This window comes from Strix uralensis, chromosome 14, assembly GCF_047716275.1.
Source record: "Strix uralensis isolate ZFMK-TIS-50842 chromosome 14, bStrUra1, whole genome shotgun sequence".
NCBI classification, from domain to species: Eukaryota; Metazoa; Chordata; class Aves; order Strigiformes; family Strigidae; genus Strix; species Strix uralensis.
In genome coordinates, this window is record NC_133985.1 from 10,115,212 (window position 1) to 10,187,300 (window position 72,089).

Here is a 72,089-nt window from a genome sequence, read left to right on the forward strand (position 1 = left end):
TCCAACTGCACATTATTGGCTCATAAAGACTTGGGCTCCGATAAGCTTGATGCTTAAAGTACCTGATCAGTAAGCATGTTCTAATTAAAGGAAATTCCAGTAGTTGTTCAACACTCATTAGGGGCAAACTCATTTCCTGCAATAGGAAAATGTAGTCTAAAAGATCTAGTCAGAAATATCTGTTATCTTATTCTTTGTCATAATACTAAATAGCTTACCACTTCAAGACCTTAAATACTACCAACAATTGTAACTCATGACCAATGAGAGGTATATAATAACCACTGTCTTTACAGAGATGGATGCTAGCATTGCTAGATCTCAAATGAGACACATAACACAAATGAGAATCAAGTTTTTTCTGAGATATTTCACTCAATGAAACTGAAAGCACCCTTGTCTCCCTCCCCACTCCTTAGCTTTGAAAAGTACTGCTTCCCTTGCTGGATGCTTGTGGAAGGAATGATACTTACAGGGGTGACTATCAACTGTTAAACCTGTGGTAATTTCCCAGTATAATCAAAGTGAAAGCCATGATCTTCCCCTCCTTTCTCTTCCATTTCTTGAGTGCAAGTAAAATTTACCATATGGAGGAAAACAATATTTAAAAAAGAGGGGGGAAGTGCTCATGCCAAATATCTAGTTTGGTGATGTGTCACAACATCTTACAGAGTAACAAAATACTCTAAAAGCTAATTTTTTGTCAGATCCAAGGGCAGTGTTAGTTTGGGATAAGGTGCTTAGAATGGGCAGGAGGGCAGCAGCTACTGGGTTATTCCTTTCTATGTTTTACTGTCTCCTTTGACTAGATCAGAGATGACTAAATGGGAGTTTTTTTAGCATTTAGGCCATATACAGTTGTTACAAGTCACAGCTCTGGGGCACTGGTGTCCCAGGACTATTGCTCTCTAATCCTGCCATAGGTTGCCTGCAGCCACTAAATCTTTCCACAAGCTCTTTGTGGTTTTTAATCCCACAGTCCCTTGTGGCATGAAACAATCTGTCATCTCACTGTTGTCTTGGGTCTATTCCCTATATGTAGCCCTAACAAGCTTTGGCAAGAGTGAAACAAAAGCAGTAGTTGAGGGTTTAGCAAAATAGAGGGAATCTGCAGGGAAATTCTAGCTCAAATGTTTTGGTAATATCACACAGAAATGTATTTCTGTGATCTATTATTTTAACAAGGTCTGTTGAGAGTAAAAAATCAGTACATTTCAGCCTACATGGTCCAAGACCCAAACTTGTTTAGGCACCCACATTTCAGTGGTTAACTACAGTTAAGGAAGAGATATCTGACCATCTTGTGCCCAGTGATCACATTTGGCCACCTTAATTTTGCTAGGTCAACTGATGACTCTGTCTAGGTAAACACATCTTGAAAAACAGGTTTGTAGAAAACCCCAAGACTGTCAAACTAGATATGTCCATATGGACAGTTACTTTGAGGAGGAAGGAGGAAGAAAAGATGGCAAATGAGCGTAGCAAAGCAGAATTAAGAGCTCTGTGTCTATCACAAGTTGAAATATCCATTTACAATCAGACTTCCAGGTTAGGTACATAATTGCCATTCATACATTTGAATAGCAAATGGGCAATTCGAACAAAGTTTTGGGGGTTACTGAGATGTGCATCATTCATGGGGTGCTTACTCTGGCTAATTTAAAATTGTGGTTATAGCTCAGGTCACAAATATAGAGATTGATTCCCCTCAGCTGTGCTGAAGCTCACAGCTTCCTCTCAGCCAAATGCATTCACAGCAAATCAGAGGGGTATTCCCCTTGGGTAGCTGAAATGGGGTTGGAAGGTACATTGGTGACAGTGGTTGTCATGCCTGTGTCCCAGTGGCACTGAGCAGTCATACTCAAGCATGTTATTTTCAGGAACTGAAAATATTTAAATGTACAAGGCAAGAATAAATACCATATCAGAAAAATTACTTTTAGAGGATCTTGTACTATATTATCAAAATTCTAGTAAATACAATGAGGCAAAAAAGGGAAGTTTTCAGATTATATTATCTGGTTCACAACTGAAGTCTCTGAAAATAATAAATAGACTTAAACTAAATTTAATAAATCAAAACTCACCATCTTAGCAGATGGTGCAGCCATTGAGTAGTGGGATGTTGTACCTGAGCTTCTAATATACTTCACTGCTTTGAGAAAAAAGGAAAGTCGTTTTGAAGGAGGTGCCAGACCCAAAACTTTCCATTGATTTCCACAAAGTTGAGGAGGAATTGTGACACTGTTCACACTTCTCAGGGAATTATGTAATATGGCATCCTCTACATGAATCCTGTTGTGTTGGTAGGTGAGCAAACAACAAAGTTTAAGTGCAAGTTAACACTGAAGCTATGGCAGAAAGAAGAATCACTTGAAGCTGGGGAGAAAATTCATATATAAGTGTGTATAAATATATCTGCATTTTAAAAAAATATATATTAACAGCATTCTAATAATTTTATTAGAGGTTTAGGACTGTTTCATTAAGGTTGAGAGATCCCCCTCATTACCCCATAATTTAAGCTCTAAATATACATGTGTAAGACAGTTATTTCTCCCCAAGGACATTCTGCCCTTGGCAGAGTCCCAGAGCTGATGCAGATTTGTCTAGGGGTCAGCAGGTTTTGCACTCTTTCTGTAATGTTAGCCATAGAAATATTTTTAATGTGTTTTATACAGATATATACTCTACTGTTTTTCCCAAGCAAATAGTAATTAAGAGCAATGGAAAAAAAGTATTTCTTATTCTTTCTGACTTGCCATAAGACCTTATTTCACATTTACTGAACAGCAGCCTCATGGTGTTCTCCTTGGAAGACTCAAGTGCCATAAGGCAACTGGTTGTATTTAGTAGTCTTCTGCATCAGTAGTTTTGCCGTTTGGGCTCCAAAATTGATTTTCCTCATCTTGGCATATCTTCACAGCTATGCCCCTTGACCTCTTGCACCACACTGACCAGCAGTGGCATGAGTGTCAGAAGAAATGTAAGTTAGCCTGGTGATTTCTGGGATGTCAGAAGTGACAGCTTCTTGAGTAGAGAGAGTTGAGACAGTTCTTTTGAAATATATTACAGCTGGGAACCAGTCACCACAGAGGCTATTCAAACTTAGGAAACTTTCTTCTTTATGAAGAAATCCCCTGCAAGACAGGGAATGTGTCTGCCCTGTAAGTACATAACCCAAAGATGATCTGAATGTATTTTAGACTTCTGCTAAGAATTTCATAAACTGTGTGAGAACCATTTATCTCAAATATCTTAGATTTTTTTATTAGAAACATCTTGGGATAAAAAGAAGTCTCCACAAAATGTTCTTGATTTATTTAAAATTCCCTTTTAAAACTACCTTAGCCGCAATATTCTTGTACACTGTCATCTAGTACAGGCTAGACTTTTGGCTACCACATTCCATTGCTGAGACTTCTAATACACATAAACATAACCATTGCTGTGGTGAGATTTCTGTCTTGCTTTTTTCTAATTATCTGCATCTTACCTCTTTGTACAACAGTCACTGCTGAGAAGTCTCAATCACTCACCACAGATTCTTGTTGCTGTTATAGCTAATAGCAGTAATACCTAGCTGTTATATGACATTTTTTCTCAGCAGAATCTAAAAGCCACACAAGAAGTCTGGGAGAGCAGAGTGGGTGGATCCTTGCCTGATTTCTTCAAACCCAGTGAAATGCAAGATAATTATTCTTCTTAACCTTCGTTTGTTTGAAGAGGGACGTATGAATTCAGAGCATTTGTAAGCAGATCAGCATCATTATCACCATTTCACCAGTGAAGCAAAGGAATTACAGGATAAGGGATTTATCCACATTCACCCCAAAAAAGACTCAGTAGTCTAGGTTCTTGGAGAGTTAAACCGTAGTTAAAACATTGGACTCTATCACCTGAGTTATGGTGGTGTGGCCATGATGAATATTTTACTTTTGGGCAGAAGTGGACAGAAAGTTATGTTTAGATGAGCAGTTTCCTAAATCCCAGGCATCTTGAGTTAGCAGTTACTGTTACCAACAGGTTGTAGTCTGATCTGCCTTTTATTTCACCTGTGGAATTCTGTTGAGTTTCTTGGACAGAGGGGTGATCTCAGCGTACATCCAATGTTAATGGCTGCTTGGCCTTTCTGAAGCACAGTAGTTTAACTGTGGAAATTATCATAGTAATACAGTGCACATTTAATAAGAATTTTTCAGTCAGAGAATGATGATTTCTGTGAGGGCTGTTGGTCTCCCTTTGGAGCAAAGAGAGGACAAGGACAACCTTCTGCAGCCCTTTTCAGTCTTATTGTTTGCCGGTGCCACAATGTCCCTTCTGAGGGGACCACAGAGACAGCCTCACACTAAGGCTTAGGATCTTCCACGGAAACTTTTGGCAGGTGCAATCCTGCTCTGTGTCAGGTCACTCCTGCGAGGACACCTGTCTGGGCCATGGCAGGGACTGGTCGGGGAAGCTGGGCAGTGCAGTGGGCAGGTGAACGTTGCCTGGGCTGTTTGGTCGTGCAGGTACTGGCTCCTGCCAAAGCCCTGGCCTGACCAGGAGTCATGAAGTGGCAGCTGTGGCATCACCTCCTGCCCCATCATACGGATGCACGTGTTCACTGCTTGCCAGCCTCCCCTAGCTTGTGTTAAGCTGCTTCATCCCTGACTTTAAAGCCTTCTTGCCTTCAATTCCTTCTGGTGTTGTATAGCCAAAGTTTCTGTGTCCTTATTTTTCTCCATGTACGCTGATGAGCGTATCCATTCTAACCATGCAAAGTGCTGGCACTCTTTGCGTAAAGCCTCAAGCATCAGAGCTGAAATCTCAGGCAAGTTCCTTTCTGTTACTATACTGTGGGATTGGGGACATGATGTATTTATTACAATTTAGTTTCTGCTGTGTTGGTTTCTGTTCAAGATCCTTCACTGTGCTGACCTTGAAGCAAGCTTTCTTTACTTTAGCAATGCACACCATCCAGCCACAGTGATGATTTGAAGAGAAATGGATGATTATTTGCCGTTTGCACTGACTATACCTTCTGATATCATCAGTCTTTTTATCTTTTAAACATGCATTCCCAGCTATTAAATACTAGATATAATAAAACAAAATAATAGCTAATAATCTGTATAGCTTGCTTGCAATACAGAGGTATAATAGCTTGTCTGACATTTTTTAGAGCCAATATTTACCTTTATCACTGGTAAGTGCCTCCTGAGACTCATTATTCATGTAATTCCCATTAAAAGGCAGCAGTAAAACAGCCTGTTGTCTTACAACTCTTGTTGTTAAGTACACTATGTATAGTAATAAATATGTCAGCTTGTGCTACACTAGAGAATTATTATTATTTCTTATCTCTAGACATTTATAAATAAATGAATCATGTTTATTTATAGACTTCTTTTCATTTACTTCTTGCAGTAGCCAGATAAAACTGCTTTTCTTTAGGTATATGGTCATATTTCTTGAAGTTTGCTTATTCCCTTTGAACCTAAGGATATTAAGGTATTTTATATTAACAAAATTAATATTCTTGCTTTTTATATCCTTTACTTTGTTATTAACCAATGATAATATTTAGGAAAAAAAGTTGTACTGAAAGATAAATTATGTCAGTTCTAGAATAATGTGATAGAAATACTTTACAGAATTGAGTTACATGAGTTCTGTTATTTTTACTGCCATTACTATTCCCAAGGCCTGATACAGGAAGGCAATAATTAACTTGTGTCTCTAATTTGTCTGATCAGTGGCTCCATGCAGATCTGTGACAACTCTCAATATAAATGTCAAGCTCGTTTATATAATTAGGAAAATCTTTTGCAGCAGTGTGAATATAACCAGGATTATTTTTTCTCTTTCAAAGACTAGAAACCCATGTTTGTGTGGTTTACCACTTAAGCATTTAGGGCACTGTTCATGTGTCTGCAAGAGTAAGATTTTTAGCCTCATGCTCAGGCAAAATCCAGACTGAGAAAATTTTGTTAGCAGAACTTGCTGCAAAATATAATGATCTTTTTCTTGCTTTCTGTTGTAATTATTTTTTAGCATCACCAGTATGCTTTAAAAGTCATTCTATGCTTGGTCAACAATACTGGGTGAGGTTTTCAAAAGCATCAAGCACTCATTTAATTCTGATCATATCCACTTGAAAGGGTGGTGGGTTTTTTTGTTTCCTTAACTCATTTGTTAGGAGAAGGCCAATGCTGTCTGGGGGTGGGGGGTGGATGATGGATCCTTAATCATCAGGACTAAAGCTATGCTAAACATCCAAAACTTAACTTTCTGGTTTACCAGTTTTCTATATTATCCATAATGATCTTTTCTGTCTCAGTGTTCTTAAAATTAATTTTCTCAATTTTTATACTTTTTGAGAGTTGCAAGCAAAAAATTTTTCCATTCAAAAACTGTTAAATGGAAGTGGACATTTTCAGCCCAACCACATTTGTTGGAAGAGAAGGCCGAGGTTAGAGTCACTTACAAAATGAGCACAACCATTGAGATTCAGTTACTCAGTGACCAGAACACAACTCCTATGCATTCTTAGAAAGCTGCTAGTGAAATGATGGCTGGGATCCTCTGGAAGTATCACATGGAACTGCAAAATGATTTGCTTTCTCTGGGAATCTGGCTATCTTTTGGGGGAGGAGATTAGATATGGATGTAAGAGAAGTGCACTCAAGTGTGAAAATTGTGTCTTTGCAGCTAGCTAAACATTCTATCAGTACATATATTACTCGCATAATACACACTCTGTCCTTTTAACCTGTGGAAATGGGATGTGTTGCTCTAATTACTTCATGTATGTTTTCTTTATCTTCCCACAGACAAGATAGTTAGGACAGAGGTTAGTCACAAATAAGCTGGTAAAGGCCCTGTTGACCCAATGCCCCATTTTGCTTGGTCTAAATTAGCCCAGTTCCTTACAAATCAGGCACTGGTGAGGCAAGCTAGGGAGGAGATGATAGAAATGTGCAGAAATCAGCAGGTTGATTGACAGTAGATATTGTCTTGTGAGTAAGCTGTATGTAGCAGTTTAAAGTTTGATTTAGCTGTCTCACATAAATGAAGAAACAAAATCCTATCAAGTCCATAAAGTTTTACATTAATCTGCATATCATTTTGTTATGTCCATGAGGCTTAGCTGAGCATTGTGTGTAGTTACAATTATATTTCACATTGCCACATTAAGCTAATGTTTGATCTAAGACTCCCACACTATTATTTCCTGAGGTATGCACCATTACCTTTGTGAACTGTGTCCCTCACCTCTTCATGCCTTCCATAGCCCCTCAGGCAGGTAAAAGACAAAAGCTGAAGTTGAATTTCATGGGTTTTTGTAGAAAAACAAAATCAAAGCAAAAACCCTGTCTAAAATGCCTCCTAAAGCTATTGAAATGAACAATTTCATCCAAAAAGGGGATGGCCTCTTAATTTAGTTGATTATGTTTAATTGAAAAATGTTATTTTTCTTAAATTTATGTCCCCACAACAGGTCTTAACACTTGGCAGAGATTTTTACTGTGGCCTCTACTGGCTTTTTCTCTTATTCAGAAGGTGCATTCATTTAAAAGATTCTTGGCTGAAATCCATTTTTCTGTTTTTGTAAGGTATTTCATTAAAAAGTAATTTACTTTAAGAGAAAGATCTTTCTATTGTAGCTTCAGTAGGTTTTGGGTTTGGTTTTAGATGACCATGAAAGATTTTCTTCTGTTTGATTTTTTTTTTTCTGAAATTTTTCATATCTGTGTGGTAAATTTTTTTATATTAATAAATATCACTACAGTGGAGAGCAGTCCTAGAAGCTTACAAGCCACTTGTTCTGCTGCTACAGGCAGTAATGGAATAGGACCTCTAAGTATGTGGGTTTTTTTTAAGGAATTTGTGTTAATTGCATAGTAGCACTTTAGTCACCTATTATTGAGCAGATGATGCATACATGTAAAACTACCATGTAGCAAAGATTGTGCATTCTGGGCAGCCAGTAGCAAACCACTCCTAAACAAATTTATCAGCTTAGGCCTTGTTCAGATACTTAGGCTTGTACAACTTGAGATTAATTAAATACTTCATATATAAGGACCCTTGGAAAGAAATTAATCATATCTGCATTCAAATATCCTTGATTGGAGAAAGAGTTCAGCCAATACATCTTTCCTCTCTTGAGAGCACATTCAGAGAAGCAGTGCACTTTGCTGGTCAATCTGTCTGTGTGCAGGTTTTTGAGGGAAAATGTCTCTAGTCTTTGGGTCAAATGCATGTAACAGCTGTGCTGCAAGTGTAAAATCTACTCAGAGCATCTTCAAATGCCCTAAAGCAGTTTAATCGAATAAGTTTATCAGCAGCTGTGAAGTCATCCTGCCTATTTGGATGCGCCTATAGCCAGAGTGAATGAATCTATAGAAACTTGTCATTTCAAGGCTTTTACCTCTCTTGTTGTATTTGACGTAGTTTGTAATCAGATGCAACATGACAGCAACAGCTTGACAAGCTGATAATACATTTCACTTGCAAAATTCATGTGATAAGACTGCAAACACATTTTTATTTAAGCTATGTCATGTTTATGCATGGCAGGAGGATTTTTTTTTTCTGTGGATCTACTATAGAAAGTCTGAGATCTTGGGTTTTTGTCTTTTAAAGTATGACTGATATTTTTACCGCCTCTAAGGAAAAAGTTTGACTTTCCCCAGTCACGCTAATTTATTTGGACAGTCATTCAGATACAAAGAACAAGCTAAAAGAGGTTCTCTTACTATTTGCTCCCTGAAGCATGTGTGCCCCATTTTCTAGCCATTAGGGTATTTCATAAGCTTTTATTATTTACCATCTTGGTGAAAAATAGAAGGAGATAGAGACAAAAGGAAATCAGTTTTTTCAGGTCTCTCATAGTCCAAGAGAAAGAATGTCATTAAGAAAGTTGGTGGTGGTGTAAAAAAAGTTCTTGGGCATTAAGAAAGCCCCGCAGTAGCTTCTAGGGATGATCCAAGAAAAACTGGAGAAGTTTCTTGAACTGATGTAATATCAGAGCAAACAGCAATGCCATGTCATGGTGTCATACTGGACTGTCTGGTGCCTGTGAATCTGTCATCTGACGAGGCTGTTCTTCCACTCTGGAGCTGAATAGTGCTATATATTTTTCTCTGAGTCAAATCCTCTTGCATCTAGACATTTTCACTCATTTTACTCGAGTAAAATTCTGCCTAAAAATGTCTGAGCAGTGACAAAGGAGATGGATGTGAGAATCCCCATGTATGCTCTACATCTGGCATGTGAACATAGGAGGTGGGTGTTCAAACAGTGTCACTTGTCACTTTCTTTACCATACTTCTCCAGAAAATCCTGTGTGGGTTTCCGTAAGGATTCATCTCTGTGGTGTTAGTAGTAGGAGGCAAGGAACAGGGATTCAACTGCATTATTCTCATTCAAAATAGAGGAAAGCATAATAAGTTAATAGAATCTGAGCCTGTATTAACACAATCTTTCCTTCCATTTTGAAGAATGCTGTAGGATTCATACTTAAGAACACTATGAATATTGTTATATACATATATACACTTATATCAGCCTTTCCTGCTTTGGATCTTCTAAAACTGTATGTCTCCAATTGGCTGTTTACCCCTACATAAGAGTATGAGCCTTGCTTTCCAGGAACTTTTCCAAGAAAATTTGAGGGCTGAATGGACTGAAATGGCTTTTCCTCTCTCTGTATTTTTCTATGTGGGAAAGAATGAAGAGCTGAGAATTGAAATTTTCAAGCTATACATATGCTTGTTTGAATGCTATCCCCACAACCCATTAAGTGAAATAATATTATTTTATACAGTCTGAGGTTCTCTTCTAACAGTCTTTCTTAGATTGATGCCTTTATTTAAACAGTGAAATCTATAACATAAATACCCACATTTTTACTCTCACTCTCTGGTTTATCTGCCATTTTTTCTGGGAGACAACGCACTTTGTTCTGTTCCTACCCTATATCATATTCATTGTTGTGGTAATAAACGTTAACAATTGTTCATCTGATTCAATTAATTGCTTTACTGGATATACATTGTACTGCCTGAACTATCTTTTTTGAATGTCAAACCAGATTTTGGAAACATTCCTGTTGTTATATTTGTCCCTGGAAAACACTGGACAGAAAATTACATCTACTAAAACTGCATTCATTACCAAATCCGAAGAAACTACGTTTTTGAATGAATAGCAGTTTATCAAGCAATGTGTCATAAAAGGCAGTAACTAAAGAAAACCAAAGTAAAACATTCACTTTCATTATTGAACATTTTTAGCTTTATTATTATAATAGAATTACAGTCTGACATAAAATAAAGAGCTTTTGCTAAACTCTGTAAAGCAATACATGCTTCTGCCATAAACAACCTCTATTAGATTTAGGTTTTATTGCCACATCACTGCACTGAGGTGCAATAAACATTCAATGTCATCTTTTTAAAATTATCCCAGGAGTAAACAGAAACTGTCCTCTATAAGAGTGTATCATTATTTTCAAGGAAGACTTACTATTATTACATGGTTTAGCAAAGCATTGTAAAAAAGCTACATAGAGAATACCTTGTCTTTGATCAACTGTGCAATCAAGTTTATACAGTAGAATACTATTGGCATAGACTAACTAAGAGGTGATATAATGCAATCATTGCATAGCAAAAAGCAGACTAGTTAAGTAATATTCACATCTAATGTGCAAAATGCAGACCAAAAGGTAGCTATGAATTGCTAGAAAGGTAAAATGCCCTAAATGAACACACTAGTTTAACGCCAAAAATAACAAGATAAACAAGTACACAGAAGTTAAAGAGCCATAGTTTATTTTTTTCTATACATATATCTACACATGATACCAGAAGATGAAACATCCCCTTTTAATAAGCTCCAATCAGATAACTTATCAAGTTTAGACAGGACCAAGTGTTAGACAATGAAGCATTATTAAAAAAAAAAAAAAATCTTCTCTAAATAAAACATTAACTATTTCCTTTTGTAGATAATGTCAACTTTTTGATTTATTCAGAAAGAGTTTAGAAAACATTGCCTATGAAATTTGACTCTCAGTAGCTGTTTCTCTGGAGGCTCATGGAGCGCTGTTTTAAAATTCATTCAATAGCATATATTACGTTTTCTTAATTGATGCTTGCAAATATCCACCATTCTTCCCACCTCTTTGACAAATCTTTATCTGGAATTTTAGTTCTAAGAATCAGCAGTAATGATACTGACTAGAATTTATTTTAAAGGGAGCACAATATCTGCAAAATGGACATCTTGTATTTAAAGCCCTTACATATTGTTCCTACAAATATATTGCTACAGTAAAAATGAAATGTAATAAGTTTACTCAATAAAATCTATTTTCCTGTACATTCTTTTATGTATGACTTTTTTGTATTTAATGCTACATATATTACATCACTTATTGTAACAGTTATGTATCAGCAAATATAGCAGTAATATACAGATGAACTTCTGTCTTAACAAATATTTCACCATTTTTACCTACCAAATATAATTCCATACTTTAGTATTTATGCATGACCTGAGCAGACCAGTCATTAATCTAATAGTATACATTGGATGACATTGTCAAATTGCAAGCTACTGTACACTTAACCACTTTACAAATGGAATTAATTCCAAGCACTTTCTGCGTATTTATTTTTTTAGGCTTTCCAGTACCACTTTTTTTTTATTCAGGCTCTAAATATGTTTTATTGGGAATTTAACAACATATTAAGAGCTAAGAGGTGAATCCTACACAATGTTTTAAGAACACAACTTTAAAAAAGTAAAAAAATGTACAATCTCATGCTGCATATTTACATATATTATTTAAATACTATATTTTGTCTTTCTGCTACCCATAAATCTCAGTCTAAAGCTTCTTTTTAATGTATCATTTTATAAAAGAATACATTCAACATATCTAGAGCTTGCAAAAATTGGTTTTTTTAACTCTCTAAAACTTAGTGATGAGTAAAAGCTATCTGTAAAAGCATCCAGGAATAGTTTGGATTACACAGGTGATAAGGGAACTTGGGATCTGCACTTGATTGTGCAACTGGTTTAAATCTAGTCTAGTGACAACTTAATGCTTAGAACAAGACTGCAGTAAGACAGCAGATTAAAGCATTTGTTACCATTAGATCTTATGTGCTATACAGTGACAAACTGTACCTAGAGTGAGTAGATTTCCTTTTTCTTTAAAGACCATTTAATATTGTAAATCAGGTGGTCTGGAATATAGAGGAGAAAAGGGATTAGGAAAATAACGTATCTTATGGGATTCAGCAAATGTAAAGCTTTACATCCTTGAAAAGATTATAAACAGTGGTTGAATAAATGGTATGGTATAGTATGTGCATCAGGAACATCATAAAGAATATCTTCCCACTCCCCACAATCCTTTGAATAAAAATATCTTTTTCACATACATATACAATACCTTCTGGGGACATTCAGTACTAAGCTATCTACAAATGGTTTCCTTTTTGTTCATTACTCTACAACTCTTTCTTTCCCATTTTCAGAATCACTTTTCTGAAGTATATAATTCATATTGTTCTTTCCCTCATACACAGGTTTTTTAAATATACAGATATATTTTACCTTTTGTTAAATAAAGAAACCTTTATTTTCTTTAAGACAGAGACAATGAAGAAAATGGGAATTACTGTATGTGAAAACGGGAAGCAATTCCCAGAGCAAAAGACAAAACAGGACTATACGAATAAATGAGGTTATTGATGTGGAGTTGGAGCTTTTAACTGGGGCTCCCGGTTTAAATAGGTAGCCCAATAGACTAAGTTAAAGATTCCAAAAAGCAATGGGAAGGCTATTCTTGATAGTCGATCAATTTTACTGACGCTGTTAAAAGTTTTCTTGGGTTCTGCAGGTTTTGTTTCTGGCTTAACTTCTTTGGGCTCAATCGTTGCACTTTTAGCAATGGTTGCCAGCCCAGGGTCCCTTGCAATATTAGGGGTGTAGCTTGTAGCTGCAGCTGTGTACGTGTTATTTTTCTTAATGAGAGGATCCTTCACTTTCTTTGGCTGAAGAAAGAAGAAAATGTTTTATTCTCACTATCTTCTCAACAGATAAGATTATGAAAAAGCACCATAAAATTTTGCAATTAATTGAATTTATACCACAAATTGTAATAAGATGTAAGAAAGAAGTTAGTGTCTGGATACATGACTCATGTAAAATATTTAGGTGAAGACAAAGACATAATCATCCACCTGTGTTACTTGTATTAGTTAAACCAAATTAGATGATGGACAAACTATAATGAGGATTTATACCGATACCTAGGCTTACTGATCAACAAAATTACCTTTAATGGCAATCAACAGTGACAAACCACTCATAACTCAATATTCCCTTAATCAACTGTGCTTCTTGACCAGGACAAAAAACTTTAAAAGACACTGAATTTCTTAAGGTAGCTTTCCAGTATTAAGACAAATAATGTTATATGATGCATTCTAACACAGTTCATACATAAAAATGCACAATAAAAATATCATCTGACCATGCACTAAGAGAGTGGATTATTTAATAAAATGCAACAGTATTCTGTTCACTAACAGTTTACAGCAAAAGCATATTCGTTATGGAATAGAAATTTAATGTCCCTGTTTGAGTGTTACAGTTGGATCATAACGGCTGAAATGTCATTCCATGTACAAGGACTTAAATAGCTGTACGATTTTTGCATCCACCTACCTATATTGTTAAAGCAAGAATGTATTGGAAATCTTTTAGTGGAGAAGAACTTATTGATTGGAAAGATTATCTAGATTTTTCCCCTGAGTTCTTATATTTTCTAGTATTCTACTTCTGGGATCTACTTGTAGTAAAAAAATTAAATTTTGACAGCTGGGGATACAAGTTGGAATTCAACTTTCCCTGTTGCAGACAGTCCAAACCCTTGGTCCAGCCACTGCACAAGGATAAACATAGAGATATGCAGTGGGTCGTTACGGTGGTATAAAGAAAAGCATCACTTTGCTCCAAGTTCCTCTGATTATGAGAAAAAAACAGGTAACAAAAAAATCCCAAGATCTTAGAAAATCCTTAGGCAGCATTTGCCACAAAAAGAATAGACAAATTCATTTTATCCTCTTAGAAGGAAAAAAAAGATATGGCTAAAGAGAAAATATCAGTAGAATGTGATCTATTATGTCATTTCACAAGATAGCAAATATAATTCTCTGTTTTCAAGAAGCAGCTGTCCCATGGAGGCAATGTGTTTTAAAGTAGTCACAGTACTTTTTATGTCAGATCAACTATAGATTAATAGCTATATAGATAACCCAGTGGGAGGACTTTGGTAAAAAGTTCTTGTTCCAGAGGTGAACGTTTCAGGGAGCAGATGGGCTCCTGCAGGACACTTGGGAATGTGAAGAGAAGCTGCAAAAGCATGAGGGCAAGTGGGGAGAGGCTTGTCGAAGCACGGCTTGGAGGCCCATGCAGTGAAGAAATGAAGACTGAAATGTTAAATTTTTGCTACTTAGTAAAAAAGGGATTCACATAATGACTCTGATGAAGATGCTCTTTATTTCATGACAATAATATTCAGCTTAGCTTGAGGCTAAGAAAAAGCTTCGAATTATCTTGGAATATTTCAGCTGAATAGGAGGAACAAACAGGTTGAAAAAAATACTCAGAAAATAAAAAAGGCAATGTCAGAAAGATTTTTTTTAGTTGTCTGTTCTCTTCCTCCTGAGCAGGAAAGCTGCTAACGTGCTTCCTGAATACGAAGCCAGTTCTGTTTCCTTCTCCTCCAGATACTCTAGTGAGCAGTAATAAATCCAGCAGGCAAAGAACCGCTTCACAGAAGTCTCAGAGAAGACCCCTTCTAGAGATTTAAATGTCAGGAGGAATCTGATCCACAGAAAGCCATGACACCAGTCAGGGTCTTAATATTTCATGTCAAATTCAACTTTATGAAAAAGTAATATGACAGCTAATTAGAGCTCTAATTTTTATTAAGCTGCGATGTGCTGTTCACCATTAGTTTGCCTGCCTTGCCTTCCCTTACGTCTGCAAGTAATGCACTCTACCAGGTACTGGTATGTCTGTGCTGACTGATATCAAACAACACAATAAAGACCTTTACCTGCTGAAGAATGTAAACCCATAAATCTTCCAATGTTTTAGAGTGTTTGAATATTGTGTTTATATTGGTGTGGGTTTTTTGAAAATGTAATTTCCTTTGAAACAAATTAAATGGCTGATTATAGTCACTGTGTTACAAGTTAGGTTATATTAACAAGGCAATATTTAACATTTAAGGATTTTGCTCTATTAATACAGCCTATTTTTTAGAGTAGATATTATGAAGATAGGAGCACAACAAAGAATCAAATTATTTTCAATTAAAGTATCAATAACTGAAAACTTAATCTTCACCAGCAGTCATGCAGCTCATTACTGTTTGTTTTGTTACTTCACTCATTTGTTCTACAACACTTTTGTATTAGTTGCCATTGTGTACAAGTCCTAATTTTATTTCTGTTTTCTCACTGACTTATGTAACTAAGTAGCAAAAAAAAAATAATTATAATTATATATAGGCATACACTCCTGAATTAAACGCATATATTCGTGTACCAATGAGTAACATCTGCTCCTCCAAATATTTATTCTGCTGAATCTCTAGTCTGTGAATGTTCGTAATAACTAATTAGGCAAGTTAAAAGTCTCTTTCAAGATCTCTCAAAAAAAACCCCAACCAAAATGAGCTTCCTCATAGAAGCAGCTGACTTGAAACTCATAGGAAATGGGAAACTTTCATCCCCTAAATGTCCTCAACAATTTCTTGATGCATCTGTGATTTACAGGCCAGGTCTCCGCATGATGTCTCTCTATTGCGTTCAGGGAGGCATGGATCAGGATTGCACACTCTCTACACAACTGTCAATGCTTCCCCGAAAACAAATCAATTTCTGCTATTGACTAGGAAGTAAAAATAGTATTTCTATTTTAAAAAAATAGGGAAATGTTAGGAGGCAAAAGAAAGGAAAGAAAAAGTCCTGTGGTGATTTATTTGGTCATGACCACAAAGCAGCCCTCTTGAAGTTCATGTTGGGGAGCAATATACTTTGGAAACTGTCAAATACAGTAGCCACAAGATTTTTTCCTGTGTTTATATTGAGGCATCCACATTGTCTCTTACTCAAACACTAGAAATTAATTGCATTCCCTTAAAAAAAAATACACTTTTATCTTTTTTCTGCTCGCTTGCACAAGTCAAAATCTCAGAAAAAAAATTAATTATTTAATAGCATTATTTAATTATTTAATAGCATTAAATATCATCCAGTATGTCAGATGTAGTATTTAGGCACTTAATTTTTAAGTAGTTATTTCTTACATGCTGTGTGCAAACACATGAGGAAATTCTTTTGGAATTACTATTCTAAATAAAAGGAATTTTTAACAGGCTAAAAAAAACCCATATAGTGACCAAGCATGACACAGTATGACCTGTTGTGATAGATATTGTGGCATTACCTTTTCAGGAACGACGCTTTTGCCATCCCATGCATAGCCTCTCTTTGTGAAGTAATTCACTGTTGCAAATTCGATGAGTGCAGAAAACACAAAGGCATAGCACACAGCTATAAACCAATCCATAGCAGTGGCATAGGCCACCTTGGGGAGCGAATTCCTTGCGCTGATGCTCAGAGTAGTCATTGTCAGGACAGTTGTCACTCCTGCAAAGCAAACAGGTTTAGTGTCTTTAGATCAGTGGCTGTATTTTGTGCTTAATTTCTCAACTGCTACAGTAGATGGGAAGGCCTTGTCTTTGTCCCTAATTCTTATAAACTTCCCCACTTCAGTTGCTGATTTGAAAGTATTGGACTTCCAAGTTCTGTGGAAGCTTGCAGAATCTTCAATACATCTTTTATACCTTTATTCTCTGACATTTTTGTAGTAGAATAATTTTTTTAAAGTTGGAATAGAAGTAATATTTTGAGTTGGGAACTGGCTACTACTTTATGCTTCCTGGTATTTGGAGAATCATTGCTGCTGCTCCTTATTCATGCTCTGTGAATTGTCCTACAGATGTAACAATTTAAGTTCCTTCTTGCAACAGTTCTAAGATATTTAGATAGAAAACTAAAAAACTTGTTGTTTTCATTCAGTCTATTTGGTATATGCTCCTTCAAATGCACTAAGCTTTATGTGATACTACATTTCTTTGAATTGATGGTTTTACAGATTTCCGTTCCTTCAGTCACTGATGCCCTGAAAATAGCAAAGAATTTATGTAAGAACAATGACAATGTAATTTGCATTTCTGATATCAGAGCTTCTCACTGCTGATGAACCTTTTCCCTTAACTGGCCATAGAGAGCAAGCAGGACTCTACTGAAGTCGCTCTGCTTGCAGCTGCTTGAAAAACAAAATCTACCAGTGCAGGCTAGATATTTACATCAAATCACATGTCCACGAGTTACCTTGACAACTGCAATCTCACGTATTGAATGTGTCTTGTGAGTTCATCTTTGCTGCACTGAGTGTTAGTGAAAACGTGCAGTGGTCTAAAATAGGCCAAATAATCAACAATGTATTTACATGCTGGTGTAAAGAGCTTGAATTATTAGTTCCTAATGAGGAAGCAATTCCTCTTCCCTGAGAGGCAACCTAATCTTGTCTTTGACTCGTTACTAGTGAGCTTATGTTTCTCTTACATAGTAGGAAAACACAATTTAGAATTTTTATTATCTGTGGTACTAAGTGGACTAAAAGGTGTAAGTTGTGCTTCTGTATGTATACAGATTTATGCAGAATTTTCTGTAGCATTGTTTCACTGCCATTAAGAAATGAAAAAAGCTATCTTGATACATAATGATGGGGTAAACACGAGACTACTAAGTATCTCTTCTAAAAGGAAAACTTTCAGAAATGTGTGGGTCCTTGAGCCTGTAAAGATAGCAGCTTAAAATGTTGTGCAGTATTATATATTATTCATTGTGAGACTAGGAAATTTTGTTCTCCATCTAGGGACAATGAAGTACAGCATTTCAAACTGACGATCTGACATTTTTTTTGGCATGTGCAAAAAGAGGTAAAATAGTTACAATTTCAATAGCTTTGACTACAGAGGCCCATAAAAGTCCCAGGTTAATTCTTAGTGGAGCTGATGATTAAAATTCAGGGCTAATTTTAGATGTTAAGCTAAACAATATTATGTAAATCAAATTTAATTATACTGTGGTCTAAAGCATTCTTCAGCAAACACACATCTGTGTATCAACAGAAAGCCTCTACTTGGTTCATGAGGTCTAAGGCTATGCAAGTTGTGACTGATTTCCAGAGGCATTGGGAAACTGAAGCACAGCTGTGAAGAGTGCTGGAAAAGGTCAGTAAAAATAGCTCTTCAGCAAGAGTTTCAGAGTCTGCATTTCTCAACATAAGGCCTTGTAACTCTCTGGCTTTGCTGAGCGTCCAGTGTAAATGGGTAAATTCTCTTCGGCGAAGCAGGAGGGCCCATGGCGTCCTGCCCCAGCAGCACTCTGAGGCAGGGAAATGAGTGTAAAAGCCAACTTAGCTGTGTGTTCTCCACCTCCTTCTGTCAGAGGTGTTCAGGTGTCCCATCTGAACATCAAAAAAAGACTAGGTCACATAGCAGAAATCTCAGGTTCTATTTTCCTTAACTGAAGATTTGTTGCATATTTTTTTTTTAATTATGTACTTCACTTGGATTAATATCTCCAAAGAATACACTAGTTGTTTGTTTCTAATTTTAAGATAAGCATTTGCAAGCAGTGGTTAAAACACTAGGGACCAACTGTATAAACTTAGAGTCCTTTAGATTGCCTTCTTACTGCATTCATTGAGTGCACCTATTCACCACTGTAAGCACAACAAATTGTCACTGATTTCAACAGGAGACCTTTAGCAGCAGCCTGAAAAAGGAACTGATGAAAAAGATTTTTAAGATAAGAACTTTCAAAGGGCCTAAGGATGTCAAATGACCAACACCCATTGATTAAAGCCTTTTTGACAGTCCTCACCATGAATGTCGTTGCCATTGTCAGAAATGTTTTATTCATACACTTATTGTTTTGGAGAAGTCAAACTGTAATAGATTGCTCAAGATATTTTCAGGTCTCCTTTTACAATCAGTTTAAAAGCTCTGGACCTTAAATCAGTTTCTGCTGCCTCTTTGCAATGAAACGTGTTAACTATTGTGTACAGCACTATGTCCACACTTATGCTGTTCTCCAATATCATGTTACGCATAACTAGTTTTATCATAAAATTTCTTAAACCTATTTGGCTTATGATTGCCGAGCGGTTTATAGGTCTTGCTTACCAAATACAGTTCTTGCTGGAACAGATTCTCTATTAAGCCAGAAGGACACCTGTGACAGTATCACTGTCATGATGCATGGCAGATAAGTCTGGATGACAAAGTAACCAATCTTTCTCTTCAAATGAAAATGTGTAGTCATAACAACATATTCCCCTAAAAATGAGAAAAGCAGGAATATTAAAGCTTTCATAAATATACAAATTAGCAGGCTTTATAGGAAGTATATTTTCATTATATTCACCCCTATTATAAAAAGTCCTCAGATCAAATTGGATCAGCTCTGAAGAAAACATATAATGAAGCAGGTTCTGAAGTTCCAATAATAATACAAAACTAGACAATTCTGGGAAATGCTAATTAAATTTACATCTTTTCATCTCTGCTGAGTAGCAAATGAAAGTCTACATTAACTGGTGGCTGTTTAGGCCTCTTGTGAAAGGTCTTATTCAATTAGAAGATGGAAAACCACCATAACATACACATGTAAACATCATATAAAGACTAAATCAAGACAGGCGCTCAGAAGTGTTTCAGTTGGGCCAGGCTTAAGGTGTAATTGTTGATGTGATTGTGTCTGCATTACCACTGTCTGTGCTTTATGTACTCTGAAGATTAAGTGTCCCTGTTCTGCTAATTCAGTACTTTACTAAATGATTATTCTCTCCTGAAGTAAATGGACAACACAAGAATAAAGAATATTTTCATTAGCACTAACTTTTTGGGTGCTACAAAAACATATGGGCTGGGTATTCAAATTGCAATTGTGAAAGGAATCTTAAGTATTTATATAACTCTATAAACTTTTCCTGCCAGAGCATAGCAAATAATGCCCCGTTTTCAGATCATTATTACATCATTGAAAATGGATTTTGAAAAACAGTATATTCTCAAAAGACTGGAAAATCTATTGTTGTGACTTTTTTTATGGAGTAGATTGATTATTCTTATTATGCAATAAACATTATCTTAGGAAAGAAAGAAGTGGACACGTAACTGAATGGAAACCTCTGTCTAGATTAGAGATGACATGAAACTACGGTTTCTCTGTTTTAAAATATAAGCAGCTGGAAAGAGAAAGTTGCTTTTGTACAGGAAAAGCTTAAATTGGATTGAAAAACTATGTCTAGACATTGACTGCTTATGCACCAAGCATGTCAAATGCCCTTTTCTTTAATTCAGAGTCTAGAAGAACATTCATTTGAACAATCTTGCTCAGTGTATAACCCTGAGGAAATCTTATAAATAAGATGTGACAATACACCTGGTATGTTTCAATATAAAAGACAGTATACACAAAGAAAATTTTATTTCAAAACCAGAACTGGCAGAAGTAGCATAGTGGGCATTATTACTTGAGTTTTGCCCACCTTTCTTTAGCTTTCACTGAAACAACCTTCTTTTCCTCTGTACCGAAGATTATGATCTTATGAAGGGTGCCAGCCGTTGGCTAGAAGAGCCAGTAATTTAATTTTATCTACTAAAATATGACGTGGGAAGCTATTTTAATGCAATCAGATATAGAATGCTCACAACGGTATGTCAGAATTAATTCAGTGATTGTAGATGGCAAGCTAAGAATACAGCGTGAACACACCACTGTACTCTGAAGCTTTATTTAGCTGCCTAAATTATCAAAGTATTTTTAACCTCTGGAAAATGAGAACAAGATTCAAAGCATAAAGGCAATTAAAAAGACAGGGATTACTCTCATCTGTTAAGCATTGCAGCAGGTCTGAGCTAGAATTCAGCTAAAGGTAATGCCCATGAGTGAATAAGGCAAAGCATAGGCCTAGAATAACGCCTACAGTTCAGTTACAAGGCAAAAATATCTTTTTAAGTCTCCAAAGTACCAATGGACCACAGTTACTTATTAGAAGATAGTAGATCTTTGATGAGATTTATTTAAATAACTACACGACATAAAGCACTCCAGTTATTTACTCAATCTTTAGCTTCCCACATTTTATGGCCTTCTTTAATTGAAAAGTATAGCCAAATTCATGACAGCTGCTGACCACTGTCTAACTTTCCAGCAATTCCTCTGTAATTCTGTTTCCAAAGGTTTGTAATTCAGCCTACAAGCTAAAATTTCAAATAGCTCTTGAGCAAAATATTTCTTATATTCATAGTGTCTGAATACTAGGCTTTCTTAAGTTGTAGCCTATGCATCTTACATTCTCTTATCTGTTATTTTCTTATCCAAAGAAGTTAGAAAGGTATTTCTTTTTAGCTTCCTTGGAATTCCTAAAGTCTTCTACAAATCACTGTGTTGAGCAGATAAATTTGTTTTTCATTTTACTTATTCCATGACGTTTAAATTGGTTTATATGTATTACACAATATGAACCATTTAGAAGTGGTCACACAACTTACTCATCTATATTAACTTAATGTTCCAAATGATTGTCCACATTTGAATACTTCCAGTGCTCTGGAAGAGTTTGTGCCTGTGCTCAACACTTTTGTAGCTGCTGTAGTTTTTAATCAGCTACAGTGTATCGCAATAATTGAGTCAAATGCTCAGGTGGTATAAACTAACCTGTGTCCTTAGAAGGAAATAGTTGGTAATTCAGTAAAGTTACATCAAATCTATTACTCAGTGTTCTGTAAACTAATTGTAATAAACCCAGTGTATCAGGTGAGCACCTAAAATTAATGTGCATTACATCAGACATAAGGTTTGAGGTGGGAACTGAGTTTTAGGTATAATAATACCTTTTCTTTCACTGTAGGTAGGAAATAAAGCTTTCCTTGCCATTAATTTAAAGTATTTCTCATTTACTACTTATGCCATGTAACACAATAGAAAAAGCCTTAAGAACAGCATCCTCTCAGCAGATTTAAAGAGCAGTAGAAAAAAAATATAACACTTTGAGTATAAATCCTGATGATTCTCAGTGCAGAGCAGTTTTCAAGGTGGCAAAATAATTCTATGTAAATAGAAACTTGCACGAGCCCCTTAAGCATCTGTTAAGGTGCTTACAAAAAACATAATTTAAAACTCTTTCTGAGTCAATATGATTCAGTAGTTGGAGAGTGACAGGAATTTTATATACAAGTTAAAAATGGATGACTGGTTAAGCAGAACAGCAACAACAGTAATTATTATTTCGTTTACTGAATACTATTTTTAAGCCTGTAGCCAGCACAGGTGAATAACTATACTATAAAAATGTTTTAGTCTTTCCAGGTTCTCTTGTCATAAAAAAAAAAAAAAATCCAGAAATAAGGATAGGAGATGGACTACTAGTAAAGGACGAAATTAAAGGGGAAAAAAAAAAAAAAAAGGACTTTACGGATTCACCAAATCATTTTATAGTTTTGAGAATGTTTAGAATAACCCAGTTACACCCAAATTCTTGAAAAATACATGTCTGGAATTCCAGACAACTATAAATATAATCTTAAAATTGACCAAAATGTAGATTCCTCTAATGATCCACAGAATCAGCTGCACAAGAGCTTCATTTTCCTGTCTAATAAAGGTACTCAGAACTGTTAAGTGAAGATTGTCTTCAATTCCTTTTGTCTTTTTGTCAGATGAGTCATCATCCACAATGCTGAAAGTAGGGAGGGATTTTGTAATTTTCATTACATATGTCCTATCTTAAACCAGAGGTGATCAGAGGACAAGGATGTGCTGGAGGATTCTGTTAAGACTAGCTGCCCACCTACCTGAATGGGGAGAAAAGTGATTATTAACCATTTCTGATCCCCACCATTATTTTGGGGAAGGCAAAGCATTTTCCTTTCCAAAGCAAATCAATAAGAATTTTTTCCTGAGACATTGAATTTTCAAGTAGTAACTGTTTCTTCCACCACTGTATATTCTTATCAGGTAGTAAGGAAAGAGGATTGCAAGTTTGGTACTAAAAAGATTCTTTAATGGGCTTATTTTTAGTTTTGATAACCATTGTATTTAGGTCTTTGTAATGTTTACCTGCATCTAGACAATAGCATCTTTGTTTCAGCAAGTATTAACTATACTATATTTAACTTTATAGATAGGCATGGTAAAAGTAGAAAAAGGAGGCAGAATTCAAACCTATGAAATATCATGGGCAAAACATTTCTTCGTTTCTTCATGGAAATGCATGAAGAATTTTTACACTTATGTTTGCCTTCAGTTCTGTTTAAAAATTTATTATCTGCCTTTCTTAACAAATAGGGTGCTTCTCACATTACTATCTAATTACCCTGAACTATATCTGGTGGTATCTATTTGGTTTAGATATGTTCCCGATCTTATGAGTCTCTTCTGATGATCCTGCTGCCCTTATAATTTATCCAGCAAGCAGTGAATTGGCAATGAGTGCAAAGGACAGGCACGCAAGTTGCCTAGGTCTCTCTGAGTGAGTAGCTTCAGAACAGAAAGAGCAAAGAGACTGAGATTCTTGCAGTTCCTCACAAATCCCATTGACTTTTCTGCAAAGGGCAGCTGGGGTGAATTATTGTCGCCACAAAAGTCAGTGGCAACATTTCTAGCTGTGGCCAGGCCAAGAGTTCTCCCTTTTTCACTTGTCTGATGCGTGCCTCTGTGCTCAATAATGGAAGCAGTGAATCTGTTGGAGCAGTTGTGTTGATATTGTTCTTATGTAAAGTCCTTACTACTGCTATTCCACTTCTTTTATGATTACGTCAACTGAACAGAAGCTTCTAAGCAGTAACCTGAATAGTGGTCCACTAGAAACTTTTGTCTGGGAGAAATTTTGTTGGCTTAATAGAGCATTTGAATATGTTTTGGCAAGCTACGTAAAAAAATCAGACATGAATTAGGGTTCACCTTAAAGTGACTCACTTTTCATTAAATGTTCATTGACTTCATGAATGACACATTAGAAAGTTTGGCTCATGCAGGTATAAGTGTACTTCTTTAGTTCAGTCACAACATCAGGTACATTCAAAGCAATACAACTACTTCTCCTAATACAGTGCTTCTTTTGGTCCATTGAACAGTCAATCTAGTCAACACTTTGGGCTCTTGTTCATGCCCAGTGCTCAGTTTCTTACTGTATTTAGGTCTTTGTGCCCCTTCGAAAATATTTAAACGAACAAACAAAGATTACATTTTGAAACAAATGCTGCAAAGTGCAAAAGCAAAGGTTTTTAGCCAGCTTCAAGGTTACAGGTATACAATACTATAAATGTCGGCTATATTTCTGTATCTCATTAATAGTTTTGGAGTTAAAGCTGATGCTAGCATTAAGACACCTAAATCCTGTTTGGATGTTCCAGATGTTTTTAATTTAATGACATTTTTTTTTCACTCTATAAATACCTCCTTGAGAAACTATATGCTTGCTTTTAGCAACTTCACTGCCCCCAGCAATATGATCTTTGAGGATTCGTATTCTTATACTATTTTTTTAAGCTTATATAGTAAGCAGATAATACAATAAGGATATGAGAAGTGCTTCTTTATAATGTAAATTACTGGTTTTTCTGGCTAGATCTGTCACTATAGGAAGCTTTTTAATTGTTCAAATATTTTAAGCACCAGTTGAAGTAGGAAAACAATCCCAGGATATCTTATCTTTTCAGAGTCATGTTTTCCTAATCTGAAGCTCATATACTGCAATTTACCTCTCTCACTCTTTGGTCTTTGTATTTTTTCTCCTGCTCTAAACTATGTTTTGACAGTTAAATTATGACCCTTCCCAAAAAAATTTTTTCACAGACCTGTACTGGACTGAACAATTCCAGAGTCCACAGTTTGTCCAAGCAGATCATATTGATTCAGTCGAGAGCCATCTTCAGCCACAACCACTGACCTTGCTGGTTCCCGTGTCCATTCATACACAACCTCTGCTCTGGTATAAGCATCTAATTTAAAAGAAATACATTGCATTTCAGTTTTGCACCTTCTATTGCCATATGGCGTTATCAGAACAATGTTTTGAGCAGTAGTCTGAATATTAAATTATCTTTAATTATCTGAAGAAACCCACAGCTATCTTATTGGAACTATTTATCTGTGGGAAATATAACTGATTTTACAGGTCTGTCCATATGATGATTAGATACATATCTGCTTTAGGGCTGGATTAAGTTTGGTCCTCAATGGCATGACAATCTTTTTCCTTCTTACATCATTCCTATCTATGTAAAATCTGATTAACCAGAAGAGAGAGTGAAATGTGGAATTTCATGGGCATGCAAGGACTCCAACTCTTTTTCTAACTTTTAACTACTATCAAGAAAGAGGAGCCCCAGTCTTTTCAATTTGTCATAGTGTGGTGTTGTCTGGGCCACTGTAAGAAAATTCCCAGTGTGGCTTCAGTGATCTCATCATTGGCCTGGCTAGAGCTCTCCATTTAGTTATTCCCCTCTCGCACGCTCCTTGCTCTGTAACAGGCATAGCAGATATTTCAGAGGCTGTCTAGGCTTAAGTGAGTTTAAATCTGAATAAATCTATTTTTTTTTGCTTTGGTTGTTTCTGGGAAATGCTCACTCTCAAGTTCACATTTATTTGAGTCTTGAACAAAGCAAAAGAAAAACACTGTGGGCTCTCCAAACCTGAATAATCTTGTATGTTACACAGATAATTCAGTAGTATCCTACATGTGCCATCTAGGTGTTTTGTGCTGTTATTAGTATGTTATTTGTGTTATTTCAGGAATCAAACTATATCTAAATATTTTTAATCTTAGTCCCATTGTAAAATTCTTCTGTCATTTTGTGTAGTCTGGAGTCTGACAGCTCTCACTCTGAGCACTTAGGGTGGGAGTTAGTTGTCTACATAGAGGCATCTAGTGTCATTCTTCACACCTAAGAGTAAGACACGCATGGGACTGAATGTGTGATCAGAACCTATATAAAGCTTGCATCCACCAAAGGCAGCTGGAAGCCAGATAGGACATCTCAGGGCATCTAAAGTGACACTAGAGTCCTACCTATAGGATGAGATTTTCCCTTTTTTCAGGACTGGCAAGCAGGAAAGGAAAAGGAGGAATCTGATTCACTTGACCTAATTTGTGAGTTAGTAATTTTATCTTATCAGTGTAAGAGATAACAGTAACTGAAGAGGTGGTGTTGGCTGGAGTGCACTGGTAAATTAATTACATGGCATTTGATCCTTCGTTATTGAAGCCAAAGGGTGCTTTTACTCTCAGACTTCATATTCCCCAAGCACTGTAACATATACATAGCTTTTTGGAATCAATGGTAAATGCAAATCTACATCTTAATAATTCTGACCTTAAAAATTATGGCCACAGTAAGTACAAGAATTGGCTTGCTAATCTGGTCACATAAAGAAAGAGTGGCAATAATAATAATAATTTTCAATCATTTTACTTGTTCTGGAGCCTGAGAGTAGTTTGGAAGAGAGAGGACTGATTTCCTGAGCTGCTGAGAACCACTGGATTGGGTTGCAGGGAAGGGAGTACACTCGTCAGTGCTGGAAATGAGCTTGCCCTGCCCTGTAACTGCCAGATTCAGTGCTCTGTTTGGCTTCAGTCCTCAGCTTCCAAATCAGATACTGCATAAGTAGCAACACAGCCTTTTGCTCCTATCACTGCTGCTTTTCAAAGTGGCTGGAGTTTTAAACTGACAGATTTTTGTGGTAAGAGTTGAGGACAGCATGTGCCTTTCTGATTTTGTTTTGTCAACATATGGCGCTTTGTTGTTGCACAATCTCTTTAGCATTTGTCACATTGAATTTACATTGGAATAACCTCTAGTTTAAGCTGCTATTTTGGCAAATCACTTTAGCCTTGGAGCTGGGTCAAACATTTATCAGCCTCTACAGTGTGGACAGAGTCCATAGGAGATACTCAACTCCGTCAATACGAGGCTTTTCTGAATCCAGCTTCAACAAGTGATCTGTAATGGTGGAGGACATGGAAAAACTCTTATTCAACTTAATCCAAAACAAACAGGCCTGGGCAAACACTATCTTGGGGAGATACTAGGTATAATATTGTAGTCTGCACTTAAAGCATGGCTTTCATGACAATTAAATGTATTTTTCAGTCCATTAAGACAATGATAAAGAATTGCTGTAGTTGTTTGACAGAAATGTTCTAAATGTATTTAAATATGATTCCCACTGAAAAAGTTGCAATTAAATATAAGAGCTGTTATTTTGCTATGTATAATGGCAAGTCCCATTTTTATATCTTGCTTGGGTCCAGCCATTTGTCCTATGGGAGATATTTCTGTTTATATCAGTAACTCAGCATTGAGACAAATATTCTGTAATCCGATAATTATGACATATAATCTGATGAAGAGGAGGGGAGAGGTCCATCTTTAAGGCCCTGTTCTGGACAGTGAATTCCCCATGCAGCATTTGCAGTAAAACCGTGTTACAGAAGGAATTCCTCCCCATGAGGTCCCCAGATTAGAAGCTCACCTGAATTTAGTAGGGGAATGCGAAGTTTCCCTGAAAACTCCTTGATTTGGTCTCATGGCCCTTCCCAGCATTTGGAGTTACTTGTTTTGCTAGGTCCTGTTTAGGACAGTTGGCATAATAGCCAGTTAGTGTTCAAAACAAAAAAATAAAGAAAATAGTCTGTAAAACATGACAGACCATGCCTGCACTCTGATCTTAGAATGTCAGTTATCTCTGACTTCAGTGTAAGAAATGGTCTTTCAATCAGAAAATCACTGATCTTTTTTTTGTTCATTTAAGAAAATTATGTATATTATGATAATTTTTTTTGCAGGATAAAAAGGAAACCAATTTAAATATAAAAGATATGCAGATACACTTGCATGTGTTCTTGCTATCTTGTTTTTCCCTTGTGGTGTGGTTCTGGGTTCATTCAAATCCATGTTATCCATCCCTTTTCATTCATAATTTCCGCATCTCTTAGACAATTAATCAAGGCAAGATCCTTAGTAATCTGGAAAGTCATGCACTTTGTGAACCAAGAGTACACTAATTTGGGACACAGCAGACCAGAAAGAACTCAGTGTAGGAAAAAAAATGGGAACTATTGTTCAGACTATGGAGTGTCTGGTGCTTAGGCTGTGGCTCAGTGATGCACAGATGTGGTGATAGGTGTCTTATCAAATCTATAAAAGCTCAATCAAGTAGTTCACATTTGTTCAAAAACTGTTGATGGTTTAACTTTGCAGTAGCAGTTTTTATGCACGTTAGCCATCTTGCCACCTCCCAGATCCAGTATTCAGCTGGCATAAACACTTTAATGTGCCTTTCAAAAGTAATTCAATCCTGCGACCACTCCTGATCTAACTGGGATCTCAGGTGCACAGATCTCCTATTATTAATCAAGAACCTACTGCAGCTATTTGCCCCGTTATTATCTGGAGGAAGGCCTCCCCCCACCCCCTTCTGTTTCACAGGACATTTGGAAAGATTTATTGGAAGCCTGTAAGAGAAGGAGTAACCTATTCTTGTCAGTTATACTCCAAGTTTGTATGAGCTTTTTGTTCTCTAAATCTTATCTAGGAGGCTAGTAGCTCTTTAAAGACAAAACATCAGTCCTTTCTCATGGTAAACATAGAGCTATTCAGCCCAAAGTAAATTATCACCTTGTCTGGTACCATGTGAAGAATGAATTGGGTGTTCTGTTTGTTGACTTATAAAATTGATCAAGACACTAAGTACCCGTTATCAGTGAAACGACCCATTTCTACTAGAAAAAAATAGCCATTGAGGAAACAATTTGTACACTATTGCATCTTCCATACATTTTGTCTTCCTTGTCTGTGTTGAACCAACCAGAGTAAACCAGCTCTGAACTTTTTCTTTTTTTTTTTTTTTTTTTTTTTTCTGTACTTAAAGAGTTGAAGGGAGGCTATACATAATTTTAAAAAATATTATGTTTAGCTAAGTGTATCAGTGTCAGGTTGGTTGCTATTCAAATTAAAGTTTAGGGGGAAATTCTCAATTCACAGAAAGCGTTGTCACTGATTTCAATTACATTTCATTTGTCCAGTGTCAGGCTCTATATGGAGATTTGTGAGATTTTTCACTTCTAGAAATGTTGCATGACTGTAATATGAATATTATACAATCTTAGGCAAAATTTTATTCTAAACATGCCAACACTATGGTAGGGGAATTATTTTCACCTAAACCAATTCAGTTATCCATGATCTGTATTACTTTTCTCTAATGTTAATTTTGGGTCTTATCAAAATAAAGCAACTATAAGATTAACAACATTTTCTATGTGACAAACTACTTCTCTAGATGTTTAGAGCAGACATTTTTCTCTTTTGTGAATGTCCAGGCATGACATTGGAGGATATTTAAGACACACATAAGAGGTTTATTATATTAAATATAAATATATATAAGAATAAAAATACAACCCTGCCAAAAAAGTGAAAAATACACAAAATTAAAACCTTGAGGTTTTCTCAGTTGCAAAATACTTTTGTAAAGTGGCCTAAAAATGGAGAAACCTCAATTTAAAATAAACTTACAGCTTCCAAATTTCAAGGGGCAAGCATGTGCATCCATAGGAAAGTCTTCTAAATGCATTGGACATTCTGCTCTCACAGTCAATCTATAATGGATTAATGAGCAAAAGGACACATTTATTCTAGTTTCATAGAAATAGCAAATAGACTTCTATTAAGACACATAGAATAAGTATAGCATAATATCTGTTATGTGATTAATTAGCAGCTAGAATGGGACCTGAACTGTCTGGCTGGGGGTGCTGACTGGCATGTGTAGACACAGCAGTGCGACTGGCTCTGCCCCTCTACCATGTTTCACTGTACAGCAGAGACATGCTCAGACTTCTAACTTGGCATGAGGATTAAAATCTATTAGCAACTGAAATTGCTTCCTTGCTGCCATCATTAAATCGGCCCACTCTGGATGTTCAGACATTTGCTGAAACCATTTCATTGCTATCAGCTTGGGTGCAAACATGTTTCTCAATAAAAGAGATTAAATAAACTAGAAACAGTCACATACCACACATCAGCAAGGATTGAACAACAATACTTGAATACTAGGCAGAAGATTGCATTAAGGCACTTGCAAAGGTGAGCAAATAGAAATGGTTATGGTCAAAAAAAGAGACATATGTGAACAATGTGCTGCCAAGATAGTGTTCTTGTGGATTAAATCCCTAACAGCCAAGCATTTAGGAAGACAAGAAAAATTGACCTGGACTTGTATAACTACCAGCCAAGCAGATTCTACCCTAGCCTAGGCAGTCTTGAAAGATGCTGCAGAATAAATTGAACATATTTGACAGGCTCCCAAAAGCCTGGAGACTTTGTTTTCTCCAAGTACTTGTACTGCTCTTAAAAACATCTTTAAAATTGTTAAAAGAAAACTCAGCGTTCACCTATGTATGAAGCTATCCATCCAGACACTAAGTCAACAGAATCACTTTATACCTTGTTTGATTCCGTGGGAGACATAAACAGGGGATGTGTAGCTCTAGAGAGACAACATACCATTTTTTTTCATTGTTTAATTTGCAGTCTTTTAATCCAGAATGTTTCCATGACTGTGTACCATCGTTATTTCAAAAGGATTTATTTAACTCCTCTACTGACAACTGGATAGCTAAAGTTCAGTTATCCATGAAGAGAATAATATATTTCCAGTAAGAGTGATGCCAGCACAAAAATAGTTTTTTCTCCTAACTTTCCAAATGCTCTGGCGAATTGTTTTTCTTGTTATGAATGGAATAAGAAATGTCTGGTTTTAGACTGTTATGCTCTATATTCCCAGGCAGAAGAAAGATGAAGAAAGGGCAATGAATTCTGTATGCATCTGTTAGTTCTTAGAATCCGCTTTCTATAGGTTTCAAAGATTAAAGACCCTTTTATATGATTTAGTAGTCTAGATTATATTAAACTTTCAGGTTTTATTATACTTTGCTGATGGAATCCTTGAAAACAACTCCAAATTAAGGTCCTCTGTAAACTGATCGTTTCCTAATACTGTAGGCACCTTTTTAAAATCAAGCATTAAGACACATCCAGGGAGTGCAAAAGTAGCACAGCAGGAGGGGAAAAAAATAAACACTGCAAATGCCTCAGTTTGTCCATCATTCCATGGCCTATGGTGAAAATAATTACTAAGCAGGAATCAAATTATGCTCACAAAGGAACCTGTTACCTGTTTGGAAAATACGATGCTTTAACAAGTTAAACTGTCAAACTAAATGAAGGATATAATATTTTAGGGCTCACCTCATTGTGTATAGCAATGTCCCATCCTCTGTAATTCGTAATAGTTTGTTTGGCATCGTCATATTATGAGCCACTGACTTCTTTCCATTGTGAAAAAAGGTATCAGGTGTCCAAATTTTGCTGGCCATTAAATTATTTAACCGGAGAACAGTCATAGGTCCTTTGAATTTTAATCTCTCATCTTTCCAGCTTTGGCGAAAAAATACATCTATAGTGTATTCCTACATGAATTCAGAAAAAAGGGAAACACTTATGATGCCATATGTTGCAATATGAGAACTTGTAAAGTTATTCTTACCATTCCCTAAAAGCAAGATGACTATTAATGAAATTAGCAATTATCAGAATGTTTATTCTCTATATTACTCCCAATGTACCCAAAGCTGGTTATTAAACAGTTACGTTATCATTACTGTGTTCAACAAAATAAATGTATATCAAAAGTTAGACAAGAATAATATAGTGGGAACAAAATAATTCACCCTTTTCACACTTTTCTTTCACCTTCCATAAAATTGTAATTTGAAGCTGTAGATATGTAGCCAGTATGTGTGGCACAGGAAGAATATGTCTCTTACAATTAAACAAGCCTGATGAGACAGGGTCTTACTAAAGCCTTTTGTTCTAAGTTTAGCATTAGCATAAACATGTAGTTAACCTGCAAAAAGTTCACAGTTCACTAAAATTATGTGGTCTGATTTATGAGACATGGAATGGCTCATTGGGCCAAATCACTGGACTACAGAGCGCACAACTCGAGGACAGCTTTGAATCAAGGATTACAGTTTGGTTATGCAAGGATTGGGCCAACAGGGAAGAGATGCGGTGGCTGACTCAGTGTACATAGGGAGAATCAAAATAACCAACATTCACTATGAAATGAAAGGATTATTTGTTACAAAGCAACAGAAACAAAGTTAAGAGGGAGAGGGTGAAATCAGTAAAAATATGTTGGAGTATTTTACATAAAATATAGATGTACGTGGGGTTAAAATGTAAAAAACTCCTGTGGATGCAGTATAGTATAGTATTTTCCCAGGGAAAAATTCCACTCTGACATGGAAGTTCAGTATGGGATTATCCTGCCCCTTTCATCATTCATGACTATGATATTGTGATAAATGTCAAAAGTAGCTATGCAAACACATTCAAAATTACCCTAAATTGGCTGAGAAACTGAACCTTTGCTGAGATCTCCTGCCAATGGAGATGGCAAATCCTGAAATAAAGGAAATCCCGATGCGTGAAGGCACACACAGCTATAAGGAAAAGAGCTGCCCCAAGGAATATGTTAGTAAAGAGAAACATTCTGGAACAAGTATGTAAAATATCTCTGCAGCAGAGTCCCTTAGACTTGTGATTTTTCTTTTAACAAATGGCAACACTCCATACAAGGTAAGCAGTTGTGAACTGTTTATTCCTTTTACAACTATCACCAAGTAAGAATGGTAATTCTTACTGGTGGTGTGTTTTTCCTGGTTTTAGGGCATGAAATGCCTAAATAAATTTCTTGTGGACATGGAAATGTTGTAGTTCCATGGGGTGTTCTTAATTTTGGTTTGTTTGGGTTTTGGTTTTTTTGGGTTGTTGGGTTTTTTATTTACATCCCACACCTGTGAATCATTTTGGTGCATACTTAATTGTATTTCCATTTTTTAAATCATGCGCTCAGTGAGCTGTTGCAGCCTGGATTTCTTCAGCTCCAGTGACAGCAGTTGTGCCTTATAGCCAACTACTTGCTTCAGAATGTTGCTGGGTCAGGGCCTTAGGTTGAACTGTGCGCAGAATCTTGCCCCATGTGTGCAGCAGAGTAGGAGAGAAGGAGGTTTTAAAAGGCAGTAGATGGCATTAAAATATTGGATTTCCTTCATATTTTACTAGCTCCAAAGAAAATTTCGTCCTGCACATATGGGAAAGGTAAAAGACATGCCCAGAAGGTGACATCATTTCAGTGTGCATGTAAGCCATTCCCTTTTTATCTCATTCAACTGCATAGAAGGAGGTGAGTGGGAGGTGGTACAGGTTGAGAGAAGGGAGTCTGGTTCTTCACTTTATATGAACACAAGGTTCTTATGCTGGAAAAGAACAAGGAGTCTGAGAGATTTGATAAGGGACTTGACAGTACAAGATAAAACTCAATTAAAAAGTAGCTGACAGGTCATGCCTGGCACAGACTGAATCTTTCTTTATCCCAAGCCACTGCACCACATAGGATGAATTCATTTCAGCTGAGATTTCTCAACTCTTTAGCTTTCACTACTGATTTTAACATGTACAATAATTCTCCCCAAATGAACCCTGACAGTCAGCTGATCTTTAAGATCAAGTCATCAGATACTCTGATTAGGGCTTTCTTCTACAGGATGGTGCCACACCGAAAAAGGGAACAGAAGGATTTCCTCTAAACCATGTGCTAAAGCAGTGGTCTATGTGCAAATGTATGAGCAAGATGAAATTCAGAATAAATTCTCCACAGTGGAGACTCTCCATTCCTTAGTGTGCAGATAAAGAAAGAAGATACCTATCTGCACTCTGGCAATAAGTTGTATGGTACTGAATATTTATAACACTTTGACTTAAATGTTCTCTAACTTACTCATCTGATATCTCTTCCTGGAGACTGTTTATTCACAGAGTAGACCACACTGTGGTCTATATCAGACAAAGTGCTGTACAGGAAGGTAGTAAGACAGAAATTTGTTCCCGAAGAGCTTACAGTACAGAAACAGTGGGAATGAAGGTTTACTAGAAAACAAAAATTTCTGTCTTTATGAAAAAAGTTAATTTTAAAATGCTTCATATATTAATATACATCAGAAATTTCACAAAATGAGTCATGTGAAAATAGCCAGTTATCTGTTGATTAGTTCAATCCATCATCTGAGAGCATGCCTGAAAACCTCCACAGTTCTTCCCAAAAAAAGATTTTTTTTAAAAAAGTGCTTTTCTCCTGTTTAACTTTATTCACAAGTTTAAGAACAAGCCAAGACATTCTCTTTATAGAATAACAGGTTATGTCTGTGCTCTTAAAAGAGTATATTGAGAGTGGGTAGGAACACCATGTACTCCCTGATATATCAGCCTACTATCTATATAACTGCCTCACTGGATTCCTGCAAACAGATGGTCTAGGTATGCTGATGTCTCACTGTAGCTGTAGTTTCATAACATATGGCGTCAGCTGGAATAGCTCACTGCCAGTTCCCAGCCATCAGTCCTGGGCTCAGACAGCAGTGCGTCGTTCCCTCAGTGTGCCAACACAGCTGCTTGTGAGGCCTCCCGGTGACCAAATCCCACAATCCAGTCTACACTTACTGTAAATCTGCTCACTGGAGCAAATCTGGGGTAGCCCTCAAATGATGGTGTCTACAGCCAACCTGTAGTATGCACAGAGGACTTCGCACTAAGTGTACATTGAAATTAATGTAAACTTTACATTCTGGTAAGCTCTTTATTTTCTGTTTCTTTCTCTGGCTTTGATTTCACACTTACTTCCTTAAGCAAAAGAGTTAGCATGAGTAGGCTGCACACACATTACTTGTTAGGGGAGGTGAGTAGGAGTTTTACACTAAATACTTTTCTGTAATTTCTTAGTTTTCAAAACACATGAACACCTGCCTGTGTGTTTCTTCATCACACAATTTATTAAGAGACTGATTAATTCTTTCTCCCGTTTAACTAAGTAAAAATCAGGAGCCAATGTGGTATGTATGTTTTTTTAATTATTTCTGAGATCTCTTTTTGTAGGTAGTGATTGCTTATGGTGTAGTAATTCAGCTCTACTGAGTTATAGCTGAATTCAATAATTTTTTTTTTCAAATATACCTATTCCTATTTCTGAAAGTAGATTATTTTTGGCTTCAGTATTTTATTCTTCCTTAAAATCCAAATCCTGTACAAGTATCAGTTTGTCCTAGGAATGTCAAATTAGTTTTACCTTCTACTTAATAATTAAATCACCTGAAACGACAAAGTATAAGTAGATGCTGAAGTCCAAACTTTATATAATCTCAAGTAATTCAGCAGGCCTATCAGTTACTCTAAATTTATGTCTACATGTAGGAAAGCATCCATATCCATTTGTTTATTAGACTGGCATTCATTACTGGAGTTTTCTAGTGAACCTGAATCAACAGAGAAAACAATAGTTTAGCCAGCTGAATTATAGAAAACAACTCCAATAAATATTAAGGCAAAGCATACGTTCACCCACATATATCTATCACTCTTCTTTTGGTCATTTCCCACAAGCATCTATGTTCAGCCCAATACTTTAAATTATGTTAATTTTCAGGAAATTAACAAAAGAGCTGTCCCAAGAAGACAGGTTTGAAGTTTTCTGTTTGTCCAGTGGTGATTGGTTACCTATTTCGAGACAGAAATGAGAAAGCAAGAAGTGTTTTGCTGAACCAACTACCAGAATACAAATAGTGCATGTCAGTGGTTTCTACCAATCTTTAATCCAGGGAATTTCCTCTCTTTTAATGTCTAATTTAGAGTAGTAAGTAGATACTGTAATTTCACAAGATTATCATAGAACAAAAAAGCAGAAGTCATTGAATGAATTTTTTTTAATTCTTCTTCATGGTGTATATAGTACTTAAGACAGTATTGTATATACGTGCTGAGGAGACAAGTCACCAGTCTAGCTATTTCCATGGATTATCCTTCTATTGTAGGTCTTCTCAGCAGAGTGACTGGTCAAAAAGTCTGTGCTGCCCAAGCTATTCTTTCTCATTTAAATACCATGGCATCAGCTGCAATTATAAATTTGACTGTAGTTTTATAAATGCTATTTTCCAAGCAATCAGGAATATGGTGTCTGTGCATAAAGTTCATTTAGGAAAATAAACTATCTTATAAAAGTTACTTTCTCTGTTATTGCATCCTTTAACATTGTTTTGAGTAGTCAGAAACTTGTAATAACCTGATGTTTAAGGCTTGTCTACAGTTTTAGTTCAAATTAAACAACTGACAGTTTTGTGGTAAGAAATGTTTCCCTTTCTGTCATAATTTTTTCTTTTTTTTTTCCTTCTTTCTTTTGGTGAATGTATTTAGCTAAATGTAGCCAGCTGCAAGGCTGAACTGTTTTATTTTCTTCATTTAAATTAATGAGGATGTTTCCAGCACTCATCCTAAAACAGGATCCAGAAGATACTAGTAGCTGCAGACCAGGTGTTCCCTGTCAGTAGCAACCTACCTGTGAAGACCTCATTTATATGTAAAATTAAAGTTCCTTATCCGTATTTTTACACAATTTTTAATATCTCTTAAGACCAGGGCTCACAACATCTTCGTTCAGTTTTCTGAACTTCTCCATCCCCTGCAGTTATCCTGCAATTTGATTTTAATATTCATTCCATAAAGAAGTGACACTAATTCTCTCATTAATCTTCTCTTCTCTTTCAGAAGCCAAGATCTAGGAAAGTCACTTCCCACTGATCAGTAGCTTTTAATAGAAAAATACAGGTTAGACTGTATGGATATCACACTGTAGGCATAAGTGTTAATTGCATTTTAAGATGATGATCTTTTTTGGCAAATTGGATCAGTGATGTGTCAGCAAGGACCTGAACAATCATTCTCAGAAGAATACAGATCCAAACTCTAATGTATTTCATAATATATTATGTAGCAAATATAAGGTCTGTTAAAACACGTTATTAAAGTCACTGAGGCTGCTAATTTCAGGGCACTTAAATGCAGTCACAGCTAGCAGGAATGGTTGCACATAATAGCTGACAGCATTTTGGAATCAAGGGTTTAAAAAAAGCCCAACCTTAAAAGGAGTAAATAGGTTATTGCATAGTTCTTTCATCCTCCAAATTAAAAAGACGAGAGAAAATGGGTGCTGTAGAAATATATGACATCACTTACCATATCATGGTCTGAAACAGGCCCAAAACTGGTGACGAAGATGTCAGTCTTCACTTCAGTTACACGCTCTGATGAAGCAGGAAATTAGGACAGTGAGTGTCTATCAACAGTCTTCATTAGATCTAACCACTACCAATTCTCACAATAAATAGAAAAATTATTGGTTTTGATTAGCCGTTCTAAAAATGGTCTACAATATGATCCTGATAATTTACTGCTTCTAGATATAATTTCACAGTGAATATTGTCAGCAACAATTTTTTTATTGGTGTTTCCACAGAACTTTTTGAGACACGGCTTGTGATGCCACAGTACAGCAGTCATAGTTCCGCTGGCGTGTAAATCTTTTCACTCTTTGACTAATAAATCTTCTTGTCTGACAATATAAACAGTGCTGAATATTTTACACAGTACTCAAAAGTCTGACTGGGTACTCAGTGTTTCTGGGCAAGCTGAATGGAGGTCTCTAATAATTAACCCTGGGCTTATGAATTATGTATCTTTTGTTGAGACACAGGAACATGGAAGAAAAAGAGAATACATTACAGTGTATAAAAACATAACAATATTTTATTGGCATGACTTAAAAATGGCTGCATTACCTTTAACTGCAATAAACAAAAAGCAGCTGAAACTTTTCCAAATAAGTATCAGCTAAACTTTTCTATGACAATTTTTGACTTATGTATAAACGTTATAGTTTGTAAATGTTTTAGCTTCCTTTTTAAATTGTTACGGGCATTAACATTAGATTTCCTTTAAACTACCAAATTTGTTTTATAGGCCTCAATGATAGATTAGTATAAATAATAACTCAGAAATCTGTAACACGTACATAACACAAGTTATATGTATATGCTATACTATACAGCTAGACTTCTCTGTAACTCCAAGGATGTAAATTTGCTCCATGGCATAATGTTCTTGGCCACTTCAGAAGAATCTAATGATTTTAGTAGTCACAAATGCTGAGTTTGAGACACCTAAAATGGTGCTGATCTCCAGAAAGAGACAAACCTCTGGCTTCTGCAGATCTACTGTTAAAAGTCACTTTGAGAAACACGTAAACTTAACCTCCCCCCTTCCTCTCCTCCCCTCTACACATACACACACACACAGAGTTATCAGTCACTTCTGAACATAGTGGTATTTTCTAGGCCACACATCACAAAATATTCACCCAGGATGGCATATATCAAAATAACTCTGTTGATTTAAATATAGCTGCAGGGAGTAACACCACCTGGAGGCATAAATCCAGTGTTGAGTGGAGCTAACCCCATAAGCTTTCAGAATTTACTGTGATGTAAGTCTGAATACATTTACTGTAGTGCTATACAAGCCAGCATGGGGTTTTGGGTAGAGATTTTAGATGTGGAAGGAGTGATACATTTCCCAAATAAATTTCAAAAAAGAAATAAATTGAGAAATTTGGAATATTAAAAGTAATCCTAGAGAAAGTGGCTAACAGAAAAGTACATGCGTAGTAAGCAAAAGTCATGCAGTAGGCAAAAATTTTCCTAAGACTGAGAAACATATATATGTAGCTATCTATAATGTTATTTAAATATTGTAAAATAATTAAAACCCTAATTTAATACAACCCTCTAATTTCAAAAGGCTTTGGACTGTTTATATATGATTTGTTCCATCTGACAAGAAAGTTCTGACAGAAGAGAAGTGAAATAAGAAATCAAGGTTAAGCAGCCAGTAAAAATACACACTTCTGTAACTGATGCAAAAGTTCTAATGAGCATCAGTGTTCTACAACGTACATACAGGTCTTTCATTCAAAAAAGTATACAACTTCTAAATATATATAAACGTAAGCAGTTTAATATAAATGTTTTATATATATACAATATCTCCTTTTGTGAGGCAGCGATAATCAAGATGTAATATTAGATCTGATTCTACTGTCATTCTAGTAATGCACTGAATGACACTTGTATTCTGTTAGCATGTTAATGCAAAAATTAGGCGGTAGCAAAACTAATCTCCAGGACTCATTAAAAAAGTTAAAGGATGAAATTTTCAGTAGTATTCATAATCGCAGAAAGTAAAATGCTATGATGTGGCTGAATTGTCTGTTACTGAGATGTGTACAAACTACAGTGACTATTGACAAAAGCACTGGATAGGTGATATTTCCTCCTTGGCTCTTCAGTGAAATTAATGTGTGACCTTATTGTTTACGGGCTTTTCAACCACCTTAAATTTAAGTATTCTTTTGACATCTAATAGGCTCTGGACTTAAAGAAGTTCACAGTGAAAATGTAACCTTCTATTACTGGAAAAAGAATACGGTTGTCCAGAAATTACTTGGCTTGGAAGAAAAGTATTCTCTTCTTCAACCCATCACTTTCACAAAAGTTCAATAGGCTATGGTCTTGTATGAAACAGCTGGCAGAAAAAGAAGATGGAGATTTCACAAGGTCCAGTAAAATGGTGCTCAATGTATTCTTTAAGTTCCAGCTACTGAATCACCTTTTCTTAAGACTGAAAAACTAGTATCGTCATGAAACCTATTTTTTACATCTCAAAAAGTGAAATTCAAATTACTCTTTTAAAGATCTTTCATCCTGGCTCCCCATCTCTCCATCTCCTTTCCACTGAGGCACTTCCACTTGTGTCATTAGGAGCCAGAGGATGCTAGAAGCTCTTCAAGCACAATACATTCATCCCTTAATGGTGTAAACTCAAGTACCAGCTCTGAGTGAGCCTCTATTTAATAATACAGCTAACTGATTTACCTTGCACAAACAGAATATGCTCTTTGAATCAGCGACATATCATGTAGTGGTATTCTGAATTCTAGTTTTGGGAGACATGGTCATAGTAGAGAGGTCGAGGCTTAAGAAAATCACTTTGAGGACACAGAATGGAAGTTAAAGGCTTTGTCAGTAAGATGGAATATTTCCAAGGGAGTGGGAAAATGAGTGATGCCTTTCATTTCTATATAACATTGAAGATAATTTAAGTGATAAGTCATAAATAATAATACAAAATTCAGATTACAAACTCACAAGAGATTGTGTTATCTTCATACTGATTACACTTTTGCAGAGCATCTAATCCCAGATCTCTTCAAATCCAGATAAAACCACTGTACACACCATCAACTGATTTCTTTTTTCTTTGATATGTACCTCATTTTCAAGAGCAATGAAAAAGTGTGTATGAATGCACAGAATAAGATTAGGCCCTCTAAAGCCATATGGAAGTTTTGAAATTTTTGTTTACTGTTTTACTAATTAGATGACTCAACTGTGCTTTGTTAACAGCTTCAGAACTTGTGAGTCACTCCTGCACAGGACATGTGTTTACTCATACAGTAGGGATATATATTTAGAATCAAGGTTAACTATGTTCAGTTAGAAGCTTGATTACCATGGGAAGGCTTAAACTGTGCTTCAAATGCTCAGAATGCATTTTTCAGGAACCTCAAATACTGCACTGTATTCAAAACCTTGACAATATCCCTAAGAACTAGAGAAAATTCTAAGTCATTGAACAAAACAAGCTCAAGTCAGGAGCTGACTGGAATGCTGAGGATAAACCCATCCATCGCAAAGACATGTTAACCATGTCTCTTGACTATAACATCTATCTCATGAACCAGGACTAAGTACTGTAGGGATATCTGTAGAACACTCTCATGGTTCAACCCCAGCTGAAACTAGGACAAAAGTTCCAGTAAAAAAACACAAGGAATTTATTAATGACTTTCTAGTTTTACTATAAGGCAACCATAGGGTCCAAGCAGTTACTGATCAGCAAAATAGCAACTGTACCACACCTAGACACTCTGGAACACAGCCTCAGGCAATTGATCCACATATAGCTATAAAAGCACCAGTCAACGCCAACTACTGTAATTTTACTGTTTACAACCACTGCGATTTGCTAATGATGCTAGACTAACGTAAACTCTCAAAATTAGTAACAATAAATATTTTGATTTAAACTCCCAGGGAGCTCATTATTGCTAGAATTGTGATTGGATTACAAATCGAGAACAAAATAAGAAATACAGATTTATTTAAACAGCAGGAAATAAGCCTATTTATCATAGAAAACTATATATTAACTATTTCCCTTTCTGACCTGCCAGTATTTAGGCACAAGGCTTATTTGAATTGCATTTTGGTGCTTTAAATTAAATCCATCTTGTTCGGTAATGCACTAGTTCCTCCTGCATGTCTTCTGTAAGCGTGTGCTATAATTATTAAAATGGAGAAGACTTTTCCTACGGTTTTGAATGAAAGGAGTTTAGATGTCTGTATAGAGTACACTATTATTACTAAAAAAAGTCATGTAGACTCATCATCCTGGCTGCATCCTATGAAGTATTTTGATTGAAAAACCACAACAAATACACCCGTAAGAATTTTGTGCTGCTGCTTTTGTAAGAGTAGAGACCAAAAGGGAGAACAGTAAGCTGTCCCGTGATTACCCAGCTGTAGTTTGTGCTGCTATGAAGGGTTTACTCAGAGCTGTGCAGTGTCATGGCAGTTCTCCACATGCCAATTAACAGCTCAAAGCTGCTCATATCCTCCCTATCTCCCTACTGTTGTATTAAATCAATTTCCCTAGGAACTTCTATGGCTTTTTACAGTTGCCTTTACATCAATGTGGTGCCTACAGAGTGGAAAAAAGACCAAAATCAGCCCTTTCAGTTTTTACAGAGTTAAGTATAGCATCTAGTCCTTCTTTACTTACAGAATTATGTGTAGGGGTCCAGTATAGGACTCTTTTCATTTAGAGTAGAAACATTTAGGTTTAACTAAATTTTTATTACACCTACATACGAAACCATATTTTCCCTAAACTCTAAGTTAGCTTAGATATGAGTTCAACAATTTCCATTGGGACCTCAATCACAAAGACGTAAGCTTATCATATATTTTTAGATAATGATCTCATAAAACTGAATTTTAAAACCTAATTAACATAATACTGTCAGGTTTATTTTCCGTCACTTTAAATATAAGCACGCTGTGGAAGTAATGAATTGCCCGAGATGGTCCGACATTCCACTTAAGGAGGACAGTCACGTGCAATTTTGATAAACAGTACACAGGAGAGATGAACTGATAGCTTTTACTGATAGCATAAACCAAGTATAATTCTGTTCAATACTGAAGTAATGTTGATAATCTACTTGAGATGATCTAATGGGCATTTGACCCAACTATAAAAGCAAATTTCATTTAGGAAGATTCTGGTCTGCCTGATCAAACCCATTCTTGTTCTTAGTTCTGTATTAAACAACCTTTTGACTACAAAATCCCTCTCAAAGGGCTAAAACACATTTACAATGATTCTAAGTTAAAAAGTCACAGATCGTGTGATATCCTTTAGTTTTAGAGAGGGGATCTGTTCACTGCAAAGGCGATAGTCTTAAAAAATCTGTAGCTGCACCTATTTCACGTTAATGAATCCCAGCACCAAGTACAACCAACCTGCCCTGATCAAGCCCTGTCTCTTTCCACCGTGGCACTCCAAATCTGCCATGGTGGCATCCCAGGGCTCATCTGTATTCCCCACATGAAGACAACCCAGATCAAAAGGCAATGGTGTATCCATTTATCTAATGAACTTACTTTTCCCACCATTTTTTGTTGCTTTTCAATACTTTTAAACTCAGGCTCTAGATATAGTTGTTTACTAGGAGAGGTCACAAAACATTGAGGTGAATTTTCCTCCTTAAATTTGACTTTTTCACAGCACTATCTGATCCTTTGTTTTGTTCATGATGGTGTATTTGAAAAGAGAACAGCGTCTTTATTATTTAGCCTATTTTTGATCACCTCTAGTTCTAGGATCTAGATAGTTCCCACAGGAAATTATGCTATTACCTAAATGACTTCACTGTTTATTTTTTCCCTTAATGTCTAACATGATTTCCTCTTTTTCAGCTTCAATGTTACTCTCTGCAATTCCTCCTCCTTGCTTTTTGTAAATTATTATCCTCTCATAGAGTTAATAGGTGTCCTCTAGTGTGATTCAGAACGTTTTTACATTCATTTTGAAAGTTCTATTTTCCAGGCATAAATAACTGTAAATGTAGTTATTTGTCCATGTTTATGGATGGGTACAACAGATGCTATTTCCTAGCAATGTCTGACTAAGTGACTAGGCCCACATATGAAGGAGGCAAACATCTAAATAACATAATTTATATCAATAATTATTCATAAGAGGTGCAAATGTGCCAATGCATAACAGAGTGCTGCGTGTTTCTTTTAAAGGAAAATCAGATTAATTTTAGCCACAATGCTATTTTTTAAATAATGAGCATATTCAATCACTATAATTTTTCCCCATGGGTGACCTACTCCATATTTTTATATTCTTGTTAATGAGAAAGAATTCCTTCTTTGTTTAACAGCAAAATGCTCAGAGCTGCTCACTTAATTTCAGATATGGCCTTAATGGGTTATGTGACGAATAATAATTTTCATTCCCATACTCTTTATGGAGTATATGTGGTTTTTAGTTTTCCTTTTGAGGTGATACCTCAAAAGAAGATATAAAAAAAGGAAAGGGAGGTCTTAATATTAATCTAGCAATGACTCCATGCATTCTGAAAGAGTGATTCAAAATTTAGCACCTCTAAATGTTTCATTATCTTAATGCTCCACCTCTTAACCTGGCTCTCCAATGAATATAGAGTACAGCTCCAACAATGTATCTCTCCAGGAGCTTGTTCCTGGCTTCATGGTGCCTCATGGGCCTCACCAGGATATTTCTACCAAGCAATGAAACTGTTCACCACACTAATAGGAAGTTTGCAAACTTGGGATAGAGGCAGATCATGGCATTTATTTCAAAAAGGGGGAAATTCCTCCTATAAATGAGTAGAGCAAGATCAAACCTCTTTCACAATTCATTACAATTTTTCAGTACATGTACCTTTTTGTCACTGAATTCTTCATGCGTACATATAAACACAAGGAAGGAGAAACAAATAAACTGACTGAAGAAACTCCGTCATCTACCTTTTCTTCCATAGGTGAGAAAGAGAGAAATTGGTTCTCTTTTCTGATTCTGTTCATGCACAGAATTCTGTTTCCTGTAGGTGTATATATTTGAAAAACTGCACTACAGAAGGAAAGGTCGTACAGGGATAAGCAGAGAGTTTTCTGCAATATGTCCCTTTCCGTACAAGAAAGTAACTGTACCATGCAATGTTTTACTTCATCTACTGTTTCGCAGAAGGCATAGAAAGGACAGACAGTTTTGGATAATTGGAAGAGTGCTATAATGTAATCAGCGGTACACAGACTTACGTTGTGCCTAACAGTGTAAAATTTATCAACATAACATGTATGTATGAGGCTGTCTGGTCTCTTACATTCTCCAATAGCTACATCACAGCTGATACAGAATGAATGAGTTTTAGACCTAATTCTGTATATCTAAAAATGATGTTATATTGGTAGCTTTCTTAACTTTCTCTTTTGATAAAAATTATGTTCTGATTGAAATATTTAATAAGAAGCCATCGCTGATGTTGGGAAGAATAATGAAACTCCTGCTCTTCTTTAAAATTTCCAGCAACAGATCATGCTATAATTGAAGGCTATTGAACTTCCAACTCCAAAACCCGTGCTATATTGCATATATTGATTTAGATTTCTCACTGGATATTTTTACATATGGAACATTTTGGAATACATTTCCCCATTATACCAAGTGTCTAAATCAAATGTGTCAAAACTGAGTCATCTTGAGGTTCTTAGCTCATATTTAGATATCTCAGGAAGAAGGTTCTGCAGAGGTGAATTTCAAAATTTCTGAGCAAACCCGTTATTATAAATTGGTACCAGAATTGAAAACGTTGGCCTAGATGTTTGTCCCCAGTTTTTGAAATCTATTTTGTCTTTTGAATAAAGTGTTATTCAACAGTCAAAATAGTAAAACTACTATATCTGATTTTAAACGTTGGTTTACTGCCCACAATTTCATCAGATATGGGATTTTTTAAAAGTCCTGGTACTCTTAGTTCTAGTATTCAAAGCTGATAAATATAACAGATAAAATAAATTTACTCTGCTGAACTGACACCGTGAAACTATAATGTATGGAGCAACAAGAAAATTGTAATCTTCTAGGTTCTTGGCTACAGGCAGAAGCATGCATTGCAATTCAAAAAAGGAGGGATGCAAAGATTATTTAAACTTCTCTAACCCTTGGTTAAAGAAACTACTCCAATCCTGCCTTCCCTTCACCCCATATTTCCTGTGCTTCACTCATTTTTGCTTTTAATGGATAGTGATGCAAATGGCTCTTGAAGTTTGTGAAGAGACTCATTTCCTCCTATAGAAGCAGTTACATTAAACAGTCTTTCTGTCAGGAGTCAGTTTTAACTGGCTGGATGATCCTTTCATGAGGTAGCAGACCTGTTCTCCCGCTACACCCTTGAAGTATTGCTTCAGACACATATATATATAAACATATATACATAAGACTCTATACTGATGTGCTTAGTTCTCTAAATTGCAATCCAGAGAATGAGAGAAAATCCTTTCCCTGCATCTCCCTTTGTTTGCTCTTCTAGTAAATGTTAAACAAAGCATAATAGCTACAAAACTCATATAAGAAATCATCGTATGCTCAGATTCTTCTTGTAGACATGTACCAGACTCTACAGTTTACAGAGTTTCATTTATTTATTGCCTTCTCTGCTATGTTTATTTACTGTGATATAGTAGCTGACTGAACTGTACAGTTGCATTAATCAAAGATTAAGGAGCATTTGTTTCTACGCTAGTCCAAGGGTTACAAGTAAGCAGGCAAAAAGAACTGGTAGATAAAAAGTGATTCTTATTTTGTTGTGTATTATTTGAAATTGCACCCAAAAAATGTACAGACCAACCCATTTTTAAACACGTTAGTTAATACTTTATAAACGGAATTTTTTCTTTAGCCATTCCTTGAAGTCAGTGAAGTCAAACCATTGAAGAAGTTGGCTCACAATTCAAGAACCGTTGCAAGATGGTAGCTTCAAACCCCAGAATAAGCTTACTCTTAATTACCTTCCATTTCATCTGCAGGAGATGGTATAAGATCTCTTAAGGTAATACCCTGTTCTTCTTATAATGCAGTTCCTCTGAGAGCTACTATATGAAAACAGGTTGAACTAATATTTGTGGGGTGGGTTGCTTTGTTTTATTTTACCTGAGGAGTCCAAAAAAAAAAGAAAAAGAAAAGACATCTGAAGGAAGTAAAACCAACCTTTCCATGCACTGGAAACAACAGATTTGTGCTTGTATGTTTAGACCTTTCACGTTTGTGAATGACGAGCTTTTAAGATCCAGTTTTGGGATTGTGTAACAGTAGAAAAAATCAAAGAGTAAATGTAGGGATGCTGATGAAGACTAGGCTTTGTAGCAAAGTTTTTATAAAGATGTAATTGCAATGTGTTTTTATACCTTTTTTACGGATTCAGCACCAAGAGCAGAATAAAGACATTTTTACCAAGCTGTGAAGACAAGATGTTATAGAAACAAATCCTGATGTACCAAAGTAGAAAAACAATCTTATAAACTTCTCTGAGACTTTTATGACTAAGGTTGATTGACGCTTTCACTTTTAAAACCAAATCCTGTTATGAAGGTCGTCATAGATAGGTGTGCTGTTTAGGCCTGATTCGAAAACTTGTCATTTGTCAGGTCACAAGTCATATTTTATTATCTTTTAGTCTTCATATATTTAAAGTTTTAATACGTATTCAGAGGTCTTCTTGAATTGCGAACCATTTTCTTCTTCTTTTGTGTATAAGTGTGAGAAAACCGAGTGTGTGAAAGGCAGAGAAGGCATGGCATTTTTTTTTAAATGGATTTTTAAAAACGGATTACACATCAGCATTATTTTATGTGTGTATAGAAACAGAATTAAAACAAGTATATAATGAAAAAATAACATTGTTTTAACTGATTTTTATCTAACATGTAACCTTGAAAATTATAATACAACACACCTCCCAGTCCTGGTCTCAAGCGGTTATCATAACCATCCAGCAGACGATCCAATATTCTGGTAAATACTGTGGTGTTGTCTTTAAGTTCATCTTGTGATGAGGTTTGTCCGTAGCTGAAATACAGAACAGTTAACACTGAAAAACAGCAATCCACCACTAACCTTACAAAACAGTAATTCCAAAATCTGTTTAATCTTGCTTATACTGGTTTATGGTCACAAAGTCTCCTCCATAAAACAAGACTGTAGTGCTTTATAGGGTGCTTTCACTTAAATATTTTTTTTAAATTGTACATTTTTTGTAAAATCATAGAAAATCAGAGCCTCTCTATAGACAGTGAGCAAACAGAACGTTAGTTCCTTAATGTTTATCTCATTATTCATTAGTTGTTATAATGTTCTAATATGTGTGTTTCTCAGTAAAAGGTTCATTTGTCAGCAAAAGATAATGTGTTTAATTCATAATAGTTACAAAGGGTTTGCATACAAAAGGAAGATACAGTAATTTAGAACACTGACACAAGTACTGAAAATAAATGCTGATAAAACATAAAATAGAGATGTCTTCTTTACAAACATAGAACGAAATCAAGTGAATGTGCATTTTCATAGATCAATATATAATTTTGCTTTATTTTAAATTTCCCATTTTCCTTTACCAATTAGGTTCGGAGGAATACCTCCAACATTTCCTTACAAAAGTGTAACAAAACCATCTGTTGATATGGAAGTCTCTCATGTCTATAAAGCTTCGCTTGTAGATCCTTAATGTGCATCTCTAACTCAGCCAAAGGTCCTGCAATTTTACTTGAACAAGGATAAAATTAAGCTCTTTGAACTCAGCTACCAAAATCTTACTTCCACCAATACAAATCAGAATGAAATCCTTGGGCTTAGCGCCTGCTGTAGATAACATCAGAATCAACCTTTTTCTTAAATCTGAAACCTTTACCAAATACCCTGTCATAGATGATTCCCTTAATCATAGATTACAGTTGTCTTAAAGCCAAACCCAGTATCATTTTTTCATTCATTGCTGGGACGACTTCCATTATAAACATGTGTAGTCATCATGACTAAAAGCAAAAACAGTGGTTTCCAAAACATCGTTTTGTCACATACGTTGCTACTGAACTGAATAAACAGTGCCGTGCCAAAAACTTTTGTTAGGATCAGGTCTAGTCACAGAAGTGATTCTTCCACTGGGCAGCTGGTTATATGCGTGTCTCAGAGCTCTGCCAGTTGTTCCTGCTCTAACCAGCGCAGACCGTTTTATGAGGAATATACTGTTACATGAAATGATTTGGTTCTATTAAAATACCTGCAAAATTATTTTCTGTAAACTGTATCAGTCAAACATCCTTCATGTATCCCACACGTATATTCCACTTGTATCAAATCAGAGAGAAGGAGAAAAGATACCCTGAATATAGGCACTCTGGAAATGCTTGGCAAGTTATTTTGCATTACAGGTTTGAATACATAACACTACAAATTTAAATGAGTCTCAGAATTGACACTCATAGAAGCTTTACTAACTTTTGTTTTATTTCAATAGGATGTGACTTTGTAGAGAACAATTTTCAGGGTTTTTTAACGCATATCAATCACCGTTTCTAATGAAGAAGACAAAATCTCTAACAGTTTTAAAAAATACTATAAATTTCCTCTAGCCATATCATATAATTTAACTTCATAAAAAAATAGGTCAATTTATATTTATTTTTCATACTTACAGTCGAATTTTAAGTCACAGACATTAATATTCTTTTCTTTTATGCTTCCTGTATGTTACCAAAGAACAAGTTCTCCTGCTGTCTCCAGTGAGCATTATCTTTCAAAGGATCATTCCTCATACGCCTTAGGTAGAATTGCAACACAGGACTTTTCACTGGATTAAATTTTATATTAACACTCATTGTCAGTAAACAAGCTGCTGTACATACATCTCTCAAGGATAGCAGAAGGTCATCAGGATTAAGGTGGCAAAAGGATATAAAAACACTTCAGAAATTTTAGTAGTAAATAAATGAGTATGTTTGCAGAAGAGGCGTCAGAAAGATGGACTAGTGGCAGTGCAGTCAGAAAGGCTGCAATCCAATACACCGCTTCCATGCTGGGTGTCGCATTTGTCAGTACCCTTACCTGTTCTTCCCACCATTTTATCAGAGGTAAAAAGCACCGTTAGGGCTGGTTTTAACTGACGTAAGGTCACAACAGGAAGAATCTGAACATTTGTGTACATAAGAAATATATTGTACGTCCAGAGGGATTGTGATTTTTCATTCAAAGCACACATATTAAAATAGTCCTAATGCTGTTTTTTTATGACAAGAAGAATGATATGGAAAGACTGTGTCTGTATCACAGACACTTTATCTAATTCAGCAATTGTTTTTTATCATAAAGGATTAACAGCACTTCAGAAGAAAAGGCAAGGAAAGTTACTATGACAAAATGGTTTTCGAAACAGGTATATTTCATGTAAGGTGTGTACATTTTGAGGAAGAAGTGACTGTATGCGATTGTGTTTTCATGTTAAACCACGGTATAATAAAAAACTGTGCACTAACTCCATCTACAGGTCATTATAATAGTGACAGACCATATAATTTTTAAACACTAGTCCAATGCATTTTAATTCCCACTTTAAGAATGCACATGTATATATTATAGATATAATAAATATAGGTATACATATATATGTACACATATCTATATAATAAACGTGTACTCATAAAATCCTCTAGCTAGGCTAGATGAAGTACTTCATGAATACTTCAAACCTCACCTTTCTTATTATCAAAATAAAGGTATTGCTTCTAAAATGTCATGTTTATTGAATACAGCAAGTGTTATGTGAATCACCCACTTCTATTCTTTTTCTTTTTTTTTAGAGGAAATGCTTGTACAGATGAACCTTTGCCCTTTGCCCACTCCACTCTATTTAAAATCTTCAAGGTAGCCAGCAGATAAGTTTATCTAGAGCTGCGGATGCATAAGGGGACACTGTGGAGATCAAGGCACAAAAACATCTTTTAGGGATCACTACTGACAATACAAAATTTCTACTGCTATTTGGTCATTAAGTAGCATTATTGATAGGACATTAATAATTATTTTTAAAACACAGAAATATATCTGTGAGTCTTCTTAAACACCTTTACCGAATTCTGAATTGCAGAGAGTACTTCAAGGATACTCCAAACTGCTTTATAGTCTTTAGTTAACCTACTAGTTGTTAGATGAGGTGGTGTATGATTACAAATTGTTCTTAATGCTAATCCTATTTTTAGCTTATGATTTCTACATATATTCAATAAACATTCAGTGCAGCACAGTCTTTCAACCATAAACTGTTAAGGGGTTTGAGCTTACAAATTCTTCTTCATCCAAGCAGCCTGCCTTCACCAAGAATGTCTACTTTGGATTTGCAAAAACAGCTACTAAGTTAGGACGCAATCCTGACCAATGAAGAAGTGAAAGTTTTGCCTCTGCTTCCAGGGACAATAAAGTTACTGAACAGCACTTAAATGAGATTTAAAAAAACTTAATTACACTTTTTTTTTTTTCCTCTAAAGAAACCTGTATTTCTGAGCAGTCATTACATCAGAGTAGAAAGGATTGCACAGGTGTTTAAGAGGTAGTTTAGTTTCAATTTGTTTCAGAAAGCTTTTGCTTTTTTTTTCTTCATAATATTGAAAAAAAGATGTTATGCAAACAAATTCCCTTAGCTAGATTTAGCTGGGATTTGAACAGGGATTAACTTCCCCCAATACACTTAGTAGTAGTGCAGCCCATGCAGTATTTGTCTTATGCTGCTATATTGAATTAAAGGTTCCTAAAATATGTTGGTGCATTAAAAAATATCTCCCCACCTTCTTTCAGTCAATGCATTCAGAAGGAGGCTCCAGGCCCACAGGCAGTCACAAAGCACCAGGACTCTCTTCATGGTGGGCTCTGAAACTGGAAGGAAAATAATCATCAACATCCTCTACATTAAAACAGGTATTGTGGAAAAAAAATGTCTGATTTTGGAAACTTTGCAGAATAATTTTATGTCAGGCAACGACCTCACAATGCTCATGTCATTCAGAATAAGGGAGCACGGCCTTGGCTGTTTTCCTGTTTACCTTCTACTTTTAGACACAGAGGCTTAGGGTGGGATTTATGTTGCAGTAAGGGTGTATTCTTGTTTGCCTTATTCTTGAACTTTAACAAAAACAATTATGAGTTAAAGCTCCTGTCCCCCAATTCTGTGGCAATTCTTACTCAGTTTCCTCCTGTGTTGAAAAAGGCATCTCCATAACATTTCCAGAGAACCAAGTGTAACTGGTTTTTGTTTGACTTGAACCAGCCTGAATCCTCCCAAACCCCTTGGAAGGTGTCAGTGTGTGGTAGTGTGACTGAGGAGAGCGGTGCTTCTCCCACAGCCACTGCTTTGCTTTGATGTGATGTGATGGAAGCAACTTTCTTCTACAGATACTACTATTCTCCTCTTCCCTGAAATATTAGCATCAGAGAAGGAGTAAAATGATCAGATTCTGACTCTGTGATCTGCTGCTACATATGCACACTAATATTTTTGTTGGGCTAAAGGGGACGATTCATAATCAAACCATGTGCTGACAACCTACACACCATCTCCTAAATCTCTACCAGTGTCTGACTGCTGCTAGGAAATGTTTTTGCATTAGCATCCTTCTCCTCCTCTCCAAATGTCTCCTGTCCTCTGTCCAGATTTCTCCGAGTTACTCTCAGTTTACCTTTGAGTAAAAAGTAACACAGCTCAGGTTTCTTTTGCTTTCTAATAAACCATAAAATACAAAGTTAGCTGATATTTGTAGAATCGGTGTTCCAAATTCAATTGATTGCCCAGGAGATGCTGCAGGTCCCTTTACATATCTATATACTGTGTGCTGGAATCCAGTCGATTTTTAATATTCATTACATTAAACAAGAGCAACGAAATATGAAGCCTATATTTTTGCCCAGTTAGTGGAGTTTTTTAAATGCCTGAGAAAATGAAGCACTGTACATGGAAATGTTGTTGTACCTTTAAGTAAAGCTACCCCATTTCACTGCACACTCTCAGGGACAATTTAAATCAATAAAATATCATTACAAAGCGGTATGTAAGCAATGAGATATAATTAATGCGTTTATAGCCAAATGATGGGCAGATAAGCGTTGAGTGGGGCTGAGCTAATCTAACTGGATAGGAAGGAGCAGGATGTGGCAGGAAAGCGTGGATAAAGATCTTCAGGGACCAGGCTGCATCTTAACTTGCCCTGTGATCAGCCCCCTTACAAAGGGAAAGGCAACATCTGTGGCTTCAAAAATTGCCTTCTCCCGGTCCTGCCAACTTCTGCCTTTGCAAAAGGCTCCTCGGGATAAAGGACAGAAAGTGAATTATTCTGAACTATCTTGATCTGTTGAGCTCCACGCTCGACACCCCCCCCACCACCAGCACCCCCGGCTTCATTAAACCCATACAGGCACTATAAATCCTGCAGAAGGAAAGTTTCTTGCAGCTGGAAAAGGCAAATGTTAACAAAGACTTTCAAGGAGCGTTAAACACCAGCAGCCCCCAGCCCCTGGCCTCCCCCAGCCCGCACCGCCTGTGAAACCAGCTGTGGTTTTCCCGTTCAAAATGGGAGAAAGAGCCACGCTTCTGGGAGAATTTCAGCAGCGCCCACTGGAAAAAAAAAAATGAGGAAAAAAGAGGGCATTTTGATGCATTTTTGACTCCCGGTGAGAGATTTGCCCATCTCTGAAGCGCAAATCGAGACTTGTTTTCCTCCCGGCATTTCAACTTTGTATTTCCCCCTCACCCTGAGAAAGCCACCCCTCCCACCGCCTCCCTCGGATAAAAAAAAAAAAAAAAAAACACAAAAAAAACCCCAAAACAAAACACCACCAAAAAACCTTTTCCAAGCGACCGGTGAAAATCAGTCCACGCTAAAAAAAAAAAAAAAAAAAAAAAAAAAAAAAAAGATAAATTACAATGCCCATCGATCGCTGCGGATTTTCAAGCTGGAGGGATAGGAAAAAATCTCCCGGACCCGGCGGTACCTGCGGAGAGAGGGGAGAGGAGCCGCCTGCGCGCCTGGACGCGGTGCCCGCAGCCGGGAGCGCCCGGCGGGGTGCGGGGGTGTGTGTGCGGGGGTGTGTGTGTGTGTGTGTGTGCGGGTGTGCGTGTGCGAGCGCAGAGCCGCCCTTACCGGGAGCCCCTCGGGCGCGGGTCCGCGGCGCCGCTGACCGGCTCTGCCCGCCCGCCCGCGCGGAGGCTGCGCGGCTCCGGCTCCGCCGCTCACTCCGCCTCGGCCATCGCCGCCGCTGCTCCGCTCCGCTCCTCCGGGTTTAGCACCCAAATTTCTCTTCCCAATATTCCGACCGCCGCTATACAACAAAAGCTTTCTCTTTACCAAGACAGTAGTAATACGTCCCAGGGTAAACCGGATGTGAAATAGGCTGTGACTTCATGCCAGAGAGATTTTATTTTAGAAAGGAAGGTGGTACCAAGCTCTCATCTAGAGACCAATCCGCCCATTTTTTATATGCAGCACAATTTAACTTCCAGTGCTCTCGCCCTAATCCCTTTCTCTCTGGCTGCAGACTCAAATCCTTCTACAATCTGCAGCATTATTATTATTTGGGGGGGAGGCTGTACGTCTGCGGGGAGGCTGGGGGGAGTCTTTAGGCACTTGCAGTTTACAAAACAGTCTATTTTAAGGGCCGTACATTAAAAATATAACCGATCTGCGCTAGCGTTCAACCTTCGATCAAATATTTAATCGCGGCATAAATATGAATGAAGGCTAAATGGATATGTAGAGGATGCAGCACTACGCGCGGGTGCCTATAGACTGTATATACCTATAGAGACCAGGCGGTAGCCTACGATGTAGCCAGCCGGGGACAGAGATGCTGTGCAATCCCAATTAAACCCGGGTAACACGCATTTTGGGCGAGACCCGTAGGAAATCGGCTCCAGGACCTGGTGGCTCTCCCACCCTTTCACACGCCTGTTATCGGTAGGTGCCACGTTTGCCCGGCGCGGCCCCAGGGCTCTGCCGAGGGCTGTGCTCGGGGGCTGCCAGCCCCCCTGCCCCCCTCTGCCAGGGGCCGCCGGCGGCACTGCCCCGGCCCCCCGGGGGGACTGAGGACGGGACAGCCCCGGCCCCCCGAGGGGACTGAGAACGGGACAGCCCCGGCCTCCCGGCGGGACTGAGGACGGGACAGCCCCCCCCGCCCCGCCGGAGCTCGCGGCGGCCGCGCCCGGGCAGTGCCCACGGCCGGAGAGGGGCTCCCGGCCGCCCCCCCGGGGCACGCGGGGTGGCCCGGCCCTGGCCCGCCTGTGGTTAACGTCAGTTTAACCCCCAGCCAGCGACCGTCCTCTCCTCAGGTGTGAGCAAACTGGGCGAGCTCGGCGGGTGCTGATACTTGTGCGGAGAAACAAGGAGAAAGTTGGATGCATCAGGTAGGGAGAGGGTGTGCGGGCGAGCGACACGCAGCCGCTGCCCTGCCCAGCACAGGTTATCGTGCTCAGGGCACCTTTCGCCAGCTCCAAGCCTTCTGCAGGAATGTCAGACGCTGCTAACTGCCACAAAGACAGCATGGCCAGCTGTCTTAGCTCTGTTTAGTGTAAAGATAAAATGAACTCCTCAGTCAACAGTATCTGTTACTTATAAAGCACTACCAGCAGTCGTGGGGTGGAAAAAAATCCTTACATCGTATGCTCCTACTGGATTTCAAACACTGTCTACTTGCCCTCTTCCCCTCCCAATGCCATTGCCGATCCAATTTCTGTTCGCTCCTACGACGCTGCTCCAAGGGAGGTCAAAATCCATATATTTTGTCAGAGATAACCTGAACTGGTATCCTATGTTACAGTTAAACTATCTGTTGCAAGCTTCACCCAGATTTTTAAACTAAATATTGCACATTCTGCACGTTCTCACAAAATACATCATCTGCTTGTCTTTGTAACAGCATGAGAAGGATTTGATGTGACCCAACAAACCAATGACATTCATAGCTAGGGCTGGCAATAACTTCCAAGGTGGCAGTCATTTTGGATAAGTGCCTGACTTACAACAGTCTAAACGCTGCAATGATTTCCCTAAGCACAAGGAAAATAGAAATTTTGTTTATCAAAGTGCCCTAGTTCACCAAGTTCACCCAGTCATTATGTTCAACATTAAATAGCCACAGGTTATTTTAAAGACTTGCAATCAAGTTTTTGCTTAGTTTCCTGACATTTCCAACGTAGTTCATCTCATTTTGATTCCAGGTTGTTAGCAGCGCACAGAAAAGTAGGGAACAGAAAAACCTACTGAATTCCCAAGGAAATTATAAGCAGTGACTTTTCAAATCACTAGCGCATAGACACACTCTTAGCGGCAAGAGGTATTTTCTAAATATGCAATGTTTTCACCTTCATTTGCTCTTAGCTAACATAATTTACTATGTTTTTATTCTTGCATTGAAGCATGGGAGAATTTTGCTTAAGCAACAAGTAAGTTGAGGTCCTCAGCTGAGTTTACAAAAACAGCACAAGGGATTTTTATCGAAGTACATGGAGATTGTGTGGCTGTAAAACCACGGAGATTCCTTGCCCTGTCACTAAGGCATTACTTATATTATCTCAGTGACCTTAAACTATTTTTTCTAGATGAATAATACATGTTTGCAAAAAAAATAAGTGTTCAACATAGCTCCAGTATTCCATTTTCCCTTTCATTTCTCGTGAACAAAGAAATTGTAAGTACGTTTGCTCTGTGTGTGTGTCTGATAGGTAGCTAGACAGACAGATGTGCTGAGAAGCGAATGATTGAATGGCTAGAGGTTCATGTACCTCTGCGCACTAAAATCCAAGCAAGTGGGCAGCTAAAGTAGTTTCAGAGCCCATGAGAGATAATCTTGCATCCTACAGTTTTCTTCTTGACTTATTTTAATTATCATATAAACAATGTCAACTGTTTTTATTTTAGTAAAGTGTCAAGGGTTACAAAGGATGGTCTTTGCCTCCATGGACACAGTTGCCGCCTGCCAAAGGATGATATGTTTTTCTGAGTTCTCCCTGGGTGAAGATATTGACCTAAAATTGGAAGTTGCTCATTCTCTCTCTAATTCTCATCTGCTCAGAAAGTAGGACAAAACTATTTTTCCTCCATGGCTGAGATTCCTGTCCATCAGTGCTCACACATAACCCAGATTTTTCTCTTTTCTTTTCAAAGGCTGTTATCACAGTTATCATGTCATTCCGTAGTAAACACTAAAAATATTTGGATGTAATCAAACAAATAGGCTGTTTTATGATGGATTGTGGTAACAAAGTAACTGTTTGTTAAGTGGAAAAAAAAAACCTATAAAAGAAAATATAGTTTGTTGTTACCAATAGAAATATTCTTTGGAAGAACAAGTGCTAAGTGGGAGATATATGTCTTGCAATTCTTACTTTTTCCTTTTCCCATCCAAATTCCACTGACCTAATCCAAACACCAATAAGGGTAACGCATTTATCAAATAAGTCATATGTGTTTTTTAGGCACCTAACTTAAGAGGATATCTTTGAAGATCTTAAGCTATATATAGGAGTGTGCATATTACGAGTGAGTCTTAGGGTCATATGATTTCATTCTTGAATGAATTGTTCAAATGAGAAAGGAAAGACACATCTGAACTTCTGTCTCCTAGTAACTCAATATTAGGTGATGTGCACTGCAAGGTTTCACAGTCACATTTGGAAAAGGAAGATGTCAGGAAGACCTATGTATTTTTCAAATCAGCTTTATGACTCCATAGTTTTCAAAAAGAAGCTATGTCATTCATGTTACAAGGTAGTATAGAGCTAAATCCTTTAAAAACAATATTATTAAATCTGAACAGTCAGCCAAAACGAACTTGGCACAGCTACTATGTGCAACGCTTTGAACCTTGATGTTAGCGCAAGTGATTAGTAGCAATGAAGTTAAAACAATTGAATCCTATTTTGGTAAAATATATTTATTAAATGATAGATTAAAATTGACATAGAGAAAGATTTTTAATGTAGAACTATTTTTGCTTTTGAATTCCTAGTAAGCACTTTTTGAAATCTGGCCTTTTCCTTAAGTGCCTGCATGCTCTTTCTGTATATATATACATAACATGTATACAGAGTATTTAATAGGTCACCAGGGAAGAATACTTTTTTCAGTGTTGTGTTTTTCATGATGTTGTTCTTTGTGTGTGTAAAATATATATATATTTTTTAGTTTAGTTTAGGAACATATATAAACCAACTGAAATTCCACAGCAGAATGCTTTGTCACAATGTGCCCTGAATAGCCCAGGGATTTGAATAAAGCAAATGAAACTCAGAGATTTATTGGCACACAGCAGATCAGATAAAGAATTAAAACAGAAAGACCATCTGCTCCAAAGCTTTGAACTCTGTTATTTACAAGTCCTGCTCATGTGGTTAAATGGAAATATTTTGTTAAATATATGACTTCAATTTGATTTCTAATGTAATGTGTTTCAGAAATATATTAAAGAATAGCTATTGACCCTTTGCTACACGTAACGAAATTCAGTTGCTTAACTTCTTTTTTTTCCTTTAATTTACAGCCACAGTCAAGAAAGCAGGACATATAATTGTCAGCTAGTGTTTTTATAAAAGTCAAGTGATGATATAAAAAAAAGTTTGCTCTCATAATGCCTCTTAATTTTACAGTAAGGTTCTATTCATTGCCTCTTTCCTCTTCAAAAATTTAGTAGAAAGAGAAGAACTTCCAGGGAAATACAAATCTTCATGAAAACAATGTGCACTATTTTCAAAGAGTCAATCTGAGATACAATGCTCATTAAAGACATATGAACATTCTTCCTAGATCTGTGTTGAAAATTGAAAGTGGCACTTTGAACCAGTTATCTATTAAAAATGGAATAAAGATGTAAAATAGCTGATGCTCAGAAACTTAGAGATGATGATTGTCTCTTCAAAGTCTCCAAATACAATATTTAAAACAGAAACTCTAATTACTTACAAGTTTCTCAGACTTTCTAATCCACAGAGACAACAATTTATTACGCCTTGCCACACTGTTGCCAAACATCACCACGAAATTCAAGCCATAAAGCCAGAAATGGAGGATTCTTACCTAGATAATAATAGGACTTCTTGTCTGATGCCAGAAAGGAAGAATGGAATAATAATCTGTTTTCTGAAAAAAAACCCCACTGTGGAATTAACGAAAACCACCAAAAAGAACAAATGTCACAATCAGGAGCTTGGGGGGATTACAAAAGCCTGGTAAATCCAGTGGTGATCATTGACGAGATCTTTTTCAGGAGGCTCTTCCTGCTGCAACAGCTGTATTTATCTACAGTAGAATAGAAATGCCACATGTGTTTATCTCCTATGCTCTAACTCACTGCTTCTGATGAGGTGAAATCTTGACTGGAAATCTACAACCTCCTGGATCCTTCACAGTACATTTAGTATAAATTCAACACAGCTTCTACAACTAGGAAGCTCTCCCCACAAAAAGGGAGGAGTGTACTCTTACCGTCCTGGTGTGGATGTCATTCAGTTACCCTTCAAAAATAAGGAAATAATTTTGTGGCTTACTGTCCTTCCTGCTCTGCATTTGGAAGGAAAGATTTCTTTGGGACTCAGACCTTAGAATTATGACTTGCAGTTTGATATACCTAATGATAGTTTGTATTGCTACAGACCAATGAGCTAACCTGTACTTTCATATTTTCTTAAGCAATAGTATTGATCTGTAATAATGACTTTTCCTAAAATCAGATAGGATAAAAATCTATGTAAACAAAATTCTAGAGTATTCAAAGTTCCTGAAGGTTGATACTTTTTTCCTTTTAAAAATTTATCTAATAATACAGTGCTTAGTGCATCAATAAGCCCTTGTAACTTCTTATTTGTGGATAAAGGAAATAAGTGACTACAGAAAGAAAGTGAGCAGTAAAATAAATATTTACAGAGGTAAGAAACAATAAAATACATTTTAAAAAATTAAGAAAAAAATCAGTAGGGAAAAATTCAGTTCACCGTTGTTCTACTATAAATATTGGCCTTTGATGGAACTAAAAGATGTAGAGTCAGAATATCTCAGCCTGAATTCAGAGAGATGCTTAAAATGTGTTTAAATCCATCCCTACTCAGCCAAACACTTAAGAATCCACTTAATGCAACGGGTCATAAATATTGTTAAACTTAAATGTGTCACACTAGGTTGAATTTTGCTGCCTTGCTGCTTTGGAAGCCAAACACCCTGCTGACTTCTTAGGTGACCTTAGATACATTTAATTTCTCTGCCTGTCCTGGTGCCTTTATCTAGAATAAGAACATTGCAACCTGTGAAGTTCAATTAGCCAAAATCACTCTAGATTTCTGAGTGCAGTGCTAAACTGAAGCTTTCCTGCAAATACTATTTAGAAGCCACAGAAAAATTTGTAAAGCAAAGGTAACACGCACATTAGCTTGTTGGGCACTGGGTCCCACAGGCATTTAGAAGCACACAGTGTTTGATTCACCCATTTCTCCTACTCCACTGCCTTCCTCACTTAGAGATGGTGACAAGGAGGGTCTTCAGATGATTTTATCTTCTAGTTGGACACATCATATGCTTCCTGACTGCTGATGTTATTGCATGGAGATGTACTTGCTCAATTGCAGTACACTGTCAGAGCGCTCTTGCATGCACTGTCCTGTTCTAGAGTTTGAAGTCTGCTATAAAAACAGCAGAGTAAACATTTAAGTCATATTCAGATTTTCAAATTTAATTTTTATGTGACCTACTTAGTGCTAAAAATCCAAGAGTAGTCAGGCATAGTAAATATAGATGAGGAATACACTGGGACAGTCATTAACAAAGTGATGTTGTAATGGTGTGGTTTTATGCTTAGCTTTCGCAGTCATCTCTTTTAAGGGTCTTATCCAAAAGTTACTAACACAACTCTTTTGCATTTTCCTTCATTTAAAAATTTTTTATGTTTTGTTTTTATGTTATGGTTTTATACCTACTGAAAATTACACAGACAAAACCTGTGTAATTTTCCCAGAACTGCTGTGCTGATACAACTGAAGGTCCAGGGGTTAGTGATAGACATTTACAGGCAATATAAGAGCAGGGAGGTTGTCCGCAAGCTTTCCTCTGGCTCAAGGCTCCTAGTTTCTATGCATTTGACTTAAGGTGGGTTCTTCCTGATTTATTCTGTGGTTTATGTTGCTTGCTTTTACTGTTTTAGATTAAAACCTGATTTATATCTTTTGAATTTCCCTGCAGAGCCTCCAGTGTTAGCCAGGCAGAACTGAAATTTTAATGTTGGCTAGAGAGCTGCTTGATGAACTTTTAATTGTTTCTTGCTCATTGTAACATACTGATTCAACTACATTTTCTGTTCCATCTATTTCATTCATAGAAATATACCTCACAGTTGTTATATTTATATGCCAATCTTTGCAACATGAAATCTGCATTTACAGCAATTTGCATGTGTGGTTATATTACATTAGGAAATTATTGTTTTCATTCAAAAGCAGTTGAAATAATCAGCTGGGCTCTAGAGGCAAGACCACAAATAATTAAAAATTGGTCTTTTCTGGACATTATCAATAACTGTAAATGTTAGTTAGAATCAAAACTGTGTTATAATCTAAATCTGTGCTTTATTCTAAGGGAGAGCTATAACAGTACCATTTCTGAAGGTCTCTGATAATCCAAGATGATCCAAGTGATATTTTAGAATGTAACCAATAGTTTTTAATGTTGAATAGCATAAACAGTTTTGTAGGTGTAAGGATTGGCTCCTCAGCACATGTGAACTGGCATAGCTGTGCCGAGTTCAGCTGGGTTGTTGAAGCAGCTGTGGATCTGGTCCCTGCCTACTGCCCTGTTTAAACAAACTAACCAATTGATATAAACAGCTAGGCTTGCTCGGGTAATACGTGAAAAGGCAGTCAACTTAATATGAAGCCATATTTGACATTCATAATATTTAACAGTCTTTGCTTGCTGCTTTTGTAAAAACCTTAATGCTTACCTAACCTTTGTAGCATGGATATTGGTGTGTGCTTTTACCTCTTTTGAGATTCTGTGTTCCAATGTTAACTTGTTTTTGTTTTAGAGCTCAAACTGTTACTTATGAAAATGATGAAATGTGTCTACATAGACACAGTGCCTCTTTAATCAGTAACGGTTCAGTAAAAGGAGTATTGAGTCTTTTTTTCTCTTTTACTGCTGCCAAGCAATTGACATTAGAACAATATTCAGGCTAAGGATCACTGATGTGACTGGGAGGGAAACTACTTTTTCACTTGTGTTCCTTCTGCTGTAGGGAAGAGAGCTCTGTATTTTTGAGAGTAAGTCACTGGCATAATTGTGGAACCACCTTCTTGATTACCAGTGTCTACCCCTACCCTTACCAAATGGAATGAGAGGCTTTGAACAAAGAAATGTTATTATTAGCAATATTTCACAGACTGACAAGAAAGTTGCCTCACTTTCTCATTTTGTGGTAAGGGAGCAAGTAAAGGAGTCAGCTGTTGATTTTGAAAGTAAAACTCTGCTCTGCAGGTCATTAAAGGGAGGGTTCATCTAACCCATCTTCAGCTGTGACTAATTAATTAGACCCCTAAATTCTCATGTAGACACCATTTGTAATCAAGAGTTATAAGATGACTCAGTTTACTTTTTTTAAGAGATTGTTGAAATGGAATGAATAATTTTTTTTGTAGGAATATATCTCATTCTACTAAACAATACAAATAAACATTTAGCTAAAACTTAGTTATGTAAATGTAATAGAGGATTGTAAAGTCAGGCCTATGGAATATTGCTGCTCTTTTGGAGCAGTTCTGGAGGGTTGAGTTTTTAACTTTTTTTTATTTGTATCTGATCGATCAAGAGTTCAAGAAAAACATGTAACACAGAAGTATTTTGATACTCAGCCAGGTGTGATGCCATGATGATATACTCCATTTTTTCAGGACAAAAAACCCAACCATATTTGTATGTGAGATCACTTGTCAAGAGTGAAAATGCTTTCCTCATTGCAAACTAAAAGTGGTGTTATTCACTAACATACATAATTCAAGCAAGAATTAGAGAGGCCTAAATGTTGAAATGGCTTGAGCCTGTACCATAAAGCAATTGGCATGTGACATTTGTCTTATCAGTAGTCTGCAGAAAAATCTTTAATTGCTTTGTAGCAATGTCATGAACTTCTCTCATCTCTTAGGGATGCCAGTGGCCTTATGATTACAAAACTGTTGGTATTTTCTTTGATTATGCATAGTGACTTGCTCTAGTAACTAGAATATATCAAAGTATATGTTGCCTTGGATGACAAGGACAGTTTTCTGAAGAAAAACCCTTTTCTGAAGACAGTGATACAAACTAAACAAGTGGGACAGCAAACAAGCATGTGCCTGCAAATCAAGTGATTAGTCAACAAAACTAGTTATTGAAACCTCCTAATGCTATATCCTTGGAAGACAGCAACTAGAAAGGGCTCAGCCTTGGAGTACACACACACACCCCCCGCCCTAAAACTGAAGGAAAACTGAAGGAAGAAGAAAGTCTTCTGAAGGCAAAGATTTCACTAAGACAAACTATCTGCTGTACAAGTAAAGCCTGTGAAAACTGCAAATTTTGTTGTCATTTAGGAGAATGAGCCAAAGGTATTTATGGAAGTAATTCTGTATATCACTTGTATTTTTCTACCAATTTTTTCTTCAAAGAAGAGAATATGCACTCTTTCACACTTTACCTCCCACAGTTTTTCCATGAGCTTTTTTTTGTTTTATCTTTTATTTGTTCTTGAAATTGAGTAATATAGACAAAATTATCAGCCACATAAGCCACTCAAACATTTTTTTCCCTGGTTTGAAATATGTATTCACCAAACATAATCACTTCTACTGTCTAATGCTAAAACTTCTTTTACATGAAAATATTGTTGCAGACATACACAGAAGAGGGTAACAGGTTGCAGTTCAGATTTTCCCATTAAAGCTTGAATGGCTTTATTTTCATAGCAGGAATGAACGTATTTTAGAAATTCTTGAAATCTAAATGCTGAAAAATAATCAAAACAAGAATATACTCAAAAGCAAACTTGAAGACTTGGTTCTGTGAGAGATCTAGCCCCTTTAAGGTGACAAAGAGGGGGTATTCCCAGCTGTGCTTGGCCCTGTGGCTCATGCACATGTGCCAACATTGCCCATGCACTGTAGGAAAAACCTATTCCATCCTACCATGGGAAGATACCAGGAACCATCTTAATCCTAATTCAGCAGGGCATCTGGGAATTTCTTATATTTCTTAGGGATTTAGAAATGGGGTAATTAAAGCAGCAATTGTACTCTTGATTTCTTCTTCTGGCCTGATGAGTACTTACTCATAGTAAGAATGTCCACTGTAGAAAAGCACTTGAGTCAAAGATAGCCTTATTTAGCAACTCCTTATCTAAAAGATGCATTTATGCTAGTGTTTTATTTGTATTGTGTGGCCTTTTGAAGCAAATCTGGCTATTCCTATTTGCTGCAGTTCGGCTTGCATTAGGGAGGAGTCTCAGAACATGGAAATTCAAATCATTACAAATGAAACAAGATCAGACTATAGTCTCCAGATGTGTATCTGATATACTCCAGTAGTTAATGGATATTCAGCCCATGGGGCCAGACTAGAAGTAACCCTCTCAAAATGCATAAAGTTTGGGTGCTGATCCACAGCATCACCTGTTTTGCTCTAGATATCTCCATCTACTGGTTTATGGTACTTGATAATGCAAAGCTAGCCTCTGATAATTAGATATTCATCATAAATTTTATTTTATATTAATTCAATTTACCTTTTGCTGTGTATTTGGGCCTGATACTACATAGACATTAGCCATGCCAATGTCCATGTTCCCAGCCCTCAAAATACTTTTAGAGGGTGGATCTGCATATATCTGTGTATGATTATGCCAGCCACATGTTTCCCTGATTTAGAATGTTGCTTCCCTGCTAGCAGCATCCTATGGAGCTCTTGTCTTTTTTTTTTTTTTTTTTCCCCCTGCAAGGATAGGCCTTGACTGTGTAGAATAGTCAGTGTTGTCTGCATCATGAGATCTGCTCATTGTCCTAAGCCTTAACTGTATAAGATTTTCAATAGGGTCCTACTATCAGTATCATTTTTCCCTTCCATGTTGTATGCTGGCACTGTGTGTTTATTATTAGAAAAAATGAGATCAATCATGAAGATTTATTGAGCAAGTACAGTTGAACAGTTTGGGCAAGGCTCCTTTAACTTGTTGGGTTTTGATTTTTAAAATAACAAAAAGTACCTTTTACAAACTTGGACTGCCTTGATAATTATTTAAACCAGTGAAGTCAAATACTCAAAAATGTTGTCTCATCCTCTCTATGAAGTCAAGGAATTTACAGTCATGTAGCCCATCCTGCACCTTACTCCCACTTCCCTTCTGAAACAGACCTTTCGGTTTGCTCTATCGGAGTAGGAGAAAAGGTCCTTCTGCAGAAGTAGGATTATGGAGAATATCATGTGAAGTCATCTGGTATGACTAGAAAGAGCTAGAATCAATATCTCCAGCTGTTATAGTTACATCAGTAGGTACTGAGAATCAGGACATATATTCGACAGCAGAATAAAGAGCTTTAAGTACAGTTTGAAGAGTACAGAGCATTATCAGAAATAAAATACAAAGACATTTTTCAAAGCTAAAGAATCACCTAGGTCTTTCTCCATTAACATTTGCATGATTCTATGCAACCATTTATGTAACTAATTAATGATTTATTTGCACAACTTAGAATGCTACCCCTCTGTGAGCTGTTCTCCCATGTTTTGATGGGGGGTGGGAGGGAGGAAGGTTCGATTTAGTTGTCTTCCATTTGTCTCATTAGAAATATGAAGAAAATAGTTTGATTCTTTGAACAACCACCTCCCCAACAGCTTCAGCACCTGACAATAAGCATCTCTTAAGCACTGGTCTACAAATGCTCTGCAAATAGCTGTTCTTAAGCATGTTAGCAGTGCCACTGAATTCCTCAAGACTGCCTACTGTATATTCCTGTGCCTTTTAAAATAGAAATTTAGGACTTTAAAAAGGTTTCTCAGATGTTCTGTGATGGATATTGCAGTAAGGGGTCCCCCCCGCCCCCAGAAATCCATTGGCAGAACTTTATATCAAGGGAGAGATAATTTCTCTTTCTGACTGTGTAAAAAATCACTAAAAAATCAGCTACAAGAAAAATGAGAAGGCTGAGAAGGCCATTCATTTGTGGTTTAATTTATATATTTTAATTTTTATATAGCAAGCCCTAGCCATTTAAATACTGTGACTGATCTTATTTAAATAATTCAAACTGGGAAAAAGAACATAGCTTACTCCACAGCAAATCAATTGTCTACATGTACAAACTATTATCAGAGTAGGACCTATTCTTAAATATAATCCGATAATGACACTTTAGAAGTAGTACACTTTGTTAAAATATTTCTTGACCTCAACCAGATTTTATAGGGCTAGATGCTACAAGCCTCTTCAATGCTTGGACTTGAGTTAGGTGCATACATTTGAAACTTAGTCAAAGCAAATGTTTAGTGAAAAAAATAGTCTTGGATTGACACAAAGCTCAAGTTGGCATTTCCAGACCAGAAAGGGTTTTATATATGTAAAATTTCTTCAGCTATACCTTCTAGAATATTTATTGTATGTAGATACTTAGATATAAATTTATTTACTAGCACAAAGTCAGTGTGAAATAGCATGTGCTAAAAACTGAAGATCAGAAGGTTAGTTTTAAGGTGTTTAGTGAAGAAACACAAGTTATACAATTTAACAACTGTTAGCCTGTTTTATTTCTTTTTTAAGTTTTGAGTTATTCAAAATATTATACAAAAAAAGAAAAGATTGTACACTAAATATAATTACTGTTATATAGTGAACAATACTGCTCCCAACAATTAACAGAAAAAAAAATACTGGTTGGAAAAATTTGTGTGTTAAAATTAGATTATAACTTAGAGTACCATTCACCCAAATAGATTTTACAGGGTTAGAGAAACAGGTTTTGTAATTAGGGTGAATGAATACATTTATTTCAGTATACCAAGTTAACACCTTTAGAGCAACTTCTATGACAGAAAAGCTATTTAAAGGACCACTGCAATGAAGAATGACTGACAATATGGAGCAGTGCAGGAGAGACCTCATTAGTTTTTTAGAGGAGGAAGAAATTGGAAAGCTAAAGCTTTCAGAGGGCAAGAGTCAGCCAATGTAACAAGGAAGTCCTTATAAGAACTGTGTCTGTTCACCTATTACATAGCAACCATTGCAGTTGAAATTCAAGTGAGAAGTGTCTTAAGATACTGTGGAGAAATGTGAAATATGGTTGTAAAATGGCGTATCCTCACAGAATTTTCTGCTACAGAATTTACCATAAAAACACAAAGATGCAGACAGAGCTGTCCTAATAATGAGTAATAAGCAAATACTTATTTACTATAAGATATTCTTTTTGAAAGTAATGATGATATCATGTTAAGAGTAAAATACCAACACCAGATGCTTTTATGTCACTCATACAGTAGAAATAACTTGGAAGGTTTTTTTTATGCAGTAATTTGGCAGCTGTGCTTTAAGTAGGTAGTGAAGCTATTAAGCAGTAGTAAGGATCCAGAACGGAACAGGTATTTCAGATAATTGTACTTAATCTGCATTAAAAATTAGCAAAGAAAACAACAACAAAAACCCCACAGAATTAATTTAATGTTGAAGCTCTTTAAATTTGGTGGGAAATATGCTGGATTCTTCCATTGCTATAACCACAGAAGAGAGTTTGTCCAGCAGAGTGACAGGGCACATGCAATTCATAGGAATGCAAAAATAGGCAAAATCCCTTCAACTTGTCTTAACAAACGTTAACTGTCATGAAGGAAGAAATTTTAAACCAATGAAAACTGTAATCTTTAAAAGATTCTGAGGAGTAAATTGTCACCCTTTCTATATCTAACATTCAAGTATACTATCCACATGTATTCTCTATTCCCTGATAATTCTATCAGACTTTTTAGTGTAGCGTACAACAGTCCCTATTCTTATCAGAGGAATGAAGGGGGATTTTATGCCCTACCATCTCTGACAGGATGTTTCATTTTAGTTTTTCTTATCTCACCACCAGGCAGCACCCACAGGATTTGGTTCCAGCATGGCCTGTGCAGAGGGGTTTGTGCTTCAGCGAAGGAGCTGGGCTATGTACACTTGAGCTTGTCATGACAATTGTGAAAACAGTGTGCAACAGCTGAAAGTGTGCATGCATTCATATTTGTGTTTAATGCATACAACCATGAGACGCAAACTTGCCAAGTTAAAGAAATTTTGTAATAAAAAGTGTACCAAGAAAAAGAAAGACAAGGCTTGAACAGAAAAGAATAAGCAGGGGTATAGCACCACAGCAGAACCAAGGTGAAATATAGTCTTGATGTAGCTATTGTTCCTTTGAAAATATGGGTAGCTGTGACCTAAATTACAACACGCTGGTCCTTATACACAGCTGTTAGACCTTTGGATAACATGTGTGCTTCTGAATTAAGCTAAGATGAGAATAGAGTTAACCAGCAAAACATCTTACGGATCTTGCTGTAACAAAACATAGAGAATTGAAAGTCAAAGCTATGAAATACTGTCAAATTTGTATTAGAAAAAAATTGCAGCATTGTTAACAAGTCTGGTCTTGAATTTTGCATCCATTTTTTTGGTAAGCCATAATGTTTGTTAAATTCCTCTACAGAAATTGCTCTTTAAAAGAACATTAACACTACGTTATTTTAATATATGCATTACATTCTCAATGCCAGTCTTAATCTCCCAGCACCATTCTTCAACTATTAATACATTTAGTTAAATGGCTGCTTATACAGGGCTAGAGAGTTAGTAACTGTATGCCATGGATGAATTACAGAAGCAATTGAATATTTCAAACATTTATATTGTGACACTTTTAATCAACTCAGAATTTGCAGTTGTTTGCTTAGAATGTAAACTACTCAAAAATCAGCAAGTAAATCAAGGTTTCTGAAATTCAGTGCCATATCATGAAGATTAACGTTTATCTATTACAAAGGATCAAGATTTTATCCTTGTTCTGGTTTTGATGGCATAACTATAGTTGCATTTATATCTTATATCCTAGGTTATTAAGGATCTCCCTAAATCAAAGCTCAGAGAGCTCAGTAAGTTTTATTTATCTTGGACGCTCATTAGGCAGAGAATGTGTATGCTCTTGCTCTTAATGATTACAGCTGTAAGTGTCATTCCTGTTTTTCAGCCTTTTATGTGTATTTCCAAAATCTTGTGTCGGAATTCAGAGGAATTAATGTATAGACTTGCTCGGGATATTGGCACTTGTCTTGCTCCCCCTTCCAAGCCCCTTTCAAGAATCTTCAGAAGACCAGCACAAGGCATGAGTAGATGGATAACCAACCTTTCCAGGAAAAATGTGTATGTCTTTTAGAAGCAGCTTTGAAGGTTTTATAATTTTATTTTTTTTTTAGTAACATTATTAAGAGAGTTGTAAAAACACATGCACTCAAAATACCCTAATTTTTCTACAGTATCTCCAGAATTTCAAATCATACCTCCTAGCCCTAAACAAGACAAACACCAGCATGAAATTAATCCTACTTTTTCCAGGAAAATTATTATGCTGTGTCTACACTTTACTATCACAGGTTCTGACCAAGTAAGCCACAGTTAAAACAAAGTAAATAAATACATGAGTTTATAAAGCATATTCTTTATAACCTGTACATATTCTTTTTAAAACAAGAAAAAACTTTTTAAAAAAAGAAAAAAGCCCTTCTTTTCATTCTTCCCATCAATACCAGGAGACCTGCTGACATTCGCATCCTATCTTGTGAGATCCATCCAATAAAGTCCGTAGGCAGGGTTAAAGCACTGGAACTGATAGAAAACATGAAACTATTGCTTTCCCTTGCACATTTACATCTGGAGAACAACTAAACATTTTTTCACCTTAGTTGTTCTTGCCGTGGTTTTTCATGTGACTGCTGTATTTCTCCCAAGTTCAAGGAAAAACCCCTTCATATGTAGTATGATAGTATTGACTGTCAATGCCTGTGATTTGTATGTCAAGATATAAAACTTGTACGGGTTGGCAAGCTTCTTCGAGGTGTTATGTTTCTTCAACTTGATGAACAAGAACTACATTCTGAAGATAATATGGATGAGATTACGATAGGAAGGGAATAATGTCAGCTCTCTGCCCTTCATAAAATACAAGGACCTGACATATGTTTGGTGTTATTCCTTGACAAAACTGACTCATTGCCTCAAGAAAAGCTGAAAAAAACTGTAAAGGTGAATCTTGTGGTATCTGGATCTGGAATTACATGGTCAGGAGTTCATGTTTCTGATAAGATGCTCAGAACCAGATTAGTCTAAAGGCGTGTGTGCTCTCAAAGGAAAATGGAGCAATTCTTGCAACATTTTTTTTGTAGCTGAAGAACACTATTATGGCAAGGAAATATCTCTCACCCATGCTATTCACTATCAACATGCTGTATACATACATACATATATGAAATATTACTGACAGCCAAACGGCCAAGAGGCTGCCACAAAGGCAAATTGCAGCTGCCATTTTATGATGGTGGTTTAAGAGTGGCATAGCTCCCTCTTTCCATGCGCATGGTGCAATTTCAAAGCACAGAACATAGCCTACACCAGACTCCCCCCTTGCAGGGACAGGCAGCACAGCTACTGGAAGCTATTTCACACTGTGGTGAAGTCTGAAGTGCGAGCATAGCCTTAATATTAACACTCTTGGGGATGCAAAAGCTGTAACTGTGAAGAAGTGCTACATATGAGTCCCCCTCTCCAAGAATTTCCCAGTCTTGTAACCTGAGGGACATAAGGGAGGACCGCATGTTTCCTCCCAGGCAGCTCACTGGATTATCCCACAGGCCCATGTTTCTTGTTTGAAATTTGGCAGTGGTGGGCAGAACCTGAGATTCTTTGGGTAAGCTTAAAAATATAGTTCCAGATTTAACTTCAGTATTGTGTTTCTAATACATATTTCTATATCTAACTTTGAGCAACGCGTTAATACGAGACTTTTGTGAAAAAGTGTTCTCTATAGGGTTCTTCTCTTTACCTGACATGCCTGACATATTCACAGGAAAACTGGGTTTTCTGGGCATATGGTAAGACTCAGATAAATAAAAAAAATACAATGTCAAATGTCCTAAGTTTTCTGGCAGGAGATGTGTCTAGCAGTATGCTGGAGCATACCAGCCTTATTTCAGAGGGATGCCACTAACGAAACTTATAATACAGTGTCATGACTCTCTAGGTTTTGAAAACTTTCCAACAAATTATGTCACCAGCACAACTGAAACCAAGAGTAAAAATGTTCACTGATATCAAAGGCAGACAGATTTGGCTGATTTATTTTTAACCTGCTTAAAATACGAAGTCAGTCAAGATCATGTGTGAGGGCACTGTAATGTAATTGAATCCATTTTGGGAAGCAAGTATTGATAACAAAGGTGCTGGAAAAATAATTTCCTATTCAAAAGGGACATCTACTTAAAAATGAACTTTCATTTTTAAGTCTCATTAGACCTTCTAATGAGGAGAACTTGTATACACTGGCTAAATATACTCCAGAAATTGTAGCAGGTCTGGGTGTGATTATGTAAACTGAATACCAAAAGTTGCTTATGGTCATGCTTTAAACAGACTGTCAAGATTGTTTCTTTATTTAGGCTATATGTAATGTTAGACAGGGCAAACTTGGACAAAATTTGAATGCATATTTTTAATCAAGTAAACCTTTAAATGTCTCAGAGGTTCTCCATTATTGTTAAAATTACATTAACATAATAAAAAGGCAATCTTGCACGTATCCTTATAGAGTATAATCCCTGGTCTTTTTCTAAATTTATAATTGAATGTTCTTTTACATAAACATTTCTTTACAGCACAAGAGCATAACAATATTAACTGGAAAAATACCCTCTAAAATAGTCAAACCCACACATTTGCTAATGTATTCTCTTTGTAGGAAAAATTGATCAAGTTAGGGTTTCCTTTTTAGAGGTTTTAACAAAACTTGGCATTTAGTTTAAAACAGTTCCCCATTATCTCTGAATTACCTTAATTAACCTTTTCTCAGCATTAGTAAAATGTCATTAAATTATGTTAACTACTCAACTCTTTATGTAATATTCCTCATGTTAAAAGTTATGAGTGGGGATTCTGACATCGAAGTGATTTCTAGCTCTATCTCTTACAAGGACATGCAGGTTTCTTAGCAGGGCATTTACTCCAGGGGCGGTAGCGTAACAGATTCACTGGAGTCCCAGGTAAGAGTTCATGGGCTGTAGTAGAAACAATGCACTTGAAAAGGGTGTTAATCACAACGAGGAACAGTCAAGGAAGAAATGTCTTTTTTCTTATATTTTTACTTAAGTTTGAGTACTAAAGAACCTTCTTTAAATACAGTGAAGTGTGAGTAAATATTTTCAGAACAGATCTGTTCTGGTACCAGAGTAATATTACTCAAAACAAAAGAAACAGTCTTGCAGATATTAGTGTCATCGGTCTAATCACACAACTAAAGATGCTGAAATGCATATGTATTTTTCAGGATGAGATGCAAATGACATAATAAATAGATTGAAATTGGTCTGTCTATAAT

The 72,089-nt window shown here is 36.6% G+C and overlaps 1 protein-coding gene across 3 annotated transcripts; it reads right to left on the reverse strand.

Annotated features, from left to right (window-relative positions):
- Positions 1–10,261: 10,261 nt before the first annotated feature.
- On the reverse strand, positions 10,262–58,616 carry GABRA1 (gamma-aminobutyric acid type A receptor subunit alpha1). 3 transcript variants are annotated; one of them, XM_074884116.1, is made up of 10 exons: positions 58,492–58,616; positions 51,220–51,307; positions 47,343–47,455; positions 37,355–37,422; positions 31,478–31,698; positions 29,741–29,823; positions 25,019–25,162; positions 19,340–19,492; positions 16,528–16,730; positions 10,262–13,058 (listed from the first exon to the last, which is right to left on the reverse strand). In XM_074884116.1, exons 2-10 carry the CDS (start codon positions 51,291–51,293, stop codon positions 12,750–12,752), a joined length of 1,368 nt encoding a protein of 455 aa, XP_074740217.1. In that variant the 5' UTR covers positions 51,294–51,307; positions 58,492–58,616; the 3' UTR covers positions 10,262–12,749. The 3 variants fall into 3 exon arrangements, with proteins under 3 accessions (XP_074740217.1, XP_074740215.1, XP_074740216.1); XM_074884114.1 differs by lacking the exon at positions 58,492–58,616 and adding an exon at positions 53,566–53,865; XM_074884115.1 differs by lacking the exon at positions 58,492–58,616 and adding an exon at positions 53,417–53,554.
- Positions 58,617–72,089: the final 13,473 nt, after the last annotated feature.

What these genes read in the sequence shown, in the direction of transcription:
- GABRA1 (XM_074884116.1), bottom strand. Translation starts at nt 51,293, where the DNA reads ATGAAGAGAGTCCTGGTGCTTTGTGACTGCCTGTGGGCCTGGAGCCTC. An exon ending in CTGTTTCAGACCATGATATG is followed by an intron (nt 31,699 to 37,354) that starts GTAAGTGATGTC and finishes GAATTCATGTAG; the next exon opens with GAATACACTATAGATGTATT. An exon ending in ACATTGCTATACACAATGAG is followed by an intron (nt 29,824 to 31,477) that starts GTGAGCCCTAAA and finishes AATCCATTATAG; the next exon opens with ATTGACTGTGAGAGCAGAAT.